The sequence below is a fragment of the Dermacentor silvarum genome, chromosome 1, assembly GCF_013339745.2.
Source record: "Dermacentor silvarum isolate Dsil-2018 chromosome 1, BIME_Dsil_1.4, whole genome shotgun sequence".
Classification (NCBI taxonomy): domain Eukaryota; kingdom Metazoa; phylum Arthropoda; class Arachnida; order Ixodida; family Ixodidae; genus Dermacentor; species Dermacentor silvarum.
The window spans coordinates 192256452-192317399 of record NC_051154.1 but is presented as its reverse complement, the minus strand read 5'-3'; the positions used below and the strand labels follow the sequence as shown (position 1 = coordinate 192317399).

Here is a 60948-nt window from a genome sequence, read left to right as displayed (position 1 = left end):
TAACAGTCTTACAACGTGCGAAAGCTCTTCAATCGTCACGTTTATAAAACTGTCCTCGGATGCAATCTCGACAAAGTTCAATTGTAGCTGAGCTGTAAAACGGTTTTCTAATCCTCTGGCAATTTTTTCCAATGATTCTGATAATTCTTTAGGCGATAGTATTACTGAATCAATATTTACTGGCGTGGGTATAGCCTTGCGAAAGCGAAGAAACCGAAAAAGCGCTTTTTTATTGCCACTATTCGACAGAAAATTGTATCGTTTTTCATCATAATTACTTTTTGCTAAAGAGGCTGTCCGTTTAAACATAGCTGCAGCATACGTATAGTTACTCCAATTTGTAGGGCATTGGTTAAGAAGAAGTTTCTTCCACGCAGCCTTTCGGCGTCTATAATCTCGTGCACAGTCAGGGTTCCACCAGGGACAGCCAGAACTACCTTTTGCTTTCGATACTGCAAACTCAGATTTCTTTAGGGTACCCTTCAAAACCGCGCAAAGGCGTATAGCTTTAGTATCTCTCTCCATACCTATCAAAGATGCTAACGTGGACTGTAACGTTTTCTTAAATTTTGAATAGTCCACAAATACATGTACTTCATTGTCTAAAGAAATTAAGGGGCAGACAGTATCCATCAGTATAGGACGGTGATCACTACTTGTGGCGTCATCAACGACAGCCCAAGATGAGGATGATAAACTTGAGCTAGCGAATGATAAGTCTAAGACAGAGCGCGACTGACAGCGAACAAAAGTTGCAACTTTAGTATTTAAGCAAGTTAAATTGTTCGAAGAAGCCCAATCCCATAAACGTTTCCCGGATGCATCAGTGCGGAAGCCCCACGCCACATGATGTGAATTGAAATCACCCGTGAACAACGTGTTCTTTTTGCAGTAGGCCAAGGCGACCTCAAGTGTCCTGACATGTTGTATCCCAGCAGGGAAGTAGGTATTAACTACAGAAAGTGGTGCGCAGCCTGGAAGTGTTATCTCTAATACTAAAATTTCGCATTCAGGAGACGTAGTCTGATATGAAATTTTTGCTCTATGACAAATTTTAGATGAAATGAAGGAAGCCAACCCTCCACCTCGGGAAGGCCTATCCAATCGAAAGCAACGATAGTTTCTTAAATGAAAATCTTGACCAGCTGTCAACCAAGTCTCTTGCAACAGTATAATCAGGAGTATGTTGGGTAATTAGATATAATAAATCAGTAGTAGCAGAAAGTATTGACCGGCAATTCCATTGGAGTACCCTAAGGCACCCTATGTTGACGAAAGCTGAGCAGCAGCCACTGCTTGCTCCAAAATGCTCTCTTTCAGAAAGTCTGTCCTATTAAGGGAATTTTTGGCACACTTTTTTGTTTTGGAGTTAGTAGGAGAATTAGGCAGTTTGTTATTAGGAGATCTGGTGCGTTTATGGGTACGAGGGTCCATGTCTACATCCTTGATTGCCTAGCAACTCTGATTCCGAGTGCACTTCTTGATCAAATTGTTGTGAATTTGAAGCCCGCGCTAAATCTGTGCTCGCGGAGGGGAGTGATTTCGGCAATTGAGATTTAGGAGACTGAGAAATAGTGGAGATCTGATTTTGGACACTACATTTTGTTATACTCTGAGATATCTCTGAGAATTGCGTAGACAGTACTTGCGCCAATGAGTCTGTCAGATTTCCTAGAAGCTTTTCCATTGCTTTTTCAACAGCTTTCTCTATTACGTTTGTGATCGTCTGGGAAAAAGATGAGTCCATACTGAGTGAGTGGCGGGCTGCAACTCCAGCATATCCCTGTGTTCTGCTCTGAATTTCAGCAAGAGCTTCACGACGAGAGCAACGTCTCCTTTCTATTATTTCAACCACTTGAAGCTCCTTTGATCTTGCGGGGCAGTTAGAATCGTCAGCGGGATGATTTCCGTTGCACAAACAGCATGATTCATCTTGAGATGTGCAATTGTTGTCGCCATGTTCATCCCCGCATTTACGGCATCGAGTGGTTGATCGGCAACCGTTAATGCTATGGCCGAAACGCCAACACTTGAGGCACTGTAGTGCTCGTGGGGCTAGGGGTTCAACCCTGTAAATCAATGGCCAGGCCTTAATCTCTGATGGGCGAGCCGTCCCTGCAAACGTTGCGATAACTGTTTCAGTAGGGACCTTCTTGTTGTCGACCACCCTTGTGCATCGATAAACAGATACTACACCGGCCGGTGAAAAAATGTCCAATATTTCTGCAGGACTTAGACTTACATCTACACTGCGGACTAGGCCTTTGCAGCAAGCTAAGTGAGGAGGGATGTGACAGCTCACCGGGTGCGAAGCGAAATTAGTGCATTTTAGCAGATCTTGCACACAAGCCTGGTCCGGCGACGAGCAGAGGATCCCCCCTCGTCCAAACTGTCGAACCTCTGTGATTAGCTGGAAGTGATTGGAGACTGCCCGAAGTTCCGTTTGAATGGCTTTAGGATTCTTCATACGGATCGTCCCCCCATTAGTGGGTACCAAAGCCACAGGAACGCTGCTGGTTCCGCTGCGAAGAAACAGCTCCACCGGTATATCCTGAGGAGGTATGGAAGCAGACCAGAGGGAGGCCCTCTGGCCTGGAGATGAGACAGACATCAAGTCAAAATGAACCACGACTTTCAATCAAAAAAAAGCTGTGAAATAAAACAATAAATGTAAGAGAATAACCGCCGGCTACTTGACAGCAAACCCGGAAGTAGGCTGGGTAAGGGCCAGGCGATCTCGGGCAAGCACACTCTCTGGAACAGCAGGAATCCTGGACAGTCGTGAACCGTCCGGGCCAATGTACTTGCTGGGCACATGGGTGCCAATCGAAGGCAAGCGCTGTCGAGGATGGCAGAAAACCAGGTGGGGTAATGAAATTAAAAAATTTGCAGGCGCATAGTTGGAATCGGCTAGCGCAAGACAGGGGTAATTGGAGATCGCAAGGGAGCGGCCTTCGTCCTACAGTGGACATAAAAATTAGGATTATATATATAGTTGGAATCGGCTAGCGCAAGACAGGGGTAATTGGAGATCGCAAGGGAGCGGCCTTCGTCCTACAGTGGACATAAAAATTAGGATTATATATATATATATATATATATATATATATATATATATATATATATATATATACAAACTTATTTTTTATGCCCACCACACACACACACAAGCTACGCCTGAAAAGCGTTGGATTGTTTTATGGATTGATTGGATGCGCAGACTCGGGAGGGCCGAGACTGGCTGATGTTCGTCAAGCCACACTGAGCCTCCTCGCTAGACCCGGCAACCCGGCGAGACGCCGACTTGACAAAAAGTTTTGAACCGCGTGGTTGCCGGTCACTCTTGTGTAAATTGTTGACAAGGCGGGAAGATTCTCATCATGAAGCTCAAGAAGACTCAAGGGGCACCTACAAAGCCATCTAAGGTATTCTTTTTGCCGCTATAATCTCCGCGCGTTCAAAAGAAGAAAAAAAAATTTTTTTCTTTGCCTGTTTGAAGACTTCGTACTTTTCCCCCCTTTCATTTGGCTTGCTGCGTTACGATATCGTGTGCATATGTTCTTGCGTACAAACGAATTGAATAATCATAAACAGGAAGGCATTGGCAGAAGCATAAATTAATAAGTATGGTTTAAGCGAGCACGAAGCGGGCTTGGAATTATGCTTTTCCAAGCCCGCCGTGCCCGATGGGCAAGAACTAGGCTTATAAAAAAAAAGACAGTAACGAAGTAGGCTTCCATGCCATCCATATTGAACCAAATTTGTGTGTTACATTTTAGGTCGGCAAGGAAAAGAAGCTTCACAAGACGAATGACAACGACGGAGATGTGGAGTCTGATACGGAAGACTACCTTAAAGGTGCGTTTCAAAACCTCGGGATACTGCCGAAATTTTGAAGTGGCGTCGCAAGTCGCCGAAGCCATTGTTCATTTCACTTAAACATAATGTTGGTAATTCTGCTTAGACCTTTATGATATTGTCATGATCTCTTCCATACAACCGACGGCGTTGTTGCGAGGGTTACCTGTGCGTGAAAGTTGCATACTTATTTGCAGAACGATCCCTCTAGCTTAGCCTAAATTCCATATCGCGTTGCTTGCGTGTTCTTGGAATTTTTTTGTAAGTTATTGTTAAGAGAAGTTAATTTTGTTACGGAATCGCTGCTTTGCTCATAGCACATGCGCAATTGGCTGTGCAGTGAAAGAAACGGTCGGTGCGTCATATCTGCAGGCGCACGTTCCGTCGCCATTTTTGGCGCGTCATTTGTAAGTACTAATATGATGCGGTCATAACGAGCGTCCATCTACTGCTACGGATCTGGCTTTGAGCAAGGTCATGGTTACATATGCTGCTCTAGGCATATATCGCCTGGCTGAATCGTTCGGAATTATGCATTTAATCCATTCGATTCTGCAATTTACGTACATATAACAAAGTGCGATCAAGTAGGCGCAGCAAGACGTTCCGGAGTAGATGCAATCAATGGGGGGGGGTGACTACGCTTTAAGTATATGTTATTGTCCTTGTCCTATGGTCCATAAAGGCGCGGAGGCAGACAGTTTAACCATCAATTTTCGTATATGAAGACATGAACTAGCTGATAATGTGGAACACTCACAAGCAATAGTCCAATGATCATATGATGTTACATTTATTAAAGTTAAATATCGATTTCAGTAATATTGGTCATTCTTGACTTACTTCTGTTACCATAAGTGGGACAGGTATCAGAAGACAATGTGATGTGAAAAGTCAGCAGTGTTGTCTGGGCAACCCTAGTAATGAACTTGTGCCTATAAAAACGTAACCATGGCCGTGTAGGTAATTCCTTTCATCTCCTTGTGCCTCCTCATTCTTGACTAACATTGTAATAAAGCTGCCTTGATTGATGGGAACGCCCCACTGCTGCCTGTCATGGCTTAGTGAACGTATTGTGCCTGCAGGTAGTATTGTGCTCATTGCTTATTGTTTGTATTTAAAGCCCAACTGCAACTAAATTTTGGACCGTCTAAAAAGCCTATCTTTAGATGGTCTAGATATAGTGGAGCCTCTGTGCAAACTTTACGCTTGAAATAAGGAAGTGTCATGGTAAGCTCGCATAAATTGACGCTTTTGATATGGTTGATCCCTCTTTCATATGAATCGGTAGAACATGAAAGTGAAACGTGACTTCACATAAGCTGTTGCATGTTTGCTTCATGAACTCGCGGTCCGCTGCACGATGTGTGGATTGCAGCTTGTCACTGACGCTGAAATTCTTTGGACTCAAAGTTGTCGCATCCCACATCTCGTACCGGACGCCATCCCAAGCAGGGGAATTATTCCAGTGCATGTTCCCGGACAGTGAAGTGGCAAAGGTGTTTTCTTGTGGTGAGAAGAAATGCGCCTACGTGACATGTCGGGATCTCTCAGGCCTTTTTCTTTCGGCGTTGCAGCGAGAGATAGAACTGTGTGAATTCTTTGTTGTACTTTTCGATGAGTCGGCAAATGACTGCAAAGTAAGCAAATGGATGTGCATGTGAGGTGTTTGGACTCCGCTCATAAAGTGATAGCCAGTTATTATACCTGCGTTTTTATGGGGCATTCTACAGATGATGACATTAAGAAAAAAAAGTTGCAGTGGCTTAGCTCGGCTATGCCAGGATATACGTAGCGTTAGCAAAGGTTCAGCTGATTATTCTTAGCTTTCCTGGTTGTATCCTACGCTCAACCGCTAATTGCCAGGCAACTACTTCGGGATCCGATGAGTCAAGCTTCTCCGTTCTTCTGCGCTGTTGAGCAGCATTTGCGCTCTCCTTCTCCATGGCTATACCACACTGGCAAACGCTGGCAAACGCTGACACTGCGCAGCGGCTCCAGTGCAGTGTCAGACGGCGACTGCACAGCGAGCGCGCGCCAGCGCCAGTGCGTCTACCACGGCTACGACGTCGCTCCTCTGGAATGCGCAGACCGGCGGCGGTGGAGTGCGCGAGAGGTGCCGGCTCCGGTGGCTCCGGTGCGCAAGCCGTGTGACATCACTGATCCTTGCGCATGCGCAGCACGGCTCTTGATGTGCCGCGCGAAACGGGCTTGGCTAGGCCAGTGTAGCTAACCCTACAAAAGTTGCTAAGCGCCCTTGAGCCATTGCCTCTAGCAAAGATTATTCGAATATTTATGATTGGTCCCAATTTTAATCTGAAGTTTTCAAGCGCCTCCAAGAGGCACTTGCAACAAAATTATAAAGTGCAATGTGTGGACTTGGGCATTTGTGGACTTCACACTGTGCACAATGCGTATAGGGCGGGAGTTTCAGCTACTAAATGGGGACTTGATTGCCTGTTTTCCAGTCTGAGCGCGTTTTTCGAAGATGCTACAGCAGAGAGAGATGATTTTTCGGCAGTCATAATATTTGCCAGTTCATGTATGGAAGTAAAATTTCACCTTCCTTGTATTTTTGGCATTCTTAAATTTTGAAAATGTTCTGTACAAACCCTGGCTTTATAAAGTTGTTTAGTGTGCTGAAAAAATCAACATGAGGCTACATGGGATTTGACCATTTGCAATAATTTAATTGTGAAACATTGAATGCATAGATGCTGTAAAAGGTGATAAATGACTTTCAAGGTTTGAGTGTTAAATATGGATTGTCACAAGTACTTGTCAGTAGACACTATAATTCACTTTTTGGCTACAAGTTCGTTCCTGCTGGGTAGCATTGACGAGTTGTTTTTGGGCTATGTCACCGACATCTGGTGACTATGGTTCTCTCGGCTTATTGTGCTTTGTTTTCTTCTGCAGTTTCCACAGTGCCACAGAAGAAACCGAAGATCCCAGCACCTGCACCTGAGGCAGACTCTGAAGAGGATGACCTAGAGGTAGATGATGAAGATGTCGACGATGAGGATGATGAACTGGATGAAGACAGCCTTGATGATGATGAGCTAGACGACAGTGAAGGCCTGAGTGGTGAAGATGACGAAGGTAGGTGTTTCTTGGTTCCAAAGCTTTATTGGGAAATTTCGAACTGCACAGCAACTTTTTAAACGAGGCATGTGTGGGGCATGAAGTCATAATTGAATATCATGGCCATGAACAGAGTTGCAAAATTCAAGGCATTTGGTTTCTAAAGCTGAAAACAAAGCAATCTTGGTCAGCTTGACAGCAGTTAATAATTTTTTTTTTTTGTTGTTGACTTGCCTCCTAAGATAGTAAAGCGCTCATGGTTCAGGTGACAGTCTTAAAAAATGTTGACTTATGTACCCTACCACTAAGGTATGCAAGTAGTCATTTTGCGAGTCGAGTCAAGCAAGCACATTAGTGTGACCAGCTGGCAATGACTGCCAGTTAAAAGCGTGCATGTAGGCAGAAAGCTCCAGACTAGAGGACGGTGAGGAACAGCCTATTCATCAGCTTTTTGGGGTGCTGACATTGTGAAAAGGGGATCCTTTCAAATTCTCTTCAGACTGCTGGACAATTTTTGTTTTTGTGGTTTCCTTATCTGAAAAATTGGTTGGTGACTGTAAATATGCATGTTAGCTCCTGCACTGAACCTATACCAAGACCTGTGCTGAAAGTTAATACAGTTGAACCCGGATATATCGAATCTGAAGAGGATCACAAGAAAGTTCAATATATAGGTATTTCAATATATGAAATATTTTTTACAAAACTGTTCAAGGGGATTTTACTGTTGTTCGTTATACACAATAATTCGTTATATGTGGGTACAATATATCTGGGGTTGACTGTTTAGCTGTTTCACCATCCTTTTTTTGTACTGTTCTATGCGTTTCGTCCAACTAGCCCACTGTGTACACTAGCCTAATCAGATGCCTTAATCTTGTCCGTAAAGGTGAAACAGTGCTTTGCAGCTTACTTAGCTGTGCATACATACTGTGTTGGGTGAATTGTGACCAGTGATATGTTAAACTGCAGTGCCTCAGTTGGTGGCAGCTGGAAAGGCCAAAGCCAAGCAGAAGCACGCAGCAAAACAAGTTTTAGAAGAAGGGAGCGAGGAGGATGATGATGATGAAGACGATGAGAGTGACCTGGAAGATGGTGAGAGCTACTGATTGTTTTGTATTCTCTGGCCATTGTATAGGCAGAATTGGTGCCCTGCAGGATGGGAAAAGTAATGTGTGGGCTCCACCACTGCTAGCAGGAACACGGGAGCCCGTGGCATTGCTCTGCGGAGCGCCGCCATTGGCGCCTCGTGAAGTCTTGGCAGACTACTCGTTGGGCTTTTGCCGATCACTTTGATTGCACCTGTGCCGCAAGAATTTATGAGGTGCTGGTGGTGGGGCACTTTGCGGAGCAATGCCACAGGCTCCCCTGTTCCCGCTAGCAGTGGCTGTTCCTAAAACAAAAAATCACAAGAAGAAAGACAGTCTGTGTAGTAAAAATTTGACAGACCATGAGTGCGAGTGCTCAAAAGGATGATATTCCAGTAACATGCGAAAATGAATGGCCCGTTCATCAGTATAGCACATGCTTACAGTACATTGTATGCTCAGTGATGTGATTGCTGTGCACACTGCGCCAACAGGTAAAACCTGCTACATCCTGCTAGCATTGTGTAAAAATTCTGCAATTGTGCCGAGCATGCACTAGAACATCTTTTTTGGTCTTTCGGAGAAAGAGAAGATGCCTCCAAATCCAAAGAGAAGATTCAGTCCCCAAATCAGTTGTTGCCTCTTCACAGATGTAGCTTACCTTAGTCGAAAATGTAATTACCATTTGCGCCTCAGTTGACGATAGTGTTGCCCGTTGCAACAGTCTAAATTGCTCTACTAATAGCTTGGCTATGTGCTCATGTTAAAACAGGCAAGCTTGCGCAAAAATTTGCGTACCGACACTGATGCACGTGAATGATTATTCCACAAATTTGAACTACGCAGTCTTATTAGGTTGCGACGAGCATTGTGCCCGCGCTGCAAGCCTAAGACAGAGGGCCCATGTATACTGTGCCAACATGATTTTATTTCATGAAGGAATCTTTGTATTTTATGTGAAGTCCACACAAAAATTGGTTTTGTTTAACGCATGCAGTGGTAAGTGCTCATGGCCATGGTGGGTGAATTCGCATGAATTTGCTTCCGAAGCACAGACGCGCAACTGATCTGGGTGCACAGCTTCGCTGATCAGTCGCTGATCCGCCAGCGTTGTATTGCTAACCTTCAAAGAAAGGGGTGCAGCCCCAGTACGTCAGCAAGAGTGAGTACCGCTCGTTAAACAATAACAGGAGTAGCGCCGCTTTCTGTCATAGTAGGTTTTGCGCACAGTATCTACACACATTTACATCAACCAGCACGGAAACTTACACGCCCACTCTTTCGCCAACGTGTCAAGAATAAATGAATGGGCAAACACTTAAATATATGCGCACCATATACACACAATAAGTCATGGTACTACACCGATAGCGCACGAATGGTCGAAGCTGAATGTTTCGTGACGGTCCACAAGAGTAAGCGAGTTACTCGTGATAATACGCATTTGCTACAAGGCATTACATTGTGCAGAACAGCTATGTTTCAAGCCTTGTGTGCAGCAAGAACAAATCTAACTGAACTGAGCACACCCACGAGCGATTAGGCAGAAAATGATCAGATGGTGACCGCACCGAGGAACCTTAACGAGTCAGAAACTTTACAGAACGAAGACTAAAACACCATAATCCTGATTCAATTCATGAGCGGAAAGTTTGGATAGCTTCGAATACATATTTAGCCCCGCTCTTACAGCAAGCACCATATACTCTGCTCGCGTCGTTTGGACATAGCTTAATCAGCTCTGAAAGCGCCTTTGCATGTTCTCTGAAACTGCGGCCAAAGCTTCGTGTCGTCCACCCAGTCACCGTCTCCGACATATCCCAAAACAGAGGTTTGCTAAGCCGCACCGGCGTCGTGCATATCCACTGTAAACATGGAGGCAGTTGAGGCACGCAATGGATGCGTCACCACGTGATCAAACATAGCAGCGCATACAGGATCGCTGCGAAAAGGGTCAATACAGCTAGTGCAACACCTGTAGCGAAGCCAGGTATCGGTTTCTCCAAACTTGCAGGAAAAGGACGTTGCCCAACACAGCCATGTGCTTGGCGGCTGTGCCCGATAATTTCTGTCGCTAAGTTTAGTTGGTACATGTTCCTGAGTCTGAAGTAGACTCAGGAACATGAATAAACATAAATGGGCGGCTAAAGTGCACAAGTATCTGTACTTGAAAAGTGTGGACACAGAAGAGGTCAAGAAAGTTGGCAACCAAGTACAGTAAAACCTCGATAATTCGAAGGTCGCCGGACTACGAAAATTCTTCGAATTAAGCGGATTTTCGAATTAACCGAAATGAATAAAAATAAAAGAATACAAGCAAGAACGCAAAAATCACCTATATTTTCCATGTCCGAGAAAGATTACTCGAAGTAATCACGCGGTAGTTCGCCGCCCCTAGTGCCATGCTCTACAGCTGGCTCACAACACTTAGCATACAAATATCACCCGCACTGCACTCAACAAAGTTGCGGACGATGTTCACGGAATCGATAACTGTCGTGGAAGCGGGCGTAGGCGTGCCTGACTCCAAAAATATGGACTTGCAGGATATTGCGGACTTCAAAAATGCACCGTCAGGGTTCCCATTGAGTTCATGCATTTTCGCAACCAATTTTTCGGATGAATTGAAACCCCAAAGTTCGATTTTCCGGACTAAATCGCCCTTTCTGAGCCACGCTACCCAATCTTGGAAGCCGCCATATTGGACTTTGTACTGGCTTGAATTCCAGTGGCTCGCTGTACAGCCTCCAAGATTAGAAGGTGCGCGCTATCAATAGAGAGCTCGCGCCATCCTCCAATCTCGGAGGCCATGCCCGCTCTTCCTTGGCTGACAAAACGTTCCAGAGTACCGCACTTTTTCTTTCTAGTGAATGCGCTCAGCACTGTCGCTGTAACCATTTATTGTGGGATGTTCTTTATTGCGATTGTAGTTATATGGACACTACAAGCGCATTTCTGCCATCGCCGCTGTGAGGTTCGATATGGTGCAAGGGCGATAAAATCATCGCCGGGCATCGTATGTGCGAGTGACAGCACGCGGGAGACGCGTACTTTCATGGAGAGCGAACGCACGGCGGAGCGCAAACGCGATTCCCTCAGTCGCGCGAATGGCCGTGCGGTATGGGGCGACGCTGTGCTGCGGCACCAAATGCGTAACCTGCTACCGACCGCGCGCAAGGGGCTGCAATCTCCCACGCGAAGGAGGGGGGGAGGTGTCGACTTCTACTCTTCTAACAACTGCGTAGTTAGCGCCGGAGCGGGTTCTCGCGCGCACCCTATCTTGCCAGCGATCTCCTGCCGGCTCTGACCTTTGTATGCGCTGTGCTTTCGCCGCTCAGTTGCCGTTGAAGTGATAGACCGCACAAACCTCCGCTCGCTGCGGCGGCCGGGCTCGTTCGCGCCAGCGTTTTGACCGTGGTTGTCTGCGGTCATCGGGTGTGATCTATTCATGTTTGCTTGTGCGCGCTGACACCACGCTTGTTAATTCAGTTAGTAAGTTTTTTTTTTCTCTCTAAAGTTTCGGCTGCTATTTTGAACGTGGCGTGTACACTGAGCAGGTGTCTCGGAGACCCATGTCTCGGTGATCGGCGCTACCTCCTGTACCTTCGCGAGAGCTAAGCGGTGCGAAGCTCGTTTCTTCGATCTCCATGGCGAACTCTGTTGGCGGAGATCGTCAACGCGGTGACGTTCGTGTCGCCTGTACACGGAGACGACGTCACTGCTGCGCAAATCCAAGCAAGTCGATCCCCTCCGAGTGTAGTATGAGGTTTTTTTTTTTAAGCCGCTCTAATAATTTTTTTTTTTCCGGCCGATAGAGTTTTTCGGGCTGTTTTTCAGTCCCCACGAGCTCGGAAAATCGTTTGGCGACTGTACGGAGCGCCCTAACCTAACAGCCGCACGTTGCTACCAGCCGGAAACTTTGAATTACCCGAATAGAGCCGCGCGGGCCATTCAAATTATCCGGTAGAATTTGCATTGAAAATGACAGGACCACTCAAATTCTTCGAATTAACCGGAATTTCGAATTAACCTAGTTCGAATTATCGAGGTTTAACTGTATAGGGTAATTGAAACTAAATAGACAGCCAGGGGAGTCATTGGAAAGAAAGTGAAACGGAGACAGTTAATTGGATGTTAATTGGAGAAAAAAGCTGTACAATAACACAAAGGGCAGTGCCTTGCTATTTGAGGCTCGAGCAGGTTGCCTAAGGACAAAAACATACTGGAGCAAATATTTGGAACTAGATTAGGCATGTGGATGCTGCAGCCAAAATCCGGAGACCACTCAGCACATCTTAATGGAATGCGAAGGGATTCACCCAATGAGAACCATAGGTAACGTACACTTTCCAGAAGCGCTTGGGTTTTAAGTGGTCAGCAGTCAAGATAAGCTAGAGATGTTTAGAGTACTGGTGGAAAAAAAGCAGAGAAGAAATTGATGCGACTAGATCTCTTGCATTTATAGGTAGCGGTACAAGGTAGATCTTGAAGGGGGGGGGAAAAAATAAAATTAAGGATATGTATACAAAAATATTAGATAAAAAAATCACTAGCCCTTCCCCTGTCGAGAAAATGGGGGTAAGTGAAGCTTGTGGCAAGCCGAAGCTGTCGCAGGCGTTCTGCTTCGTTTGCCCTAAACTTGGGGTTGGCGGTTCTTCGCTGGCATTTCGGCCCAACATAGCACTCCCGCAACTCTGAGTCTGCTCCGCGGCTCTTTTCTGACGTTTCACGTGGGCTTCAGAAGCCCTCACGTTAGGATCGGACGACAAGCTTTGCTTACCCCCATTTTCTTGACAGGGGAAGGGCTGGTTATTTTGTCTCATTGGGTCCCCCGAGCCCACTGGGGTATGTACAATTCATTGAGCTTGGATTCTTTCTGCACTATCACCAGGATAGGCCCACTTTTCACTGTGACACCACCACCACTGTGCCCTTACAATTTGCGATGATCTAAAGCGTGGCAGCTGACGGTAGCAGACAACGAAGAAGCACTGCTGACTGCGCGAGACTTGTTGCAGCCACTGGCCGGCGGTGGCGCCAAACAGACGCCACGCGCACCCGCGTTCCCTTTAGCAGTGGACCGCTCTGAACGTCACCAACACTTGTTATTCCGAGGTGAAAGACTCGGACATTACCTCTCCTATTGCTCCTAATTCCTTTCCAAGTCGGGATTGTTCTGTAATTTTTTTTTTGCGCATGCGCACTTTGCGTGGGCATATACAGCTTTGCTGTAAAACATGTAGAGCATACCTGATTAAAAGCAGGCTAGGCGACTTTTGTCACTGCCCCGTTTTAGAGAGGATGCCATTAAATTATCATCACCTGAAGTTTCTCTGGCGTGAGCTACTGTAGACGGCGACATTCTTCCTCGGACTCATGGTCCTGCAACACACAAGTTCTCCGCTTTTGCACTCTCCCGTTTTCACTGTCTGTATTCACATTGCTGCTGTCAACGCCTTTCTGCTTTGTTAGCTTTCTTTCTCCTGCGTGAACGCGCTGCGCCGCACCCCTGTCTTTTCCAGGTAACGGTAAGAGGCAACCGATGACACCCCGAGGGGGATCTAAGTTAATCAGGTGCGAAGGCGCTTGCGTGGACATGGGTGTGCTTGACAAAAGGGTCGTTCGCTCGCCGCCGCTGCTGGGACAAGTATGGACGGCCGGCGCCAGGAAGTCAAAGGTGTTTGTGAGAAAAAATAGCTAAGGCAATTTCGCAATACCCCACCCCTACTAAAAGCAGCTAAGCGTGTGAGTGAGCTAGCTTTACTTCTACATGGCTGCTACCACTGGTATTGCGAAAAATACTTTTTAAAGAATGTTTGGAGCCACACTTTTTGTGACAGGGCCATCACCCTGTCAGCGAGGGGTGATGCAGAAATCTGAGGGGAGGGGTCAGGACATCCGGACATGCCCCCTGGATCCACGCTTGCTGCCAGTGTCTATAATTTTTGTGCGTTTGGAGGGAGAGTTTACATATAATGAACTATTGATACGACCACTTTTTTTCAAGTATGAACCTCCAGCAACTAGCCGAAGTTGCCTGTCATCAGGCACGAGTACAGAGCTCAGATATGTGAACGTGTGCGTGTGTGACTCAATAACTGAACCACAGTCTCTTCACAATTACCTGCATGTGCAGTGCCAGCCGATCAGAGGCAATATGCCACAGACACCTTGTCGATAACGCAGGTGGTTATACGAGACAGTGCTGCATGCTATCGACGGCTTTGAGAAAACGGTTTACACATAGCATATGCGGCTGTGAACATCCCAGCCAAATTTTGCAGTCGTGTGCTCCACGTGGAACTCTAAAGCAAAGTGCAAAGTCACCTTTTTCTCAAACTCTTTTCAACAACTTTTCCTCTCTTTTCGGGCGGCCATATTCCATCATATACAGTAGAACCTCGTTCATATGTTTAAAAAAAGATATAAAAAAAATAAACTTACGATCCGGGAGAATGTAAGATGTGAATCCAGTAAAAATTGAAGCTGAAAAGCCCATAGTGAGGTGCAAGGGCAGAAAACATTTATTTCTTGCAAAACAGATTTTCTGCTGGTGCGTCTCTCCCTTGGACAGGAACAACTCCTTTTGCACGCATTGCAGACCCTTGTCCGCATTTTCATTGTCTTTCGTGCGAAAGAAGCTTTGTAAGGCTTCCAGGCCAGCAAGGGCTTCGGCAAAGGTAGCCGGTGGGCGCAAGCCTTCGTTCTCGCTGTCGTCTTCAGGCGCCTCGTCTGCCACCACCTCCACTACGATCTCGGCGACACTTTGCAGCTTGCAAGTTGGGACATCGTCAATCACAACGAACTCGTCGAAGGGCACATCAGCGCCAGTGGACAGGAATTCCTCATCCATGTCGTAGTCGCGCGCCACGGGGTCGTCCTCGCTGCGCTCTGTATCCTTGGCTGAAGGCTGATGCCGAAAGCCGCACTTCTGGAAGCTTAACTGCTTCACGCTTCACACTCTTCCAAGAAGTGTTGAAGTAATGCATCGCGTCGAGAAGGTGATAGTTTCCCGGGGTCTTGGCCACGTGACATGCGAGCAAGAAAGCTTTGCACGATGCACTTCCGGTACAAATGTTTGATGTTTTTGATAATACCAGCGTCAAGAGGCTGCAGGTGGCTGGTCGTGTTTGCTGGTAAAAACACTGTGCGAAGGTCGCGAAGGAATGACGTGGAATGACGTGTCCTTCGGATGGGCAGTGCAGTTGTCCAACAGCAGGCCACTGCACCCCTTGCATCCGAGTCGTCCGTCAAGGTAACGCAGGAAGCATTCAAAAAATTCACAAGTCATCCACGCCTGTGTGTTCTTGTAGACAAAAGGCAGGCGAGCGATGTTCCGCAGGCATGTCGGGTTTTTCGCCTTTCCAATCATCCATGGCTTCATCATGTCGCTGCCGTCTTCATTGCAACAAAGCAACAGTTACTTGGTCTTTGCTGACTTTTCCACCATGGCAGGACTCGCCCTTCATGCTTAATGACTTGCTAGGCTGAACTCGAAAAAGAAAGACCTAGTTCATCTGCGTTGTAAACGTTGTCTGGATGGAAAAAAAATTATGGTGGGGAGCAGCGATAACCACTTATCGACGTTGGCTAGATTCACGCTTGCTGCCGCCCCATTCACCTGCCGGTAGGCGACGCCATGCCTAGCTCGAAAGAGACTTATCCACCCGTTGGAGGCGGTGAAGTCTTCAATCTCAAGAACATCGGCAACTTTGAGCGCTTTCTCCTTAAGCACGCTGCCGTCGAAGTTAACTCCGGCGGCCCGCGCTTGTTTAAGCCACTTTAATAGTACCTTCTCTAGCTCCCCATGACGGGCTCCTTGAGCTTGCTTTGTTCGCTGAATACCATGGCGTTCGTCTCGATCTCTTTCTGCTTCGACACAACGGTATTCATAGTAGATGCTGGCAGTCCAAGTTCGTTTCCTTGTCAGATTTTGCAGTAGTGGCATGCAGCCACGCTTGGCTGCATGCTACCACTACCGACCGCAGCTGTCGCGAGTTGCGCACTACTGAGCAGCGAAGTGAACGCTGCAGCAATGGGCCATGTTTTATCGGTTCCATTCAAATGCGAGAATTTAACAAATGCATGGGTGAGCTATTTCATCTAAGTTATTATAGTATTGAGAAATCTCACCTTTACATTGCAGTGTGCGTGTGGAAGTCCTACATTACTGTCAAAATAATTAAATTCCTGTGGCATTACCTTACAGAGGAGGATGATGACGACGATGACGATGAAGATGAGGAAGAAGAAGAGGAAGTAACCATCAATGTCAAGAAGCTATCCAAAGCACCGCAAGCCAAGCGCAAAGCAGATGATGGGCCTACAGAGCAGACAAGCAAGAAAGCCAAGCAAGGAGGTGCACGGTCCACTCGGCCATAATATTGATCACTAACATGGGTCATGGGAGCCACACGGGTGACACGCTTGTGGCAGTCATGCAACACACATACAACCAATGTCGCACCCACATTTTTTAACCATTGTGATTGTAGAGATTGATGTATTACCAATCCCTCCTCAGATACCCTCCTCATTGATTTTGTTCTTTTATTCATTGCAGTCCCACTTTTTTTAATAAAAATAACTATGTTATGTGATTCATTATGTGTCCTTCCCCACAAAGTTGCATGGCTGAAGGCAAGGAGCCTAAAAATTCAGCTGTGTTACGATGCCTGTAGCAGAGCGTTGTCCTCTGCATTGGGCTACTGGAAGCTTGACCTTGCTGTGATAATCGAGTTCTGCAAAGCTGCTGTGACAGGGATGGGAAGCATTCAGAATGCTTGTGACATGCTGCCACATTGGGGATACAGTACATATGTTTGGTACCGTATTTAAACCACTGAGTCTTAATGTTAAGGAAATGCAATGTTTTCGTTAAGTCGTGGAGCAAGGCAGGCAACATGGGGACACCTTATCCTGAACCAATTGTGCATCGTAAATTAAAATGGCAAGACTGGGCATGCATTACACCCATTCAATGTAGTTTTGTGCAAAATTTCAGTAGTGGCTGACGTAAACCTCCTCTTCTGCTTTATCTAGATGGCATTCCAAGGTCACTCCTCATGGACGTAGGTAAGGACATTGTTAGTTTGCACATGGCTTCTCCAAAAGAAACCGAGCAGCAGTCTCGTTTTTTTTTTTTTGTAGCAATGGGTCTGTACAGATGGCCACTTTCCATCTTGTTTGCAGATGAATACGACAAGTTGTTCCTGTATGTGGGCAATCTCCCGAAAGGCTGTGCTGTTGAGGAAGTGAAGGACCTGTCCCCTGACATTGTCAGTGTGCGAACGAATGTCAAATTGGGCGAGAAATTGTAAGCTCCTCGGACAATTTTTTAAAGATTTTGCAATTGTAACATTTGTCTCAGCTTCAGGCTTAAGTTTTTATTTTAGTTGTGTGAACAAGGTGGAAAGTGCAAGTTGGCATGCACAGACATGTTGCTACTAATTTTAAGGAAACGTGCACCTCGAAAAAAATTGAGTTTTCGTAAGATTTCTGTTTTGAGTTGCAAAATTATTTTTGATCATACAACTTTAATTTCCTCAAAAATCAAGGCTGAATTCAAATGTGAAATTAGTGAAGAATCAATCTGAATCGGTTGCAGTGGCTCTCGAAAATGCAAATTTATGCTCGTGTCCATCTTTGAACGCCCGCCTTTCAGCTCTTCGATGTCCGCCATTGCAGTATGTGGGGAGAGGTAGAGAAAGAAGCCTTAATCTCGGACACCTTTACGTTATATATTTTCGTAGGAAAATATTGAAAAATTGTCATTTTATAGTCCCTTATCAGCTTCTTTACTAGCCATTTAAGTCACCTTCAAATGCGTTCTCAATTTGCATTGTCATGCAGTTCTCACGTGTTGTGTGCAAACTTTTGTGCTCTTATAATTGTGGGATCTTAAAGGGACTGACAACCAATTTTTATGGTACCTATTTTTTTAGTGCAATGGAAAGGTTACTGGTTGGCATCTAATCATGAAGTGGTAACACGGAAAGCATCGTAGAAAATTTTTCATCAGAATTTTTCTATCTGCAGTGAGGTTGTAGTCATTCACTGGCAGCATGCTGAAAACAGTGATAGGCGAGTGCGATAGTGATTATACGCCGGCATTGGTGGGAGGCAGACAGGTGTGATCGTGGCTGTGAAAAAGTAATTTGTTTATCAAGCTGATGTTCCTGCAATTCATGTTTTCCGAAGCTATGTGTTTTCGTGGTTTCCTGTCCAACTGCTTTGGTCGCTAACCTAAAAGTCAAGGCGAGTGAAGTTCTTGAAAGTGAAACAAAGCTTTTACATGTGATACGCAGTTCAGTGTGCTGCCATAGCCACTCGTAAGCTATTGTAGTGCTGGCACCCATTTACGACACAACTAGTCGGTGGTATTTTGTATACCACAGGGGAGACAAACCATACAAACTCTGGGTACTTACTCGCAAACTGCGCGTGTGCCGCTCATTAGCGTGGACTTCCTTACTTCCTAATATGCACAGAATAAAGTGCAAGGGTCTTGTAATATACAAACTGCAATTTTAAGCAATAAGTATGTTGTACTTAATAACAGCTGACTTACATACAGTAGTCTTGTACACTACATCTGGAGTACCAAGATTTCACCTCCAGGCTTACTTACTGGTTTTTGAGACTTTCTTTGCCAAATTAAAATTAGAATTCCTTCTAATTAGAGGCCCATTAGCTTGCTTTCAATATTCTATAAAATATTCACTAAGGTAAGATAACTATAGAATCAAGGCAACACGACTTCAATCAACAAAGAGAAAGGCTGGCTTCAGGAAGGGATATTCTACAATGGATCACATCCATGTCATCACTCAGGTAATTGAGAAATTACCAGAGTACAATCAACCTCTCTGTATGGCTTTCATAGATTGTGAAAAGGCATTTGATTCAGTAGATACCAGCAGTCATGGAGGCATTGCATAATCAAGGAGTACAGGTGGCATACGTGATTATCTTGGGAAATATCTACAGATTCCATAGCTACCTTGGTTCTCCACAAGAAAAGTGGAAAATTACGTATCAATAAAGGGGTCAGGGACGGAGACAATCCCTCCAATGCTGTTCTTTGCATGCTTGGAAGAAGTATTCAAACTATTAGACTGGGAAGGCATAGGAGTGAGGATCGATGGCGAATATCTCAACCTTTGGTTTTGCAGATGACATTGTCGTGTTCAGCAACATTGGGGATGAATTGCAATAATTGAGGCCCTTAACTGAGAAAGTATAAGAGTGGGGTTAAGATTAATACGCTGAAGACAAACGTTCAGTTCAATAGCCTGGCAAGAGAGCGAGAATTCAGGATTGCCAGACTGCAGGAGGCCATTTATCTAGGTCAATTCCTTGTAAGGCACCCTGGTCATTAGAAGGACAACTGAAAGCTTACCATTGTCGTTGAAAATAAATGTGTACAGTCATTGCATTCTACCGGTGTTTGCATATGATGCAGAAACTTGGAGGTTAACAAAGAAGCTCGAGAACAAGCTTAGGACCGTGCAAAGACCAATGGAATGGAAATTGTTATGTGTAACACAAAAGGGGCCCTCGAACACTTTCAAGCCACCAAATATCTGTTCCAGGTTGGGTAGACTGAAGGTTTGCTTCTGGCGTAGTTCAAAGCAGCGATATGGAAATATTTAATATTTTGACCATGCAAACAAATTGCTACATGGCTGCCGACAGCACAACTCGTTGCGCCGTGATTGGTTAAAATAAGTTGCAGTTTACTGCATTGCAGCAACAATATAATGAATTAAGAATTTATTTTATTTTTGTGTGCTGTAATCTTTATATTGATGCAAACAGATATAGTACAAGAAAGTGCGCACAAAAACTTCTCGCTTTTGTATGCTCATGAGCAGCCTTATCGCCTCGTTGGCTCGTTTTGCACGTTCTCGTAGTGCAGGTATTCAGCTCTGTGCATTGTTGCAGCATCCTTTTTCTTGTTCTCGGTGCTGTGCTAAACTAAAGCTGAACTGAAGAAAAGAGACGTTGCGCAGTGCCAGGTTGCTCGACCAGTGTCATCAGCACGCCGGAGGAACCGGAATCCGTGAAGGAACATGTAGGCAGCCATGGAGTGCGAACATCCACTACATAGATGCTTCAGCCTCATACCACTGGCTGCGAGGGGTTACGTCAGTGGGCGATAGAAATGGGGACAGAAGACTGTGCAAAATGAATTGACAGCATGCATTTTTTTTCTTGTATTTTGCAATTTCCTGCCTGAATCACTTGGATTCTATACCCCTTATTGCTGCCATTTTTGTTGCGTTTATCTCTCCAACCATCGGTCTACGCAACCTGTGACGAAAAAATGGTGGCTTGAACAGTGTTCGAGTGCCCCTTTAAGAGACGAGAAGAGAGCGGTGTGGATCATAGCAAACAGTGATATCCGATATTCTAGTTGACAGAAAGAGAGATGATGGAGCTGGGCAGGCTATGTAATTCATAGGACAGATAACTTGTGGACGATTAGTTACAGAATAGGTGCCAAGGGAAGGGAAGCGCAGTTGACGATGGCGGAAAATTAGGTGGGGTGATAAAATTAGGAAATTTGCAGGCGCAAGTTGGAATCAGTTAGCGCAAGACAGGGGTAATTGGAAATCGCTGGGAGAAGCCTTCGTCCTGCAGTGGACATAAATATAGGCTGATGATGATGACTAGCAGAGATGGAAATATTTGAAGCGTCTCGAACCCATGATTTGAGAAGGCGAGCATCACTGCCAACATAGAGCCTCTCCACTTGCTCCGTCTAGCTTCCACAAATGAAATTCCCTTCCTGTGTTCTCTCATACCGGAGCCAGGGCAGTGTCATGCAGGACTCTCCTTTTTTTTTTTTTTTCCCCTCATGTTTTTGTTGCTCTGTGCTCTTCTGGTGATCTGGTGATGGTCTCGCGGGCGAGCTGTTGTGTTTGACGTGCTGTGCATGAGAACACCTGTATTGTTGTCTGGCTGCTTTTACACTACATTGAAATGGATCTATCAGTGAATGAGTGTTTGAAGATAGTTTCATTTTATGTGCGTGCGACTGCGCACAATGTGGGAATAAGCAGTTGAAACAGAAATGTGTTCCTCTTACTGCAGCATGGATTAAGACAGACTTGCAGACGTTTGGTTTGGAGGTTCTATTATTTCTTGTAAACTTTATATCGTCTCGTGGAGCAACAGCTCAAATAACTGCTGTAGCCTTGAATAATACTCAGTCACGTGTCATGGTGACATTTCAGCAATGCGAATTAAGTAGGTGAACTTGTGCACCTGACCTCGACTCTCCGGCTGGGAGCGGGGTTCCCTCCAGAAGAAGGGCACATGGCATTTGGTTTGCAATTTCAGCTGTTTTTGCGGTGTGCAGCGGCGTAATACATAGCAGATACAATCGTCAACGCACACTGTATATGCACTGTGCTTATCGGTAAGTAAACCACAAGAACTCCACAACTTCTGACAAGTATAGTTGCCTTGAGCAAAGGTACCTTGCAGTGTGAACAGATGAGTACATCCATCAGTTCTGTGTGTAGTCTTTCTCTTTATTTTCGGCTACTTGAATGCTTGTACTGGAAACACGGCTTGCCTGCGCGACATTTCTGGGAAACTTGGTACAATTTTTGTAATTTCCTGCACTACGGAAAGAGTTCAAAACTTAGTGCAGCATTGTAGTCGTAATTCTACATAGGTCGGATGCCTGTACTTCACAATACATGTGTACTGGAAAGCTTTTCTACTGCTGTAGGAAACACTGTAGTCTTCAGCACCAATTTTCTCTGTTGCTAATGTATTATTGTCTCATGTTTGACAAAAATGCCTAACATGGGAGTATTGCACATGATGACTCAGCCAAATAATGGCTACATTATTTTGCCTTTGGTGGGAACCCGCTCCACTGATCATTGATGCAGTAACACTGGATAGTTGGTCATTAGGTCTTCTGTACATTTTGGCAGTGTGGTAGACTGGACAAGGAACACACACAAACAGAACATGTGCCAAGCCTCGGTTGAGATAAACAAATTCTTAGACAATGCCACTGAAGGTACGCTTGCACATTTCTTTGCGAAGGTCTCGAAGATTTCCCTTTTGTCTTGATCGGGAAAAATGCACAACATGCGTCTCACTGTATGGTGGAGAGCATAGATGTCAGCGGCAATGATCATTGAAATGTCCCCCTGCAGTTTGTGTGTCAACTGCTGTGCAGTGATCTCGCAATCTTTCATTAATGCACCTTCCTGTCGACCACGGCCTTGATTGACAGGAAGGTTTCGACCATGACCTATAGCTCCAGCATGCATGGACATCATTAAGTGCAAGACACATCAAGAGACTGCAGGGTATCATCTTCTGGCAATTCATGGGTGAAATGAAGGCCCTTCGAAAAAGCATAAAAGACTTCCAGCAAAATGCTAACCACACCATCCCTTGGCTGAGGCTCTACCGGCTTCACTACAAGATAGTCATCAACATATCTAATATCCTTGTATACTTTTGTTCCTTGAAGGCACGTTTCGATATCACATTGGGCTTTTTGCTTAAACTGGCATGATACACGATCCAGTACACACCCCTTCCCTTTAAAATAAAAACAGACCAATAAAACCAGTAAAAGTGCTTGCTAAATAAAATGGCAACAACTCTAAAAAGCTTTCTTTAGTTAGGTCAGCCTGATGTGCTGTGAAAATCTAATGGATTCGAATTCTCGATGGGTAGTCCCTGACAGCTTTGAGCAGTTCAGACTGAGGAATAGAAAAGCGCTTTTGTATCGATTGAAAAAGCAAATGAAGGCTCCATGGCCCTCTATTCATTACGAAAAAAAGTTAACTTCATGAGTATTTTGAACCATAAAATGGGTCGTCAACTTGTAATTTGGAGAAATGTAAAGGAGCAACCAGCTTTATGAATTCAATTAATGCCTAGGCCGTGAGGACTCGTGTAAATTCATTTTCTAATTCTTTGTTTTTATTTGTTTAACCCTTTCAGATGTCACTTTATCCTGTTGATTGAAAACTTAATTCCACCACATTTATGGCATCTTCATAATCGTAGAAAGTGTACAGCTGCCGAAAAGATTAAGAATTTTCAATTCTTTAATGAGTTGTCAAGTTGACAAAATGTGGACTTCATGCGAAAACTCGCTACAGGAACATCAAATATGAGAAGATCAAGTATTTCGTGTATTGAAAAGCTTGAAAAACACTTATCTAGCCACTTGACAATTATGCCTGGTGCATTACGTTGTGAAAAACAAAAGTGAACCCGCTACATACAACAACATACTGACACCGAGCAAGAACACCCAACCATCTAGTACCTTAAAACATTTTGCACATGTTATCCAAAATTGCAGCACAATTTCAATCGGGAGTGTCATGATGTATGCAGCACATTTTTAATATTACTTTCATCAGTGCTTTTGCTGTTGATGCACTATCTATCTTGGTGCACACTATTGTGTACACAACACCTGAAAGGGTTAATAACATTTATTCACTCTCCTCAATAGAGGCACATGCATTCACATGATTGTCCTTTTGATTGGCTCATACCAACTGTGGTCCCTACCCCAAGGCCATATTTTTGGGACATGGAGGATAGCCACGCCCCATCGGCCCCTGAGTCGCAGCGCCCCCCCCCCTCCCCACGCAGCTGCGGCCGGCGCATGGGCCACAGCCACGGTGTAGCTGTGGCACATGCGTCGTCCGGCGTCCGATACAATTTACCCGCCGGACTCCATGTCAGACATTGAATCGTACGTACCGTGTCTCTCCTACTTCACGGCAGCAAGTTTAGGGTACGTTTATTATGCGGAAGAAAAAAAATCCAAATTTTGACGACGAAAGTTGGGGTGTGTTCATTATGCAAGTGCATTCATTACACGTAAGTACGGTATTGTATATGAATGGCGAATATGACCAATGTTTATTCGAAAGGTATTCAATGTTTGATTCACTTCAGGCACCATTTCATTTGTATTTGATGCAGTTTCAAATTACTGTTTGCACACCCATAGGAACTACTATAGGAGAACAAAACATTACAACAATTAAAACGGACACCGACCATGAAAGTTTATAAAAGTGACGTTTTGTCTCGAAACGTCCTATTTGTTCCCAACCAGACGGGTCTCCCTCCAATTCTTGATTTCAGAACAAAACATTAATCTGAAATTTTGCTCCTCTTGTAACTGCTACTGACCCAGTCATGCTTCGGAGCCTGACATGAATGCTCTTGTGTCACACAGGTCATTTGCTTTTGTGGAGTTCGAAAATGAGGATGATGCCAATCGCAACTTCAAGTGCCTGCAAGGGGCCAGCCTGCGAGGCCACCCTCTGAGAGTGGGCTATCGTGGTGCCAAACGTGCTGACATGCCTTCTAACTGGCGAGAGGTTCAGAACGAGCTTTGTGTGTATGGCCTGCCTCAAGGGTTATCACAGCATCGAGTGGCCAGACTCTTCCCCACTGCCACCAGCGTTTCCACCATGGCTTTGTAAGTGAAAACGATGTTTATATCATCAAAACTTGAAGTGGTGGATGAGATTGACTGTGATTGAGTGCAGTCTGGCTTGACAGGATGGGCAATGGTTTTTAGCATATTTTCAACAGTTGTATAGGTTGTGTTACTCTGCTGTTGTTAGTGTGTGTATTGTACACGTCAAACTTCTTCAAAGTGAAGTTGGGCTCTCGGAAATTGCAACCTAAACCAGAAGTGTCTAAGGAGACGAAGTCTTAGAGGCAGATGAAAGAAACCATTTTGTCAAGAGTTGCACCAAACATGGGCATCCCTGATATGCATATAGGCAGGGTTCATTTCAAAGAATTGCAGACGTCCAAGTTTGTGATAAGTCCCTACTTCAGCAAAACTTGTGCAGTATTGATGTACCACGACTACTGCCTGGCCAGTTAGTTGTATACGAAAAATATAGACCTACAATTTAGCCTCTCATAACCTCATCTGAAGCAGTGCAGTAGTGGCAAGACACCATATTTGGCAAGTCTTGGTAACAAACAGCATTGCATTTTTTCAAACATGCACATTGTCAGGCCTGGAGTAGAGATGAGTTGCTACTGGCTGCGTTAAATATGAGTGCACATAGAATACAGGAGGTCTTTTGATTTGTCTCGAGAGACAAATGTTAGTTTGCCTTATCTCTTGCTTTTGTTTTATCTCAAGATGAAATACAGATGCAATGATTTACAGGCCTTTTGTTCGCATGGAGCTCTGAATGGGTTTGTTAAGACTGCAGCAGTTTTACTAACTGATAGTTGGTGGCATCCTACTAATGCAGCGGCAAGTACACCTCTGTGTAACTCAGGGAGTTTGTGTAGCTGCACCAGACAATTACGTTTGTTCATTTTCATAACGTCACAGCACGGCCACTCGATGAAACGCACGAGGTGCGGCCTGCCACGTCGCCCGAAACCGGTGTGAGGTGCCTAGTTCTCTGGGCCACCGCAGCGGCGCCACTGCTATGGGACAGGCGCGTGGGTGGGAGCGTTTCTTCACGGCTGCTCGATGAAACGCATGAAGCGCGGCCGCTGCGTGAGACATGCGGACGGCGTCAAGGAAACCACTGCTGCTCGATGAAACGCAGTGGCCGGGGTTTCTTTGGCGCCATCCGCATGCTTCGCCCAGCGGCCGCGCTTTGCGTTTACATTTTATTGACGCGAGAGTTGTGCTTTTTGTTTCCAAAATATAAAATATCAATGCTGCCTGCAAGGATATCAATATACCCAGGAGTCGGTATTGGGCCGCTAATAGGCTCACATAGGCCCGGACGGCGCACCTCTGCCGCTGGTTTCGAGCCTTATGACCATCGTTAAAGAGAACTGGCGAGTTCTGTATCGAGAGGCAGTACTGCTGATACAGTGTACTTATTTACTTGGCTTGCTTGACGTGCTTGTTTGCTGGCAAAAAAAGAAGAAAAAAAAAACGTTATATGAAACTTCTTACAAATGCGTGCATTAATAAGTTTGTATAACTATTTTCTGCTAGATTTCTTTAGTTTCACCTTTCTAGAAAAAATGGGGTAGGTAGCAGTTTATAACGGATTGTACATTCAGCCACATTGCCGGCGTGTGACATATTTATGTAAAGACGATGCAGTGAAAAAAAGTTGTTCAACGTGAATAGATCACTTGCTATGTTAAGAAAGAAAAAAAAGAAAGAAAAAAGAACCCTGTAATATGAAACTTCTTACAAATGCGTGCATAATGACAGGTTTGTATAACTATTTTCTGGTAGGTTTCTTTAGTTTCACCTTTCTAGAAAAATGGGGTAGATAGCAGTTTGTAACGGATCGTACATTAAGCCACATTGCCGATATGTAGCATATTACCATGCCGTGAAAGATATAAAGACCATGCCGTGAAAAAAAGTTGTTCAGTGTGAATAGAGCAATTGCAATGGTGAAAAGAAAAAAAAGATCGAGGGAGGCTGTATTTTCTTTATTCACACGATGTGAGGCCATGGAAAAGCGCCTCGTTCAACAGCTTTAAAATCGTACTACCTTCCGTGACGGAAGCTTGTAGGCGAGTTTTAAGCGCTCTACAGTTGCATTCAGGTCCCCGGTACAGTTCGCCAGTAGTGGTTGTAACAATTTGCTTAGAAACACCTTACACAGTTCCTCGGTGAGGCCATCGGTGAGGTAAAGCGAACACGCCAATTAAAAATGTGTCCCTCGGCTCCCAAATGCTTCCTTTGCCAATTGTCCCTGTCGCGAAATGTTTTTTCAGCCATGCTTTACGACGTTCTACGTTGCTCGGAAACTCAGGGTACTGGATTAATGGTTCTTTTCTTGCGTTAATAACACACAGCGGCATGCAACGGTTACGCGGGATAGTGCCACATGCAACACAAGGACCTCTCGACACATTTGTACTACCACGCGTGCGGACAGAAGGCGTCCAAGCAAGACGCGAAATTTCTCTCACGGCGCCTTTCCGGAAGGAGAGCAGTCCTGCAGCAGGGGGGGGGGGGGGGGGGGGGGTAGCGCCACCCCTAAAAAAGCGGCGGCAAATGTCAACTATCACTTCTCACAGCTCCGCCCATACTTCGCCGCGCGACGTGGCAGGCCGCACCTCGTGCGTTTCATCAAGCCACCGTGGTCACAGCGTAAGCAAACTTTTTAAAATATTGGTGAGCCTCTGAAACTATGCTTTGAAGCGTGGTGGTACAAAGGGCAAGCACATTGCAGTTTTGTGGACAGAGTTCTTGATGAATTTTTAGGTTGTCATTGAGTATGGTCATGTCATGTTAACTAGCTATAGATGTTTGCAATGTCTGTGTTTTTTTTTTTTTTCCCCAGCCCATAACATGAGCACTTCTTGCTGCTGGAGTGTGCTGGTTTGGCATTTGGCTAAACTGCTTTCTCAAATTGAGTGGTTTAACTTCTTTGTGATCATTTGTTGTTGGCATCTAAAGTACAACCCTTTCTGACACAGCTACACGTTGGTGACTTTCGAGAGCAAGGATGCATTGCTGGCTGCCCTCAAGAACAACGCATGCCATTACATGGATGGGCATCCACTCAAGTTCTCCTACCGCTTGAAGCGTGAGCATTTCTTTGGGCTGCTGAACATAGTCTTGAAGAAATTTGAATGCAGTTGTTCAATACTTTCAGCCTGTAATTAAGAATCTTTGTTCGTGATTAAGTCACTGTTGGCATCAATTTAGGGAAAAGCACTGCTGTTATAGATATGGAGTAGGTTGCGACTACTGAGCCGTCTGTTCGAGATGAGGGCAAAATCCAAAAATGCTCGTGTATATTAAATATAGTTTGTTGCTTGTCAGTATTTGCTGTTCAAAGGTTGCTGCTGCTTGGTGTGCTAAGTCTAAAGTCCTCGTTACTAAGGTGCGTATGTATCCATAAAAAGGCATGTGCTTAGGGCAGGTTTAAACTAAATGTGTGCCATTTCCTCCTTCCTCTCTCTTACTTCTCGGAAAAGGGAAAAAGTGGTTTGGCTTGCGCTTTCCGATTAATCCAGATGTGCCATAGGTTGAATGCCAAGCTAGTTTTCTGCAAGCCTACGATTTGAATCTATTTGTGGCACCGGCCGTGTAAAGAGCTGGCCATGCGCTCTTGTGCGTGCATGGACTCACGACTGCAACACCTTCTTCGATGTGTCTACCCAAACTTGGCAGCATACAGTTTTTTATTACTTCAGCACGTGAATTATCTACACATGATTATGACGACATAATATTGTGATTGGAACCGAAACCAGAACTAGGTATACAACACAACATACTCCTCCCCTTAAAAATATTGGGGACACGGCTGAAACAGTTCGCAGGCTTTATGGTCACAATATTGTTCAGCCAGGCTGGAGGTTTGTGAGCTCGAGTTGTCCGCAATCGTGGCCACAAATTCTCATCCTGTGGCCCTGGAGGAGGATCTTATTGGTGCCGATCGCCTGCTTCCTTCTACTGTTTTGCCCGCTGTTCTCCATTGTCTGACCAGTCAAAGTATGTCAGTGGACTCTCGTGAGGTTCAGGCACATTTGAGACACCAGCCTGTGAACCCTTTGACGGAGTAGGAGTCGATGCCGGTGCTGAGCCACCATGAGGGTAGCTTTGAGATGTACGAGGCATGCGAGACAATCTTGCAGCTTGTTGGTGCTGTGCTCTTCCAGGAGGAAGGCATTGCGTTCCTTCTGACCCACTATCTTCATAGGTCTGCTGTAGGAACGAGAGGCTTTTTCACCCTCACGAAATCAGCTTGAACGAAACTTACCTTAGCACCTTTCCTTTTAGCTGTGTATTCCTTGCTGGTCCTCTATCTTTCTCTTACCCTTTCCCGAAGTTTGACAATTTCAGGTCTGGGCTTCTCAGAAAAGATTGTGCTGGGACATCCAAATATGTCCAGTCCAGCATAGTGGGTGGAGCACGACCGTGCAAAAGTACGGCTGGTGGCACACCCATTATTTTATGTGGAGTGCTGCGGTAGACAGCAAGGTACTCTAACACCGCTGTTTCGAGAGGTTGCTGTTCCAATAGTGCCAAGTGCACGTAATCCTTGAGAACTCTGTTAAAGCGTCCCGACTTGACGGTTGCTTTGATGATGATACATTGACGAGCAGGAGTGTTTAATTTCATGCTCTCGAAGGAAATTCTCAAAAGGGGTGGACACTACTTGTGGACCTTGATCTGTTAGGATCACAACCGGGCACCCTCCTGGCTAAAAGCATCAACCAGGGACTTGACGATGGCCTCAGAGGTAACAATTGTAATGAAACACACGTCTGGCCATTTTGAGTAAAGGTCGACAAGTGTCAATGCAAGCGTCAATGCACATCTGCAGCTTTCCTTCGTCCTTGTGAAGGGACCAACAATGCCCAGTGTTAATTTAAGTCAAAGACGTGGAGGCAGTGGAATTTGTTGCAGTGGTGCAACCGCAGGTTTCACGGACTTGTCTGCTGCCTGGCACCCAATGCAAGTATGGATAGCCTGCTCCACTTGGTCATGAAGTCCTGGCCACCAATACCGATTCCGGAGTCTCTGTTTCGTCTGAATAATTCCCTGGTGGCCTTAATGTGCTGCCGCCAGGAGTGTTGGAGCCAATAAAGTTGGAATGACCAACCGCTCATCCTACAACTTGAGACTGTCCATGACTGCATGTCCCCGACAAAGTATTTACGCTCAGCTTGCAACAGTGTTCAGCATGCACAAGCAACACTGCGAAGATCGTCCCCATACCTTCGCTGAAGCACCACTCCAAGCCCGTACTCGGAAGCATCTGTAGTCACTGCCACAGGTAGTGAGAAGTCAAACATCTATATGGCCTTGCAAGTCGACAGTAGTTGCTTCACCTCATAGAAGCTTTGGGCGGTCTTGTCCCAGAAGAAAGAGGTTCCTTGCCAACGCAGTTGGCGAAGGGGATCCATGACATCAGCATAATGGGGCATGAACTCGGCGTAGTAACCACGAGCCCCAGGAATAAATGTAGTTCAGTGATGTTGGTGGGCTTGGGAGCATGGACGATGGCATCAATCTTGGACTTCAAGGGTGCCAGTCCTCTTTGGCTAAAGATATGTCCGGGGAATGTCAGCTTTTTTACATTAAACAGGCACTTTTTGTTGAAGCGTAGACCAGCAGCTGAGATGCGATGCAAGGAATTTCGAAGGTTTGCAGTGTGCTTGGCTGGAGACTTTCCATACACTACGCCATCGTCTATATAGCAAAGTGCACCTTTGCCTTCCTTCAAGATGGAAGCTGTCTGCTGTAAAGCAGCTGGCGCGGAGGCAAGGCCGAAGCACGCACGGCGGAATCAGAAAAGTCCATCGTGTGTAACGAAGGTCGTCGGGCCGCAGGTTTCAGCTGTCAATTCAAGTTGATGGTTGGCCGACATCGAATAAATTTTTGAGAAATGTGTCGACCCTGCTTGTTGATGCAAAATGTCATCCTTGTGAGGAAAAGGACAGCCATCAACAATGATACATAGCCTTAGCCTCCCACAAGTCCACGCACAGCCGAATGCTGCAGTCTTTCTTACGAACAACTACTAGGGATGTCCACTCTGATGCATCAACCTTTTTGATTTTACCTGCTTGCTCGAGACACAGTAATTCTGCAGGCACCTGCTCCGTAATAGCCAGACGACGTTGACACAACTGGGGTGACGTCCAACTTGCGGTTGACATGATGTGCGATGCCTTTTACAAGTCCGGTTTCTTCTGAAAATAAGTGGGCAAATTTGTCGTGTAGTTGAGAGGTTCAGGAGCAGTTACTTTTGCTTGCAGGCATTGTAACGTTGCTCCTTGAATGTCTAAGTTGCTGATGGCATTCAGTCCAAGCACTGCGGTGCTGTGTTGAACGGTGTAGAATAGAATGGAAGTAGAACGCTGCTTGTAAACCACGTTTGCCACGAAACAACCTTTTACCACTGTCTGGCCGTTAGGGTAGTCGAGCAAGATAACGCATGGTGTAGATAATGCTGTTGAAGCCTCGAAATGCTTCATGTAGGTGTCTTGAGTAATAATAGATACCGATGCTCCCATGTCCACTAAACACTGCATGGGAACACTGTCAACTTTCAGTTTGATGTAGATACCGCGGCGTGCAGTGTCTACCATTACCTGTAGGAGTGTCACGCATTGCTCTCCCTCTTCTTGCACCTCATTCACACAATCTTCATGTTTCTTGCTCCAACACATCACCTGGAAGTGACCTAGTTTTTTGCATTTTGGACAACACTTGTCTCTGGCTTTGCAGTTTACTGAATTGGCCAAATGCCAATGAGACCCACTCCGGTAGCTACGACGCTCGCTCGTATTCTGCGCTGCCGTCGAGTGAAGCGTTGTAACCTGGCCCGCACCACTTTGTGTTTGGGGCGTATCTGGTGTACGCTGACAGTCCTGAGTCCGAGTCGTGTTGGCACCCGCCTTTTCTACGTGCTTCACTTCTGTTCCTGTGAACTCTTGAAGGTCTTGAAGGCTTCCGAGTGTTTCTTCATAGCGCTGTAATTGTCATTGCTTTTTCAAGAGTCAGTACCGCACCTTTGAGCAGCAAGTGTTCATGTATTCTATCTGAGGCAATCTGAACAACCAGCTGATCATGAACGGCGATGTCAGGTGATCCTTCCCAGTAGCATTTCCGAGCTAGTTCTCGCAGACAAGCGATGTTATACATCAGTGGGCTCACATTTGTGTTAGGCAGAAACAGCCAGTCACATATAGCAATGGCTGACTTGAACGTGTCGCATCTTCTGTTGGAGGCGTTTCCTTTAATGTTGACGGCTTCTGGTCGATAGGCACAGGTAGAGCTGTTGCATTGGCATACTGGCGCTGTCCTTCAACGCCATGACTGTGCAGGAGGATAGGCTTGCGCCTCTGTGGAGTAAAGTCACTTGCCCCTGATGCTTCCAACTATGTGTGGAAACAGCTCTTCCACTGGTTCCATGGAATTGGCAGCTGCCTGGACGTTTGCAGGAAAGTAGGAGGGGGCATAAGTCCTGTCATTGTAGCAATTCAAGTTATCCTCGTTACCACTTTGGCTTATCGGCCGTGTAGAGAGCTGACCACGCCCAAGGTAGCTTCATGGATTGCACGCATGTGTGCGCATCAACTGGCAATCGCAACACCTTCTCCGATTGTGTCTGCCCATACTTGGCAGCATACAGTTTTTTATTACTTAAACATATGATATGACGTATCTACACGTGATTATGAATACATGATACAATACAAAACAACACTATTATTATTATTATTTAGTTTGAAAAAATGTATACATTCAGAGGGAAAAAGAAGGGGAAAGCAGGAAACTGCCCCTGGAAGGGGTAAAGAGAAGATCACAAAGACTAAAGTAAAACAATGACCAAGAATAAAGCATCTCAGAAGAGAAAAATAATCACCGCAGATGGCACTAATTAAAACGAATACTAAAAAAAATAAGTGAAAGAATGTTCGAAGTTCTCGGGTGTGTATCACTCTGAGCACCCAGACAACACCAGAGATGAATCGAAAGAATCGCTGGAATACAGACACTTAAGCTAAATCTTGTCATTGCAGTGTAGTACAGAAAGCCCGACTGGAGGAGGAAGCTTGCAAAGATTCTGAGGGCACCGCCTATGCAGCAGGAGAATTTTGAAGCTTAACACTTGTTTGGACAGACTGCTCTGCATTCTGGCTATTTTTGCTACTTGTGTACAAAAAGAACTGTAGGCGACCTTTATCTTTGACTTGGGTATCTCTTAGTGGCACTCGCACTTCGGTGTTGTTCTTTTGGTTAACTTTGTGTGTGTATGTTTTGAAAGAACGACACTGACACAGACAACTATCGTCTGTAGCTCTTCTTGTGGGTAGGCTGTGCTTGGCTCGACTGCTTCCTCGTCGACCACCTCCATGGCGCACGCAATGCATGAACTGAACTCGGAGGAGCAAGCAAGCAAATGCCTTTCCCCTGGCACGATATGCGGGCGAAGAGCGAGGAAAAGCGAGGAGGTAAAGTCCCTATATAAGAAAAGTACCGCCATCCTTTCATCAACGCCGCTTCGCTCTCTCCTGTATCTCCGATTGGACGATGATAGCGTGCACTTTGACTTCTTTATATTTAGTTTTTTTTTTCCGCCTCAGAGCCATGTTGAAAGTCCTCTGCGCAGCCGCAGTTGCCGGCGGCGGTGCGCGCCCGGCCTGAAAGTTTCAACGTGGACTTTCTAGGGCTGCCACCATCGACTTGCTTTCGCAAGCAAAAAATAAGGAAAAAAGCATGCGCTTTAGAAGAGGAGACGACGGAGGAAAGAGTAGATGGCGGTACTTTTCTTATATAGGGACTTTACGAGGAGGAAGCGAAGTACGCCACCTGGCGGGCGTAGCCCCCTTGCGAGCAGCGCACGAAGCGCACCTTACGCGCCCTCTCCGGTGCTGACATCAGATCATGTAATGAGCGGGTGCACGCAGCTGTTTCGAGCAAGCGAGCAGGTGCATGCCAGGAGTGACGTCACATCCGCTCTGCTAGGCAGATGTTCAGTCTATGCCCGGCAACCGTTTTTCATTAATTAGCCGATTAAATATCATGCCACCATCTTGTGTGCGACGTCATTAGTGACATCATTACTTCCGCTTTCTTCTTCCGGGTTTCCAGGAATTTCGCCAAAGTCGTGCTCACGTGGTGGGTCTTTAAAGTCTACGATTCTGTGCTTTGGTGTGTGGTACTCAAAGATTTCTAATTAATTCTATTATTCCCGACACTTTAGTAACTCAACTTGGAAATAAACTTATGCTCTGATACCATATCTATAATGAAAGCCATGAATTTTGTACTGTACTATTTTTTTTTCTATTTTTTTTTCTGATTTATTTTGAATTTCGTCCCCAGTCGTCTCAAGAGGTGAACCGAAAGTGCTGCGCAAGAAACAAGAGTGTTACTCGATGCTCGTGCCACTAGAATTCTTGTACCTAACCCTTTAAGGTGCTGTGTACACAATTGTGTACACCAATATTGTGCATCAACAGCAAGAGCAATGGTGAAAGTAATGATCTTTAAAGAGGTCCTGAACCACCCCTTGAATTTGGTGAAAAAAATAGTGCATGGATAGCATACGCTGCTGTGAACATCTCAGCCAAATTTTGCAGTTGTGCTACGTGTGGAGCTCCTAAGCGGAGCGCGAAGTCATATTTTTTTCTCAAACGCTCTCTTTTCAATAGAAGCCTGCTCCTCACTCTTTTTGGGCTGCTTTATTTCTTATACCCATGTCACACGGGCGTTTCGAAGGCCTTCCAACCGATAGTCAGCTGACTCAAAGGTCAAGTTCGAACTGCTACACGAGCGGTTTCGAAGGCCGTCGAGTCAATAGTCTATCGAGTCAACGGAGCACTCCACAACTCTATCGAAATCTCGATGGCCTTTGAGCTACGGAAGCGGAAACAGCGCGAACATGCCCTCTCGTTCACAGTGTGCTCGTACTCATGGTTAGAAAGAACAAATCGAACGAAAATGCTCTAAAAATACTATGTATGAGTGTTATTAATTATTCAATAAAGTATTTTTACCACTTGACATGTGCAAACTGTACATACTCTCGACAACAGCGACGTGCTTGTGTTCATTCCTTTCTCCATATTGTCTAGTAGACTCTCCGTCTACTCAATGTGCTGCCGGCTGCCGTCATATTGCCACCATTTCGCCGTATAAGCAAACCTAAAAGAAATTATAGTGCTTTTAAGTGGTTTTAATGTTGTTTAACTTTTGGTGACATGAAAACGAAAATAAAGATCTGCAGCGCCACACAATTTTGCGAGAAACGCCTGAACCACTCAACGGCCTTTCAAATGTGCCGTGTAGCAGCACGACAACTCCTTTGAGTCGATAGAGTTGTGGCGTTTCGAAGGCCGTTGACTGGAAGGCCTTCCAAATATGCCCGTGTGACACAGGTATTAACCCTTTGAAGGTCGAATTATTTTGAAAAAAACTTTCCCAGATGGGGGGGGTCAAATTACTTTATTGCGCATATTGAAGGTACAAAATGTATAAAGTCGCGAATAAATAGTGAAAAAAAAATTAGAAACAGTATTTTGATGTCGGCATCACTCAGAACTCCAAATGTTCAATAATATTTCAGAGTGTGGTATTCTTCCTTGAAACACGGTTCTACGCACAGCGCCTTATTGCAGTCTGCACACCAAAAACGCGTGTCTGTTCTCCTCTTGGGGCGACGAGTTGTGTTGGCACACACGACATCTTCTCTGCGTGCGGCTGCCGTGAGCAGAGGTCTGAGGCACCCTCTCTGGGAAGTGGCCGCTTTGCCGTGCATCTGAAGAACTCCACGGAAACTCGGTAAACAAGGAGAGCGAGAATACCTCGTGAGCGGCCCTGATAAACAAGCTAAGAGCACCGCCAATCAAGGTAGAAATCAGCTTCCGCCGCATCTGCAAGAGTGCCGACAAAGAGAAAACTCACGTTTCACGCGCCTCCGTTGCGATCATTTGGCGGAACTGAAACCGCGTAAGCGCGTTGCTGCAGAGAGCGAGAATACCTCGTGATCGGCGCTGCTAAACAAGCTAAGACAGCGCCAATCAAGATAGAAATCAACTTCTGCCGCCCCTGCAAGAGAGTGCCAACAGAGAGAAAACTCAAGTTTGGCGCGCCTCCGTTGCGATCACGCGGCGCGACTGAAACTGGTAAGTGCGTTGCCGCAGAGAGTGAGAATACCTCGCGAGCGGCGCTGATAAACAACTTAAGACAGCGCCAATCAAGATAGAAATCAACTTCCGCCGCCCATGCAAGTGAGTTCCGACGAGAGAAAACTCACGTTTGGCGCGCCTCCGTTGCGATCACGCGGCGCAACCGAAACCGCATAAACGCATTGCCGCAGAGAGCGAGAATACCTCGTGAGCAGCGCTGATAAACAAGCTAAGACAGCGCCAATCATGATAGAAATCAACTTCAGCGCCACTGCAAGACAGTGCCAACAGAGAGAAAACTCACGTTTTGCGCGCCTCCGTTGCGATCACGTGGCGAAACCGAAACCGCGAAAGGGGTGTTGCCGCAGTCTGCGCGACGCACGCGCTGAAACTAGAAATCAGTTCTGTTTATCTCCACAAGAAGGTAGCACAAATGTCAAACGCTTCTTGTAAGTGACTACCTCCCCCTTTGAACGACACCTATTGTCGAATAAAGTTGTACCTTGTAAGTCCTAAAAGGTGGCAGCACCTCCCGTTAAGCATGCATCGTCATTATGGCACGACATTTCAAACGGAGGATCGAAACCGTACCCGTACGGCAAAGACCTTGCGGGACAGAAAACCGTCGCGGTACAGATGCGGCAAAAACCTTCAAAGGGTTAGTATAGCAGATTTCCATACACGGATGCTGACCAGTAGCTGGCATCAATCAAGAAGGGTGTTTGGATCAGTGCGCTTTTTCCTACTGTTACTGTGTATATTTATCGATGCAGTTTAATAAACAGGCTGAAGTAAGCGAAAATGTGTTTTAGAATTTCGATATTAATAACGTACTTCCAGAAGAAGCCGACTATAGTCTGCTCATGCTTGACTACAGCCACCTGTGTGAGAATTAAACTTTGGCCACATTGCTTATTGGTGTCGTAGCCGTCGGGTCTCGTTAAATTTGACTAGTTTTGAACCATCAGCTAGCCTTGAAATACGCGAAACTTAGTTTCACACGACATGCATGATTCCCAGCACGCACTCACTTCTGGCCCCTCCTGGTTAGATGCCTTGGCAGAATTCGTTTCATATTGAGCTGTTGATAGCGCTTCAAAATGCACAAGTTGGATGTGGCTGTCATCTGCCAGTCAGGCTGGTACAGGACAAAGATGGTCTGCACCACGTAGCACAGCCAGACTGAAGCATAAGAGTTGCGAGTGCGCACTCGAGCCCTGTTGTGTACAAACCAAATGCTGATAATATGCACATATCATATACACTACGCAGCCGTGGTCTGCTACGTAGTGTAGATACCGCGGCTGCTGCGGGGTGCCACGTCGAGTCTGTTGGCTGAGCGCTATTGGACCTTCTTGGTGGCTGTCATGATCTATCTCACCGATGCCACCAGTTATTGGATCTGGCAGGCATTGGTTGCGGGAGTTGGGGGACATTGAGGCGGACTTGGGGAGAAACTGGGAGGTTTATTTGCATTATTTACAGTGAAAATATACAAAGTAATGAACAGTCATACAGTGATCGACGGCCGGCAGCAAATCGTACGCTGCGGCCCGTGCCAAGAAGAGGAATCATCATCTCCCTCCTCCATTTGTCGCTCTTTTAACCCCTTCGGTCTCTCGGAGTCTCTCGGAATTCCTAGAAGTCTATTGAGGTCCCTCGGGGTCCCGTCATTTTCGGCCAATCGTCGAGCCAGCTCCGGTGTCGTCATTTTCCTCCCCTGGTATTGGCCCGTGTAAGTGCCGTCATATTCGGCCAATGGGGATGCTCCGAGGGCTCCATTGATCGATGGTTGTTTTGCCTCCGGCGTTGCCTCCTCGCTTGGAAGCGCTCAGTTGAAGGAGACGGGATGTTCTCGGAACGACCCTCCAGAGCTGCAAAACCACTTTGCTCTCGACCAAGGCCTCCCTCCTGGAACCGTGCCCGTCTCCCGTTGCACTTTCGGGAAGAGTCAAGCAGGATGAGAGGCAATAGCTTGACGTGAGGTGCATGAGGGGGGGTGTCGCCAACCTGTCTGACGGGTTCGGTAGCGGGGTTGATGCACCTCGGCGCACCATAATTGGAATGCGACGGCCTTTTGAGGTGGTGGGGAAACTTGAGTGATTCTGGGAAAGGGTCCGTATGCAACAGCGCACTGCGGCTCACTGAGGACAACCACGTTTGGTGTCGTAGGTGCCAAAATAGGAAGTGGTGGTATCTATGTAAACATCCAAAATCAAACTTCAACTGCGCGCCACGATGATGTTCAGTAAGTGAATTGTGGGCACGCCCCACTCCTCCGTAGCCTTTGCAGTGCAAGGCATTGAAGAAGTAGCGAAACCACTGCGAAAGGGATGTTTGAGTGGCAATATTTCTGCTTCTGCTCAATGCATTGAAGTACTTTTTGCGGCAAAGTATTTCTGAAGTAGTTTATTTTAACTTCAAATGCATTTCTCGACATCGATAAAATGTGGTTCAAGGCCCCTTTAAAATGTGGCGCATACATCTTCAAACAGTTCCGATTGGAATTGTGCTACAAGCTTGAATAAAAGGTAAACATGTTTTAGTAAAACAAGTGGGAAGGTAGGCAGCTGGGTATTTTTGCTCAGTGTTAGTATGTTGTTGTATGCTGCGGGTTCACTTTTATTGTTTTTCATAATGTGTTGCGCCAGGCATAATTTTCAAGTGGCAGGACAGGTGCTTTTCAAGCTTGCTAGACATAGCATAGTTGATGTTCTCATATCTGATGTTGCTGTAGCGAGTTTTTTCATGTCCACATTCTGTAAACTTGACAAAACTCACTAAAGAATTGAAAATTGAAAAGTCTTATTTTATTTTGCAGCTGTGCACTTTTTATGATTCTGAAGATTTGATGCGGTAACCCGCCGTGGTTGCTCAGTGGCTATGGTGTTGGGCTGCTGAGCACGAGGTCACGGGATCGAATCCCGGCCACGGCGGCCGCATTTCGATGGGGGCGAAATGCGAAAACACCCGTGTACTTAGATTTAGGAGCACGTTAAAGAACCCCAGGTGGTCCAAATTTCCGGAGTCCCCCACTACGGCGTGCCTCATAATCAGAACTGGTTTTGGCACGTAAAACCCTGTAATTTTTAAGATTTGATGCGGTGAAATTATGTTTTAAATTAACAGAATTAAATGGTGCCCAGAAAGGTTAATGTGACCCAGTCTCAGCCAAATTTTGCATGCACATCCAAAGGATGTGTAGAATGCAACATTCTAGGCTTTATTTTAATTTGCAGCAATTTTGGTCACATGCTTTTTAGGGAATGACCAATGTTCTCAATAAATGTAGTCAAGATTAAAAATATTATTTTAAACTATAAAGCTAAAAGAAAACAATTTTTGAGCTTATTTGCAATTACTTGTTTATAATGAGCAATACGGGATATTTTATAACACTTGCTTGGGCTAGAGTGTACTAGATTGGGGGAGTGGGTCCAACAGGCTCCCCGTTGCGGCTTTTGGTGGCGCCACCGTCGCTTTCTCCCGAATGAGCGGCCCCTCGCGCCGGGCGGACGCTTGTCACATCGGAGACCCTACCGCAGCTGCATGGAGCTTTGACAGGCGGATACTCGGTGGTGGTAACACTGATATTATTACCCACCGATCTGTTGCAAATAAAATGAAAAAATAGCGGCGGAAAAAATGCAAACGACGCATCAATGACGGTGCGTCGTGCAGACGACAGCTACTCAGCCCGTGAGCTCGCCTCGGCCAATGAGTGCTGCCGAAACAGCCGGAGACAACGTTTATTGTCCGGAGATTCAGAATAAGGCGATGGCAGCGCCGCCGCAATTTCAATGTTTTTTGCTTCACCCTCGGCGCTTGCCAAAGCGTCCGCTGAACCCACTCCCCCATTCTGGTACACTCTACTTCGGCCTTATGTGAAGCCCAAACCTTGCACAAGAGACCCTACAGAAAACCAACCAAATACAGCTATTAAAGCCTTGTTAATGATGGGCATGATGATCATGAGCATAACAAGGATGATCGTGGTGCTGGAACACGGTAGAAAATAACATAGTTTTGTATGCGTGCGCGCGTGACTACTCGGCATGGGAACAAGCAGACGAAATGGAAATACATCTCTCTTGCTATGGTAGGAAGTAAAACAAAAACGTGCAGACATTCAGTTATTATTTTTCTAAACGTTAATTTGTCTATTGAAGCAATAGATTAAGCAAATAACTGGTGTTGCCTTGAAAAATTATCGAAGTCACATGTCACTATGAGTGACGTCGCAGCACGGCCATGTTCGTAGAGCAACTTGCGCGATTAACGTCAACTTTCCAACTGGGAGCGCGGCCCCCACAAGATGGGCAAACAGCGCTTGGTTTCAAATTTAAGCTCCTTCCGCGGCGGGTAGTGATGTAATACTTAACAGACTCGATTATTAGCGCGCATTGTATGCACTGCGCTTGTCATTTAAAATGGCAACCATGTTCAATACACTTAATTCAACAATGTACCTAATTTTTATACCCTATTATGATACAAGAAGCAAATTGGACATGCCCAAGTCCTAAACAAGAGCTCATATTCCATGTGAGACTTTATAGTAAATTTATGTTACACCACTTTCTAATAGTGCGAGTAACCTTCTTAATGCTTGGCTGCTGCACTGCTACCTTTACTTTGCCCAGTACGTTTTTTCAACCATGTTTCATGTTGCATCTACCTTTATTGCCTGAAATTCAAGCACTGCACGTGGGAACCATCGCTGGTGTTCCACACATCACTTAATATGCTGAAGCTCATCTGTTCGGCTGATCCTGATCACTGGCTCGCATGCCACTATTATCATCAGATCAGAATGCAAAAAAAAATTGGGTGTAAGCTTTATTATGGACACAGCCACAATGGGGTACATGAAACGTCTTGTGTGTGCTGCAGGTAGTGTATGGGCACTAGGGTACAGAAATGATGTAACGAAATGCACAAGTTACATTTATTCACAGATTAGAAATCTTGCATGCCTAGCCTATGTTACAGGGAGTGCTCGTTCCTTATTCGTAGTGAGCCTGTTTGTTTTGCAGAGGGTGTTTAGGCACTAAGTTAAAGAAATTACTAAGGAAGAAATGACGCCCAACACTGCCCTGCCCCTCTCGAGCCCTCCGCACTCATAGATGGTTGGGGCTCCTGCGTTTGCCTTAACCTCCTGCGCTTGCGCCCCCTATGGAAACTTACAGGTTCTGTTGTGGTCAGAGGGGTTGGGTATCTCTGACTTGCTGCCAGAGTCTCTTCGCACCATTTCTGGACCGTACGTGCCAAACGCAGGGGTCCCATACCTGAGGAAGCATGCAATTTATGCAACAAATTTCACACTTGTGGGCTTTATCACTCATGATGAGCCCCGTATGAGTGATAAATTATATTTGCTATGGCATAGTGAGTTTCCTCAAGCGCGACTATTCCTGCTCGATGGACAAACGTAGTGCCGAGCTACTCCTGTCTGAATGCCGCATGCAAGGCTAAATTTACCTACAATTGTGTCATGCGTGGTGCGGCATGATCGCCATCTGCGCATTCGACACGTGCATAATTGAGTAATGGCTTTTTTCCTTTACACAATGGTATCAAAGTAAAGTGCAGGACATCTATTCACGCATTAAAAAGCTTAGATGCTTAACTTATAGTACAGCTAGTGGGGGTCCTGCGGTGTAAGCTTGCAATCGTGCTAACTCCCTATTCGTAGTAGGCCCGCTGTGGTCGAAGGTGTTGGGTGCGAATTGGCATCCCTCTGTCTTGCTGCCATTTCTTCATGCTCTTCATGCCATTTCTGGACTATGCATGTTGAACACGGTGGTGCCATAACCAAGTAGGCGTGAAATTAATGCAACAGATTGCACACTTGTAGGTCTTATATAACTCCTGATAAGCACTGGTTTGAGTTTGATGGATTATCGTATAATCTCAAGTATATGATTATAGTATAACATCAACTTGGAAGCCCAAAACTTGCAGGAAAAAAAAAATTCCAGCCGAAGAACAATCGCATTCTGTTGTCATGCTCAAGGTGGTTGCATACACTGAGGAGCACGGCAAGCAAGCAGCTGGCCGCAACTTCTGCGTCGACAACAAGTGCGTACGTTGGTGGCTGAAGCAGAAAGAGGAGCTCGCCACAACGAATAAATCGGGGAAGGCGTTCCATCGGAAAGCGTGCAAGCTCCCAGAAATTGTAGTGAGATTAATTGGGCCAAATGGCCTGATTCCGTGTAAGGCCTGCTCCTTGTCAAAAGCTCGAAAAAAAGTGTGGACCTTACACGAGGCTATATGGTATACCTACCATGGCTGAGTGAGCTCTCCCAAGTGCGACCACTCCCACTAGGATCGACAAACGTATTGCCAAGCTATGCCTTTCTCAATGCCGAGCGAGAGGCTAGATTTAGCTCAGAGTCCGTCATGTGTGGCATGCCGCCGCCACCATTTGTGCACGCAACACATGCATGATCGAGTAATGGCTTCTTTCCTCTACTCACTGATACCTAAGTAAGGCACATGTGTAGTATGGTTGCAAAGATATAAGCGATAATGCTTTAACATGTTTTTGTTACATGTGGTTTTAGCAAGCGACCCCCTCTCACCGATCTTTCGTGGTGTGGCTTCACTTTTGGCACATCTCCACTACAGCCATTTCATGTATTCCGAGCCTTGGTTTGCATTTCAGTTGCATGTGCTGGCTGTCAAAGATCTGAAAAAAAAAAAAAAAATAATGAACATCGTGCCTTTGTTTCTTTTGCACCTTCTCGGTGCAAGTCACTTTGTGCCTTCATTTTGTGTTTTGTACTGTTTTTTCTGGGCAGCTGCTGGTGAAGGTAAGAAGAAGAAGATAAAAAGGAAGAAGAGGAAAGACAGGCAGCAGCAAATGGAGCGTGGCAAGTCGTCCGATTCCAAGCCTGCCAAAAGCACTCTGGAAATGTCTGAAAGAAAACAAAACACAGTGTCTGGAAAAAAGCCATCTGAGAAGCAAAGAGACAATCCTGTGCATGCAAAGACATCCAAGGCTAAGTTTGATGCTAAGCGCAATGAGGTGAAAAAGGCTGCTGGATCTGCAAAGCAGAGAAAAGTTAAAAAGCAGTGAAGTGCTGAATCATTTGTGGCACATAATAGGAAAGTGCTATGTAGCATCATCATTTCAGCGGTTCAGCAAAATTAAGTTGCAGTACGCATTGTGTTTATCGTGAAACTGAAAAAGGTGGGACCTATGCTGCAACTTAAGTACTGTGAGGGCCGATTTAATTTTTACTTTTAAAGATATGCACGAAACATTGTCACTTGGACTCTCGTTACTGACTGTAAATGATTGTTGTCAGTTCTACATAGATGGATTGTTTATGCAATTTTTAGGGATTAAATTTTCTCTTATGTCTGCCAAATTTTCTTCTGGGAGACTTGACATACTGTCAAGATCAAATATGTTTTGCTGGATGTTACATGTACTCCTGTGCCCTTCGTAACTGGATTTGTTTACAGTGTCTTTTTTTCTGGACTCAGTGCATCAAAATAAAAGTTGCAGAAAACTAAAAACTGCTTTTTCGTTGCTCTTGCAGTGTGGAATATAAACTTTGAGACACTCGCACCCAACCACTCGCCTATGCCTCTTAAGAGCACGTAAGAACCATTTTGTGTATTTGCTGTGACAGTCAAACCTCGATATAACTACCATGGATATAACGAATTACTGGATAAAACAAAATACTTAGACCACTTGTAACGTGACCGCTTATATTATAGAACCGGCTATAACGCGGCCTTTTCTGACTCTCGTTTACTATCCCATAGAACTCCATCTATACACATATACTGCAACCGTGCGAGACGAAATACTGGTTCGCCGCGAGATCGAACTATAGGTGGCAGCACCGTTGCTGAGTTAGTGTGGATAGACTGTCGATGGTGTGCATTGAAATGTATGCGTCGGCGGTTTGCCGTGAACAATTTGGGCCGATTTTCTGGTAATGAAACGCGCTGAGTGCAGTGAGCTGATCTTGTGTTGCCCTCCAATGCCATATTTTTGCACGAAATGTGCACAATGTTTCTATTTACTTTAAATAATCGCAAACTCATTCAATCTGGCACTGGCAATCGCCCATACGGTCTGTTTCAGCATTTTCTCGGGGCTGTTTATGTATGTTTCTCTTGCGCTCTGCCTACTCTGTTAATATTGTTGCGTCATTTATTAATACCACATTCCTTGCGAACCTTGCAATGGTTCAAAAACGGTCCGTATTCCTGTACAACGAAAATAAAGTAGCAAGTTAATTCGCACTCTACAGCTGCTTTTGCTATTCTTTTTTTTTTCTTCTTTATTCGCTGTGAAATGCAGACAGTTCATGAGTTCAATCAGGCATTCAATCAGGCAAGCTAGGCCACTGTGACAGTACTTTAGGAGGATCATCATCAAGTTGCTTCAGACGAGATTGTTTTTATCGCCGTTGCACGGTGTTATGCGCACGATGACGATTTGACAAAGTTGCAATTATTTGAGAGCAAAAATTATTCGGTCGCCTTATTTCAGCTAATAGTGGCCGCTGTTTTGCATCAAGCTAACCCCACCACAATGAAGAACGAAAGGAAATTATAATAGCCGCCTTTCAACTCAGTGTTATGACGTCCTCTGTCTAGAGACTGTCGTGTCACACATGATCTTTGTGTAATGCCATATTTTAGCTTTCCTTTTGTCGCAGCTAAAAAAAGTACAAAAGCGTGCGACTTAATTATGAGGCAAATAAGCCCTAGTTGCATCAAACGGTCGCGGTGGCTCAGTCAGCTAAGGCGTTGCGCTGCTGAGCACGAGATCGCGGGATCGAATTGCGGCCGCGGCAGCCGCATTTCGATATAGATGAAATACAAAAATACCCATGTGCTTGCGTTCTAGTGCACGTGAAAGAAACCCAGGTGGTCATTATTAATCCAGAGCCCTCCACTACGGCGTGCGTCATAATCGGAACTGGTTTTGGCACGTAAAAACCCCAGAAAGAAGTTGCATCAGAACCACACATTAAAACATCTCTGGTCGCGTAACCACTGAGCGAGAGTCCTGTGATTATCTCAATTATCAATGCAGTTGTCGTAATAGAAAGTATATGAAGCGATATGAGATGAGTCACGGTTACGACTCTTTTTTTCTACTGCTGAGTTATGTTCAAACCACTCCTTTCATGTTTCAGGGTATCACGTTTTCATATCACTAAAGCGTGGTATTCACGTCACGCTGCTGCCACTTCATTTAATTTAAAAATGTAAAATGCTTTTTTGTGACGTTCTCGAAACACGAAGCGATAATAAAATTGATATGATTGTGGCGAGTGTAGTGTGCGACCACGGCCGCTCGATAAAACGCACGATGTGCGGCCTGCCACGTCGCCTGAAACCGGTGTGAGGCGCCTAGTTCTCCGCGGCGCCACTGCTCCGGGACAGGCGTGCGGGTGGGAGCGTTTCTTCACGGCCGCTCGATAAAACGCATGAAGCGTGGCCCCTGCGCGAAGCATGCGGACGGCGCCAAAGAAACCACGGCTGCTCGATGAAACACATGATGAAACGCACGAGGTGCGATTTATCGAGTGGCTGTGGTTTCTTTGGCACCGTCCGCATGCTTCGTGCAGTGGCCACGCTTCGCGTTTACATTTTATTGATGCGAGAGTTGTGCTTTTTGTTTCCAAAATATAAAATAAAATATCAACGCTGCCTGCAAGGATATCAATATACCCAGGAGTCGATATTGGGCCACTAATAGGCTCACATAGGCCCGGACGGTGCACCTCTGCCGCTGGTTTCGAGCCTTATGACCATCGTTCAAGAGAACTGGCGAGTTCTTTATCAAGAGGCAGTACTGCTGATACAGTGTGCTTATTTACTTGGCTCGCTTGACGTGCTTGTTTGCTGGTAAAAAAAGAAAAAAAAAAAATGTTATATCAAACTTCTTAAAAATGCGTGCATAATGACATAAATTTGTATAACTATTTTCTGCTAGATTTCTTTAGTTTCAGCTTTCTAGAAAAATGGGGTAGGTAGCAGTCTATAATGGATCGTACATTCAGCCACATTGCCGGCATGTGACATATTTATGTAAAGATATTGCAGTGAAAAAAAGTTCAACGTGAATAGATCACTTGCTATGTTAAGAAAGAAAAAAAAAGAAAAAAGAACCCTGTAATATGAAACTTCTTATAAATGCGTGCATAATGACAGGTTTGTATAACTATTTTCTGCTAGATTTTGTTAGTTTCACCTTTCTAGAAAAATGGGGTAGATAGCAGTTTATAATGGATCGTGCATTAAGCCACATTGCCGATATGTAGCATAATTATGTAAAGACAATGCCGTGAAAAAAAGTTCCGTATGAATAGAGCAATTGCAATGGTGAAAAGAATAAAAAAAGGATCGAGGGAGGCTGCGTTTCCTTTATTCACACGATGTGAGGCCATTGTAAAGTACCTCGTTCAACAGCTTTAAAATCGTACTACCTTCCGTGACGGAAGCTTGTAGGTGGGTTTTAACCGCTGCACAGTTGCATTTAGGTCGCCAGTAGTGGCTGTAACAATTTGCTTAGAAACACCTTACACAGTTCCTCGGTGTGGCCGTCGGTGAGGTGAAGCGAACACATCAATTAAAAACGTGTCCCTCGGCTCCCAAATGCTTCCTTTGCCACTTGTCCCTGTCGTGAAATGTTTTTTCAGCCATGCTTTATGGCGTTCTACGTCGCTCGGAAACTCGGGGTACCGGATTAATGGTTCTTTTCTTGTGTTAGTAACACACAGCGGCACGTAACAGTTGCACGGGATAGTGCCACATGCAACACGACAAGGACCTCACCACGCGTGTGAACAAAACGCGTGCAAGCAAGACGCGAAATCTCTCCTGCGGCGTCTTCCCGGAGGAAGAGCATGGATGGATGAGGCTGAACCCTTTAAATCGGGCGGTGGCACATGCAGCCTAACCTGGACTATTAACATAATTTGTACGTTGTGGAGGGTGAGATTTCACCCCTGTCTTGATTTTAGCCACCAATCAGATAACCTCCGTTTGGTTATTTCTACCCTCTTAAAGTCTATTTTGCCTCCACTGTCCTTAAACCCCAATGCTTTGAAAAAATCAGCCCCCTTTCTTTGCACTGTAGGGTTAAGCCCTTTACAGAAAAGTATGAGGTGTTCACCCGTTTCCTCTTCCTCTCCACATGCATCGCACAACTTGTCTATACCTTGGTACTTGAATCAGTACATCTTAGTCCGCAATACTCCCATCCTGGCTTCAAACAACGAAGAACTTCCCCTACAATTATCATAGACATTTTCTTTGGCAATTTCATGCTTAAAAGTTCTGTGTGTTCCCAGTGATGATTTCGTCTGCATCCCTGTTTTCCATAGACCCCTCTCCGTTTCTTTAACCTTTTTCTTAACCTCTGTTTCCTGGTTTGCACCCCTCCTGCAGTCCAAATATTTGATTGACAATTTTCTGGTCAGCTTCCTCCATTTTGTGTCAACATTCCTCATGTACAAATAACTGAAAACTCTCCTTGCCCACCGCTTTTCTGCCATTTCTCTCAATCGCTCCTCAAATTTTATCTTGCTGCTAGCTTCCCTGCCCTCGAATGACGTCCATCCCATGTTGCCCTGTACCCCCTGATTTGGTGTATTTCCCTGTGCCCCCAAAGCAAGACTACCTACACCTCGCTGCTTAACTTCCAACCTTGCTCGAACCTCTGATCTCATGCACAGGACGGCATTACTGAAAGTCAAACTAGGGACCATCACCCCTTTCCGAATCCCTCTCACCACTTCGTACCTATTGTAATTCCAGTGTTCTATTTTTGATCACAGCTGCATTCCTGCTACCTTTAGTCGTTACATATTTTTCATGTTCCGTTAGGTACTCAGCCCCATTGTGTATCCACACTCCAAGATATTTGTACTTATGCACTACCTCCAGCGTTATCTCCTGTATCCTATGCTCACTGCCCTGATTGTCATTAAAAATCATGATTGCTGATTTTTCTTTACTAAACTTTAAACCTAAGCTATCTCCCTTTTTACCACAGATGTCCATTAATCCCTGCAAGTCTTCCTTGCTGTCAGCCATAAGTACAATGTCATCCGCGTACATCAGTCCTGGTAATGACTGTTTAATCCATTCTCCTTGCTTGAAAAAGGAAATGTTGAAGCCAAGTCCGCTCCTTTATAATTTTTCTCTAATCCTTGTAAATACAGCATGAACAACAACGGTGACAAAGGGCACCCCTGCCTAAGTCCCTGCTGTATCTGTATAGGCTCAGATACCTTGTTTTCCAATTTTATTAGCATCTTGTTACTTTTATAGATATCTTTTAAAAGATTACTTACTCCATCTTCCACATCTAGAGTGCCAAGTATGTCCCACAAATCCTTTTGGATTACACTGTCATAGGCTTCCTTGATATCCAGAAATGCGAGCCATAGGGGCCTGTGTTACTTTTCTGCTATTTCAGTACACTGCGTCAATGAGAACGGGTTATCTTCTAACCTTCTTTGTTTCCGGAACCCATTTTGTAGTTCCCCCAGCACCACCTCACCCTCCACCCATGCTTGCAGTCTGTCCTTTATAATCTGCATCACCACCCTGTAAACCACTGACGTCACTGTTATGGGACGGTAGTTGTTTATGTCCGTTTTGTCTCCCTTTTCCTTGTATATCGTGCTCATCCTGCTCAGTCTCCACCCGGCAGGGGCTTTACCGTTCATTATCATTTTGCTCACTGCTTCTCTTAATGCTTTCTTAGATTTTGGGCCCAATGTCTTTATCAACATAATTGGGATGCCATCAGGACCTGTCGACGTGCTACTAGGAACCCTCTTCTCTGCCCTTTCCCACTCGCTTTGTGCCAGTGGAGCCACTGCACTGACTAGTCCATCCTCACCTGATTGAGCACATGCTATGTTTCGTTCTTTAAATTTTTCTGTCATCATTGTTCTTATGTGTTCCATTGCCTCATCTCCCTCTAGTCAAACACCTTGAGCTGTAACTATAAACCTCTGCTCTAGGCCAGTCTTATTACTCAAGGAGTTGAGATGTTTCCAAAATTTCTTTGCTGCTTTTCTATCCTTTTTGTTTACTTCTGACAACCATTGGCTCCCCTTTCTTCTGATCTTCTCATTGATCAAATGGGATGCTTCCCTTCTACAGTTTAAAAAGTTATTCCATTTTCTGCCTACATCAGCTTCTGGTTCACCCCTCTGCTTTGAATATCTGTGTTCCCTGGATGCTTCCTGACGTTTCTCTATGGCCTTCTTAACCTCCTCATCCCACCAGCTCTTGGGTTTACGTCTTCTGTTCCCTTTTGTCCTGACTCGTACCTTAGTAAGCTAGCTCAAATAGCCCAGTTAAATTTGCATATGTTCATTCTGTTTTTGTATCCTCTGAAATTACTTCCTCAATTTGCTGGGTTGCTATTTCAAGCTGCTTTTCCGAGTAAAATATCCCACCTGGTTGTCCATCTTGCCTCCTACCTACTTTCATTTCCCTTCTAAAACTCACCTTCTAAATCTGCCGTGAATGCCAGTGCCATCTGGATATCATTTTCGCAAGTAAACTACCCGAGCGCGCAGCTGTAGGTCTGGTATAAATGCTGGAAAAGGGGTTTGTGTTTGAGTTTCCTCGTAACAGAATTATGTTTTCTCGTACATTCAAATTACAATCCGACGCCACCATGTCTGTAGGTTGTGGTTAAGTCGTACTTTACTGTTTTTCTGACGGATTTCGCTGGGAAATTAAATTTTTATTCACCAAAACCTTGCACCTTTTGGAGGGCCTGCGCGGTTGGGGTGGTTAGGGATGATTTTCACCGCCACGGACGCCGACATCGCACGCCGGCGCCGACACCGACGCCGGATTTTCTGCGATACGGGGCCGTGTTAAAAACTGCAGCCCGATGCGCAAGCGCGGGGCTATCTAGGCGACGTCTGCGAAGAATCCTTTGCTCGGCCGCTTATAAGCTCCGCAGTGAATGCGTGCGCATTGTAGCTGCTCTTCAGTTTGTGCTCGCCCATCGCGATGCGCGTCGTCGTGAAGTGCAGATATCCCGCGTGCGACCTTGACTGCTGTCAGTTTAAGCGGAACTTTTAGGCTTTACTGCTTTGGCTGCCATTCCGTTCGTCTGCTCCTGCCGCTCTTTGCACCTCTACACACGTGCACACCTTTGCCTTCTACTGTGCGCTGCAACATTTTGTTTCTGTATCGGCCAGTGGCTCCAGCGATGTACGAAAAACACAAGAAAGGCCACAAAACGTTCTTCACGACTCTGTGGTGGGCCAACACGGGATGGGACAGCAGGGCCACTTTTTCTGCTTCCAGGAGAATGAAAGGTAAGCACGCTTTTTATTCAGTTATGTAGCGAATAGCCGCTAACCTTATCGAAACGGCTATAAGGCAAAATGAAGGGTATACCGTACGCGGTACATTTCTCTGTGGTGTGTAAATAAACATTGAAGTTACCTATCGCCAGCAGCTCCTGCGACGAGTGAGTGCTAGCTGACCAGCTGACGGAAATTGCGTTTCGTTATATCTTGGCGACTGTTGTTCGCTCTATGGAATAAGAAACTGATAATTTATCTTTGCTGATTATGCTTGAATGCTTGCAGCACGGACGAGGGGGTTAAGTTAGAGACCATTGTGCATGCCTGTTCTTGGTTGCTGCGCACTGCAAGGTGCGGAAACCGATTGAAGGAGCGCTGCTGCGCTAGTGCAGAAAGTACTGCAAGCGATGCTTTCTTCGCGTTGTCTGCGGAGCGAAATGCGTTGTCTGCTATACGGCGCCGGGTGCATTTTACGTTGCGGAGCGAAATGTGTGTCGGCAAAAAAAAAAAAAAAAAAAAAAAAAAGGCCTGCTTTTCTGTTCTTTATCGAATACTCATCTGCGATGTGTGATGTTCGTGCTTGTTAACTGAAAACTAAGCAGACGAGCATATTTTTCTCACAACGAACGAATTTACCTTCGTGTCAAGTCGCGCTGGCGCGCAATCCGTACGTAGGTGCTTACGCCGGCGCTCCGGTGTTGCCGCAACGTATTGCTCCCCCTGTGCAAAACCAGTGGCTTACAACTTTTTGAAGATTGTCTTCCAGTAATAGGCATTCCGCAGAACTGAGAAGACAAGGAGTATATACAAAAAGGTTGAACAAACTAATCCGCCAGTGCCTTGTTGTCAAGTGAATAAGAAATTCAGGGATCAAGATAATTTAGCTGTAAGAAACTGATCAGTGTTTTCAGACAGCTGTTGAGAAAGCAGCATTACGAAACCTATTACTTCAATATAGCAGCAGTTAAAATAAGAATTTGGATTGTTAAACTTTTGTGCCATATTTTAGCGTAAAACCAATAACAAAATATAATAGTTCAGCTGAGCGAAGGTATGAAGTAACAGCGCGTAATGAACAAAGACGAGAAAGGAACGAAGACCACAGGACAAGCGCTGACTGCCAACTGAATGTTTATTACAAGAAAACCAGCCTTTTTATACATACTCAAAATACATGCGCACATCAAACACTCGCTAATCACAATGCCAATCTTTCTTTCAGGAAGTTTATTTCTTTCTCCGATAGTAGAAGAGAAGGCGAACTGACAGAATTGTCACCTTCGATGCTGATCCAAAAGGCCTCTAAAATTTCTCTTTCCTTCTTAGATTTTCCTTTTCCTATAAATTTCGTTTTATTAAACATCGGAGCGCATGCATGTTTCTTACAATGGTCAGCTAAATGGCTACCATATCCGTTCTTTACGTTGTTGCAGTGTTGTCGAGCACGATCATTGAAACATTGTCCAGTTTGACCTATGTAAACTTTTCCACAATTCAAGGGAATCTCATACACTACATTACTTGTGCAATCAGACAAAAATCGGGTTTTGTGATTGACAGTGCAAGCGGGGGGCCTGTAACAGACACGCCTGTAGACACGCCTGTAACACAAGTGTTCAGGTACGTTGACGATTACCTAGTTATGAAGAACAGCGATTGCACCCTTTCACAGCACCAAGTTAATAACATACTAGACATTTTCATCAAATCTTCGGGAGGACTCAAGTTCACGCACGAGTTGCCGATCAATAACAGAATTCAATTCCTTGACATTAACCTATACTTTTCATCAAGTAAGCATATATGCTGGACCTATCAGCCTAGATCCAAGAAAACCTTGTTGCCATATGACAGCGCACAGACAAAACTGTTTAAGAGGGGCATAGCCACCACGTGTATTAAGGCAGCATTAAATAAGTCGTGCGTGCACGAATGTGAGCGTAGCCTGATGAATCAGCTGGCAAGGTTAAGAGATGCAGGCTTTCCCCAACATGTCGTCACATCTGTGTGTGAGACAATCCTGCAGAGAGCAAAAACAGAACCAGGCAAAAAAGAAAACAATCAAGACAGGAGACTGCAGTGTACGTTGTTCCGTGCGTGCACAAGCTATCACACAATCTTAAGAAAGTTTCAAATAGGCATAATGTCAACTTGCTTTTCAACGCCCCTTGCAAGCTGTCTTCGATTTGTGCACGCATGAAACCAAGATACAGGCCCCCGCTTGCACTGTCAATCTCAAAACCCGATTTTTGTCTGATTGCACAAGTAATGTAGTGCATCAGATTCCCTTGAATTGTGGAAAAGTTTACCTAGGTCAAACTGGACAATGTTTCAATGATCGTGCTCGACAACACTGCAACAACGTAAAGAACGGATATGGTAGCCATTTAGCTGACCATTGTAAGAAACATGCATGCGCTCCGATGTTTAATAAAACGAAATTTATAGGAAAAGGAAAATCTAAGAAGGAAAGAGAAATTTTAGAGGCCTTTTGGATCAGCATCGAAGGTGACAATTGTGTGAGTTCGCCTTCTCTTCTACTATCGGAGAAAGAAATAAACTTCCTGAAAGAAAGATTGGCATTGTGATTAGCGAGTGTTTGGTGTGCGCATGTTTTCTGAGTATGTATAAAAAAGCTGGTTTTCTTGTAATAAACATTCAGTTGGCAGTCAGCGCTTGTCCTGTGGTCTTCGTTCCTTTCTCGTCTTTGCTCATTACGCGCTGTTACTTCATACCTTCGCTCAACTATGAACCAACTAGCCCTCATCAAGTTGTTACTAATAATAGTTCACGTACATGAATTGAAAACACTGTTTTCGCGGAAAGTGTGTTGATTTTTTTTTTCATGCAGTTGCGTTGTGTGTGAGCATAAAACTTATTACTTCCATTTTTTTTCCAGATCACAGCTCCAGCAAGGACAACTCCAGCTCGTCTGTGTTTGGGTATGCGAAATGTGCTGTCTTCAGTTTCTCAACCAGTCTCTCTCGCTGAATGTGTTCTTTCTTCTTCTTTTCGTTTTGCGTGAGTAATAACAGATAACCGTTTTGCAACAAACTATTTGCGTTGGTAGGATTGTATCACGCAAAGTAAAAAAATAACGACTTTTGCTATTCAGAAATGGTAAGAAGATTTATGTATATGCGCCTATGGAATGTGTAGTTTGTACTGTAGATGCGAGATACTCAGTTCTGCAATATTCTTTTGTGTATTGTATCTGTTGCTGTACAAAAGTTGCTAATAAAATTGAAAAATGAAGCACATTTCACTGCCTGGCATTGCCCTGTCGAAACGCAGTAGTCACACGCCATGGCATGCTGGCTCACGTATCGTAACAGAATAGGGTAAATTTTTAGCAAACACAGATGCGCTGCTGGCGGTTATGCAATACATGAACCACACACGCATAAAGAAATGGTAATTGCAAAAAAAAAAAAAAGGGCTGAAAATGACAGTTGTTAGAATAATGCAGACTGTAGCAGCAAACGGAACTCGTGCTAGTTACCTCTTGCCTCTGCCGCGAAAATCTCACACTCGTCAAGCGCATTGCAAACAAGCTGGAGGGCTGTCTCCGGGCCCCTCGCTCTTTGCCATAACAGCAGGCTTAATTTTTTTTTCTCAGAAGCACGGCCTACCAAGCACCAGGGGAGAGAGAGAGAGACATTACTTTATTCTGCGATTAAAAAAATGCATCGACGCCCTCAGTCCAGGGCGTCGCTTACAGCGTGCTTCAGCGCTAGGCCGATGAAGTCCGCAAGGAATCGTTGGTCGTGAAGGGTAGTTGCGGCGGTCAGCCACTTCATCCCTCCCACCATAGCCTCCTATGACCATGCTCCCACCTACCCCTTCCTCCGAGGGGAGAAAGTGGTGCTCGTGATGCAATTCCCGTTTACCTGGGGGGTACACCAGCTGCATGGAGGAAGAAAAATATTCAGCTGACATAACCGTGGCCGAAGCGATAAAAGCGAAAGCGCCGCCCGTTGGCGCAACAAGTGAAGCGACTAAATAAAGATATAGCATGCCGAGAAAGAAAATAGCCACAAGCACATTTTACTTCTACACATAATTGCATCACTTTACTTTATTACTATGTACTTTGAAAAGATAAAGCCACATATGCAAAAGTTACTGAATTTTTCTTTGGCTACCAGTGTCATGGCGACGCTTTATTGTCAATACCGAAACTAGCCCCACTGTCCACCGCCTGGTGAAAGCGTGCGAAGATAAGCCGATGATGATGGCTCAATCTCGCGCGCACAAGAAAGGAAAGGGTGGAGGAACATACAAATAACTTTATTGATTGTCCTGAGGAACCGCGTTAGGGTACCTCCCTTTTCAGGGAGTCCCTGTAGCCGTCGCGGGCCGCACCCACGTCGGGGTCGGACGATCGTGGTCCTCCGCCCTGTCGCAGGCCCTCTGGACAGCCCGTAGTTGCTCTGAGAAGACGTCGTTCTTAAGGGCTGCCTCCCAGTCCGTTAGAGTGGTAAGCGATGAGCAGCGACTGCGCATGGCGCGGCCGCCCGGGCCCTATCTTGAAAACGATCTTGGATGAGTACAGAGTCTAGGTGCACCAAGGGCTAATAGCTTCGTGTCCACTCTGTTCTCTCCGCTTACGTTGAAGCGAGAGGCAGCACGAAGGTCAAGTCGCTAGCTGTTAACAACCGCGCTTTCTCACACCAGTGTTCTAGCAGGAGTGTGCGCGGTCATCGAGTGAAATGTGTTCATGTTTGCTTGTGCGCGCGTGACACCATGCTTGTTAGTTTAGCTAGTAAGCGAATGTTTACAAGTTTATACGGCCGATAAAACTACTATCGTTACTTCGTATAGCTGTCTACTAATTTGATATCGCAATCTATGCCACGTCTTTCGGGCAACACAGCGACTTATGTACGTAGCTCTGCATGGACTCTTGGGCTCTCGGCGTATATTTTTACGTTTCTGCTGCGCTTCGACACGGCACTCCTGCGATATTGGACCCCGACAAGGTGAGAAATGTTGTTAGACATGAGACATATTGTATAACAGCCTGTGCTGCATTTCAAGCAACTTAGGCTTAGGGTGCACGACACCGGGCCGTGACGCAGTTAGCGAAAAACAACTCGGCCGTTGTGGCGAGTTAGTCTGGCGTGTACCGAATCTTACTGGGACATGTTTGTGATGCTTTCTATGGGCCCCAACATTATAGTAACGTATTTCGGTACTTTTGGGGTACTTTTTCGGCACCCTGGCCGCACAGGGCGTTTATGACGCAGCGAAATACAGATCGGAGCGAAAGACAGGTGTCACTTCGAGCAAGTTCACTTCAACGCACTGAGTGTAACTTTGGCGGCGTGCTGCTACACTTGAAAGAAAAGTGTGCTTTGGTATTGATAACAATGGCAATGGGTGAATCAGTAGGCACAACATATATTTTTATTTTAAGCATAGTTTTCAAAAGAACAGTGTTAAAAAGAGCATTCAGAATAAAGTTTAGTGCAAATGAAGGAGTTCATTGCAGCAGCAATAATATAATCGATCATCACAAGCGAGGACAAGAGAGCGTCGCATCCTAGGCGAGCAGACGAAAAATGCCGGATTCCGTTGTAGATGGTACAAGAACGGATCGCGAGAATTTGAAGTGTCTTATTGCAGCGCTTATTTGCCGCTTACGGACCACTCCCAGAGACCCACTCACCTTTCACGCGCTCAGACAATACAGAAAATTGCGTCAATTTCGCATATTCAAAAGCGTGTCTGCTAAAGACGCAAGCGACGCGCAGTCTGCTTGGCTGTAAAACGACGAAGAAGTTTTACGGAGACACGGTCATGGCTCCGCTCGAGTTATTGGCCAGCTGTGCAAGGACAGCGTTCCACCCGCGCTCGACGAAAGATTGCGCCGTTTGAGCGTCTATACGGCGTTTGTACCACACCGATGAACGTGCAGTATACAGTAGCTTTTTTTTAAGTATAGCATATTTTATAACCTTATAACATTTCCAGTCATGAAAAACGTGGTTTAAAATTACTACTGAATCAGCTTTCAAAATCACTTTATGTATATGTTCTAAGCATTACTACCGAGGCTACACACTTCGACGCAGCGAAGTGAGTTCGCCGAACGCACTCGCTGCCGAGTGCGTTCGGCAGCAAGTGTCACAAGCGTTCCCGTGTGGCAGCCTGCGAATGACACTAGCGTCGAAGTGCACTCGCTCAAAGTACACTTTACTTTGCCCGTGTGACGCGGGTATTACTTTAAAGTGAGCCTGAAAAGATTTTGATGATTTTGTACAAACGCACTAAGTCGTTTGGGTCCTTGTGATAATTAAGTGGTACATTTAGGCGCTCCGCGTAAAGCGTGAAATTTATTATAAGATTTACAAATGTGCATCGCAACCGATCGTAGCGGCGCCGCTCTCCTGAGTTTTCAGCATGGAGGAAGGGAGAAACCATGGAGGAAGAAAAAGCATTCACTCCTTCTCTTTTCCTAATCATCATCCATTCCAAAAGTTAGGAGAGAGCATTACGTCACGCAGCCAGCCTTGGCAAGCGAACGCTCCGTGACGCCAGTGCCTTTGCTCAGTGTTACTTGTTACTTGCTTGCCCGTTACTTGTGCTGGCAACACTGTAAAAATAAACAAAGATGGCTACAACATCCAGGCTCACGGCGGCTCTTTCGCTTGGTGCTGCGCTCACGTTTCTCGCTTGTGGCGTCGAATCGAGGTGTTTCGTCGAAGCCAAAAGGGTCCTTGCTGCCGACCACCTTATTTAGATCGCTATCTAGGATTTCAGCGACGAAAGCGCGGAAGTAGTTGCGCTGTGCGTGCAAACGTCCGACTTGCCCAGCGAGTCGCATCAGACTTCTTTAAAGACAAATAACCTTTCAAGCAAGCCGGAGGCGTTAAAAAAAAGTGCGTAGCGGGCCTCCGAAAGGTGCAAGCACCTGTTCGCGGCATTGCTTCACTGGTACAGGTACGATACTTGACTGTTTTCGACCTTCATAGGCAACTCCGTACTGCGACTTGTGTTGTTGTATGTCACACGTAAGCTTCTCACACTATACATGCAGTAACGTCTGTGGTGTTTTCAGAAGCTAAATACGGATTTTCTGTACTGATAGCTAGAACGAGGATAAAAACTGTAAAGTTACCTGGTCAGTGTATCTTCGGATAAAAACAAATGAGAGTGCCATTTGAATGAATTGAATTCTGGGGTTTTACGTGCCAAAACAACGATTTCATTATGAGGCACGCCGTAGTGGGGGGCTCCGGATTAATTTTAACCAAGAGGATCTTTAACGTGCCCACCAATGCACGGGACACGAGAGTTCTGCATGTGATTCGGGGTGCACCTTTCTTGTTATATATAGTTAGCGTGTGATAAGGTCGTCTGCGTCCGATGACTGCCGCTTGTTCATGCTCGCAGTACGCAGTGCTCAAGCTAGGGCCTGGGCCCGGGAACACAAGAGAGACCTGCCGCCCGTAGGAATTATCAAATCCCGGTGAACGTGAGAAGTGAATAACGTGCAACCAATCGGACCACGTTGAGCTCCTTCCAACAGGTTTCCAAAATTTAGCGAGGGTCTTCTTTTAGGCAAAGTAGCTTGTATCACTGTAAATACATGACTTGGAAATGAATTGAACCAGTTCTAATGGAATTTAGCTGTGTGCACGGGGACAGAAAACCAACTAGTGGCGCTGTGCGCAGGTCGAACGCTCCAAAGCTCCAACGAGCGCTGTTTGCTGTTGCTTCTAAATTTCCTGCGAGCAAATAAACTGACAACTCAACGCGTTGAATGAGGAAACAGCATCTTCTGCTTGCACGGCTAAACTAAAGCATGCTATGAAAACGATATGTCGCCTCGCGGCATAACATGTGTCATGATCAAGTTCAAACCTTCCGTGGTAGTTATCATTCCTGCAACCGTGCCTGCAGAGAAAAGTACATTAGCGCGAATATTTGTGCTGCTTAAAGTATTAGTAACCCTGATGCTGGGGCATAAAACTATAAACGAACAAAACCAAAGGAAGCTTAAGCGTAATCACTATACTTTATTAAAGCGCCTGCTTAAACAAAGTACACTCCGCGATTTCAAACGCCAGCAAGATATTTAAAATAAATAAAAAAGTTGTCGCAGTTTCACCTGAAAGGTGAAGCATCAATTGCGATAGCAAATTTGTAGAGAGATATACGGAGTAATGATATTAGCTTTATCAGCTGTATAAACTTGGACATGCAGCAGCACCGGCAACGCGCCGAACTGTTGTCGACGCCGTCGGCATTTTGCCCGCGTTCGCTCAAAATGCGTGCGGCGTTGGTGACTGTTGCCGGAGCCTCTGATATAAATAGGCACTTGGTGCCGCAGCTAAACGTCGCCTCCCTTCCCTCCCCCTTCCCCCCCTCCCCCACGGTCTCTCGCGCATCGGAAGAAGGCGCGTTTGCTCTACATATATGGTGATTGTAAAGGAGGAAAGAGACGCCTACTTCTGCAGCCCTTAAGGAAGCACGGCGCAGAACGCGCGTTTGTTCTCCGCCGTGCGTTCACTCCCCGTGAAAGAGCGCGTCCCTCGCGCCCTTTCACTCGCACATACAGCGTTCGGCGGCGCGCGGCCACGATTTCATCTCCATTGACGTCATACGGAACCTCACGGCGACGGCGACGCGACGCCGACGGCAGAAATCTGCTTTTGAGTGTCCATATAATTGCTATCGCAATAAAAGAAAGCAATGCTCTATTTGCCGGGAAGAAAGAAGTCATCCCGAATGAAGTGTTTCGAACAAACCGGTGTAGTATCAGTCGCCTTTTCCCAATGCGGAAGTTTCTTATCCAACAAGTCGCTGTCCGACGTGCGTCGTCTGCTTCTTTCGGGAAAGGATGAAATCATACATCGCTGTCTTTCCACCGCGATGAGACGCATAATGGTACACAACCGAAGCCTTTTGACATCCATCTTTTTTTTTTTTAATTTTCGGGTTTGTGCGCGGCGGCATTACGACGATTTGAGAACGAAGCATTTAGCGCATATGCGCGTGATAAGAGACCCTCATTCGCTTCAAGCTAGAACCTGGATCGGCTGTTTCTCGGTGCGGCCGCTAGGTAGCGAGCGTTTGCTTGAAAAAGGCGCGCTGTGCACTTTAGTGCTTCCAAGAACCATGTATTGACGAAAAAGTGACCAGTGTCGCATGAGAGGCAAATTGGAAGAGTCGTTAGAGCTGTATCCAAGCCGCCCACCGGATTGCGTTCTGTAGATCAATGCTCCGCACCATAGATAAGACACCACATATATACCCGCCGTGGTGGTTTAGCGACTATGGTGTTGCGTTGCTAAGCACGATGTCGCGGGATGAAATCCCGGCCGCGGCAGATTTCGATGGGGGCGAAATGCACAAACGCCCGCGTCCCGTGCATTGGGGGCAAGTTAGAGATCCTCAGGTAGTCAAAAATCAATCCGGAGTCCCCCACTACAGCGTGCCTGATAATTAAATCGTGATTCTGGTACGCAAAACTCCAGCATTGTTTTGACGTCTAAGACGCAGAGTATTTTTTATGAATGACTGTTCACCCTATATTCTAGTGAACCAAACGCCATGATAATTCGATGTTCGGCCCTCTGTGACCCAGCACAATACCCAAAGCTGAATAGCGCGAATAGACGCGCTCTTTATCATGAGCATGCCGCATTAACTTGACCAAAATAAAGTTCATCCTTGCACAGGGGCTTTGTCCGCATAAAAACTGTCATGATCCGAAAAACCCTGTACCCTGTCCCACTCTTCGCGCTGCGTGACAACGAGACACGTGCGCGCATGCATCTCGGGTGGCGGTGCACCTGCACGAAGTGCGCGGGTACGCGTGCTGTTTGAAGCGCGCAGATGATACACGGACTCAAAGAGAGAGAGTGAGAGAAGAGGACTTTTCATAAAACAAAACGCAAAACTAGATGCGGCGTCGCTTCGTCCTCGACGTCGTTTCTTCCTGTTGGATGACTGCGGAGTACAATAACACGCAAGTCGTACTATACCGCCAGCAGGTTCGAAGATAAGACGGGAGGCGGGGAGGCCGTGGCGCGGGTGGGAACGGACGGGGTGTCGGCCGGTCACGACTCCCGCGCACGCGCTCCTTCCAAACGCCAGGTGCTCCCAGGGGTATCGCGCGCGCGTCAATGACGCTCGCCCGCAACGGATGGTTGACGCAGAACTCACAAAACAACTGAACGAAACAACTTGCCAAACCACAAATCCACGCACTGTTCCACGCACAAATCCAAGCCCCGTACTGTTTTTCAAGCCTTATGGACAAAGTTTTGAGAGGACAGGAAGAGTTCGCCTTGCCATACTTAGATGATATCGCGATATATTCCGCATCCTGGTCGGAGCATATGCAACATATGAGGGCAGTGTTGGCCCACTTGCGTGAAGCCGGCTTAACCGTCAAGGCAACAAAATGTCAGATGGCGCAAGCGGAAGTGATCTATCTCGGTCATGTGATCGGACAGGGCCTTCGCCGTCCCTCTGAGCTAAAGGTGGCCGCGATACGCGATTTCCCGCAGCCCCGTACAAAGACCGATATCCGATCTTTCATAGCGGTCGCAGGGTTCCTAGCGGTACACCCCGAGATATTCTGAACTAGCTAGCGCTCTGACTGAAGCTGTATACAAAAAACTGAGCCGCAGAGCGTCCTCTGGGATTAAAAAAAAAAAAAAAATCGGCTTTCAACGCCCTAAAGAGTGCGCTGACGAGTAAACCCGTGCTAAGATTGCTGGACTACACGGGGGAATTTGTGGTTCAGTGCGATGCGAGCGAGCGAGGCATGGGCGTGGTACTATGCTAAAGGGGAGAGAGCGAGGAGGAACACCTCGTATCGTATCGTAACACCTGTCTCGTATCGGCTGTTAAAAAATTGTCTTGTTATCTTGCGGGCCCGAGGTTCATCATCGAAACGGATCATTGTCCTCTCAGGTGGTTGCAGACGACTTCCAAAAATGGTCGCCTCC

At 45.7% G+C, this 60948-nt stretch overlaps 1 protein-coding gene across 1 annotated transcript; it reads left to right on the top strand.

Annotated features, from left to right (window-relative positions):
* The first annotated feature begins 3260 nt into the window (after positions 1 to 3260).
* Positions 3261 to 43181, top strand: LOC119436568 (nucleolin). The gene is made up of 10 exons (XM_037703448.2): positions 3261 to 3425; positions 3780 to 3858; positions 6778 to 6960; positions 7915 to 8037; positions 16240 to 16389; positions 17073 to 17105; positions 17223 to 17346; positions 24277 to 24522; positions 27477 to 27586; positions 42458 to 43181. The coding sequence occupies exons 1-10, from the start codon at positions 3381 to 3383 to the stop codon at positions 42733 to 42735; spliced, it is 1371 nt and encodes a 456-aa protein (XP_037559376.1). The 5' UTR covers positions 3261 to 3380; the 3' UTR covers positions 42736 to 43181.
* The last annotated feature ends 17767 nt before the right edge of the window (positions 43182 to 60948 follow it).

Bases quoted from the DNA above. Each gene is read 5' to 3' on its own strand.
- LOC119436568 (XM_037703448.2), top strand. From the start codon at position 3,381: ATGAAGCTCAAGAAGACTCAAGGGGCACCTACAAAGCCATCTAAG. The intron at 3,426-3,779 runs GTATTCTTTTTG...GTTACATTTTAG, and splicing joins CACCTACAAAGCCATCTAAG to GTCGGCAAGGAAAAGAAGCT. The intron at 17,347-24,276 runs GTAAGCTCCTCG...TGTGTCACACAG, and splicing joins GTCAAATTGGGCGAGAAATT to GTCATTTGCTTTTGTGGAGT.